The sequence below is a fragment of the Cibotium barometz genome, chromosome 22, assembly GCF_041138505.1.
Source record: "Cibotium barometz isolate CiBa-2024 chromosome 22, ASM4113850v1, whole genome shotgun sequence".
In the NCBI taxonomy this organism is placed as follows: Eukaryota; Viridiplantae; Streptophyta; class Polypodiopsida; order Cyatheales; family Cibotiaceae; genus Cibotium; species Cibotium barometz.
In genome coordinates this window covers 27,164,588-27,236,676 of record NC_141067.1, presented here as the reverse complement: position 1 = coordinate 27,236,676, position 72,089 = coordinate 27,164,588, and the positions used below count along the sequence as shown (strand labels likewise).

Genomic DNA, 72,089 nt, shown 5'->3' with positions numbered 1-72,089 from the left:
CATTGATGCAATAGTACGCTCCAATTTTGTGTTGCACATTATCATTGCATGTCCTCTTTGCTAATCTTATCTTTCTGGGGATAGGAAATATATTCATTGTGATGCCTTGTTTGCGCAGTGTATCTTTTAGCAATTGATGGAGTGCTTGATATCCTTTTGTGCTAATGCCCACCTCATCACATGCATTATGAACCTCCTCAATGCTTAGAAGATTGGTAATGTAATCCATTATCTCATTTGCGAGTACTTGGCGTATCTTCTTATGGCGTGAGTCTCGAATAATGATGGAAAGAATGTCATGCCGCCTCACACAACTACGTAATATTTCTCCAAAATCTTGAGGACCATTATCACCACATGCTTCTTTCAAAAAGTTCCTATCACAAACCAATAAAGATTACCAAAAAAACTTTAATCTATTTCTTATAACAACCACAACAACCAAAAATACCTTAATCAAAATTACTTGCACAATAATAGCCAAAGAACAAAAAACAAACCTTGTTACATGGATTCTTCGCTTGCAAGCACCACCACGAACTATGAGTTTTTGAGATGGAAAGGCACTACACCCACATAGTCTCCAACATCACACAATATGGGGATGGAAAGGCACTTCCCACATAGTCTCCAACATCACACAACATCTAAATATGTGTGTGCTAGTATATATAAATATTCTTTTATTGTCAGATATAGATGGGCTAATCAAAAACCCATTCGACCATTTGGTTCACCGTTCATCCATAAATAAAAAATAGAATCTTAGATCCAATACTAATAATGTTTCAGAACCTTTAAGGTGATCATATTGATCTAAGATGATCAACTTCATCTTACTTATATCACCTTGGATCTTAGATCAAGGATTAATAATGTTCAAGACCTTATCAATTTGAATATTTAAAACAATCTTCTCTCTCTCTCTCTCTCTCTCTCTCTCTCTCTCTCTCTCTCTCTCTCTCTCTCTCTCTCTCTCTCTCTCTCTCTCTCTCGTAATAGAAGATATATTACCAAAATTACTTTACAAATGGCCACATGGCCGCCATGTGATGTACTAGCTTTCCCTCAATCACTAATTACTCTGAATCACAGGTGCAGCTCAGAATACCCTCGAAGTACCCTCATCTAATATATAGCCGTGTCATTCTCCACCAAATGAGCTGACCACAAGGAAGAAACTTACCACAATAGTAGCCCTTTTATATGACCTATGTGAGCTGTGTTATTCTCAACCAAATGAACTGACCACAAGGAAGAGACTTGCCACAATACTAGCCCTTTTATATGACCTATGTGAGCGTAATACCAACTTTTGCATCAAATATGAAGGCATTCCTAGTTAACCAGATATGCCACAAACCTGTCCACCTAAAAAAATGAAATAAAACTGAATGTTCTGGGTTATCTGGCCCATTCAAAATCTTGCCAAAAATCCAATCTTTAACCTTTACCAGCCTATCTGTCAACGAAATCCATATGTGAGAAGTGAAATCCCACACCTTCTTTGCCTCTCCGGACATGAAATGAAAAGATGCGGGCATGTTTCCAAGCATGCAGTACAAAACACACAATTACCAGAAGCAATCTACCGCTTTCGCAATTGGTTCCCCAATGGTAGGCCTCCAACTAGCATGCGCCATAGGAACACCTTTCCTTGATATGGAATCTTAAACCACCAGCCCTGTAAGATTACTTCCTTCCACTAGGCCCTACTTTTCCTGATGTTCCATACCCTATTAACCTTCTCAGTGATCCAACACTTATTTTTCACCTTCATACGATACACTTGATTTGTTGTACGGTGGACAATGTCCAAAGTCTTTCTAAATGCCCAATCTAACCAAGGTTGTTGATCCTCCAACGGACGAATATCACCAAACGGTGTAAGTCCTGCCCTCACCTTCTCCCATAACTGTACATATCCACGTGGAACCCAAAAATACTGACCGATTTTCTGAAAAGACAATAAGCGGCCTCTATGTGGAAATTATGTACTGCTCCTTGTCAGTAGACTTTCTACTCCTTTGTTTACTTCCTCGCTATTTTCATGGAACTTAGATTCTTGTTTATTGTTCTGTATTACTCCTTGTTAATATAACCTGCAAGAAAATTCATAATCACAAGTAGATGCAAAAACATTCAAATATGTACTCTCCAGTTGCCTTTGTTTCCTTTATAATTCACCAGTACCATGTAATCCAGGTTCTTGCTTATTGTTCTCATCTCCAAAAAACTCACCAATTACCATGAAATCTATGTTCTTGCTTATTGTTCCAATCTCCAAGAAACTCGCCATTACCATGCAATTTAGATTCTTCTTTATTGTTATCTCCAAGCATGACAACACTTCTTATGATTTTGCATTGAACGAACATTCTAAAGTATTATTGCAATCAAGGTGCAACAACTTAGTCTCTTTTTCAACATTTTATGGTATTTATATTAGCATAAATAACATGTATTTACACTTAACAAGCCAAAGATAAGTTGAAGTAGAATTATTGTTTATTATAAGTTAAGGTCTAAATAATATGATCACATTTTATGAGAAAATGATATGAGGACTTTGTGTTTATGTGCACAAGCATATACACATACATGTGTATGTGTGTGTGTGTGCGTGCGTGCGTGCGTGCGTGCTTGCGTGCGTGCGTGCGTGCGTGCGTGCGTGTGTGTGTGTGTGTGTGTGTGAGAGAGAGAGAGAGAGAGAGAGAGAGAGAGAGAGAGAGTTTTGATTTGCATAATAATGTTCATGCATGAATATAACTTATAAAGGTGACTAAATAAATTACCAATGATACCTACATGTATCCAACATGATAAATCCATTTTCTATATGGAGAAGTATTCTCTATATAGGAATTTGATGGTAAAACAATACACAACTCTACATTCTCCATACAAGTAGTTTTTCAATTACCTAGCTAATGACTCCTATTTCCTAACTAGACTCTGAGATTCCCTAGATAATTATTTTCTAGCTAGACTTTGAAATTCCCTAGGTAACGACCAATATTTCCTAGATATATAAGATTGAGTACCTAGGAACTCCCTAGTTTTATAGGGAAAATCCCTCTTTATGTAGAGATTCCCTACCTAGGGAACAATTAAAAGTTCCTTATGATTTCATCAATTTCTTGGCCTCGACACTAGTCTAAGACCCTAAAATCTTATAGGAGCCATCCTCCTATGCCAGTCACATCATCATCGGGGTTACCACGCTCATGGTAATCCCTCATTGTCCATGCGCATTCTATTTCCATTTGTGCACCTACGCCTTATCCACCCGATCGCCATGCCACTTTTGCCACCTTGAGATCCATTTCACACCTTCATATATACACATCTTCTATCTATACACCAAGCTTTGGTCAGGCTCGAGATTCCCCTCACATATAGCCCAACCCCTCCTAGAGTGAAAACATTCATGTTTTCATATATTATTTCCTACTACAACTTGCCTTCCTTCTGACTTATCTCTCCACCTTTCCAAGACCAAATGCCATAATGCCACTATAAAAATAATTGCCATCCATGCATATAGAAACTTTGTTGTAGCCCACTCACCAAGGTTAGACGGCATCAACTTGCCACAACGTGTGGCACACATCAACGAAAAAAACACCCAAATCTTCTTCATTATAGCCGATCACTTGTGCCTTTTGTATCTCCATATCCTCATAAGCACTCACACCACCAACACCACTGTAAGATTTACCATCATTACACAAAAACAAATCCTTTAAGCTCTCTATTTGCAACCACACCTGACAACCCATTATGAGCCTGCAATCTCTTCAATTGAACAAACCACAACATCTCCAGCATCACTTTTACACATAAAATATGGCCCGCATGAGCCCACCATTACGCCACACTCATCTGCATGTTCAATAAAAGAACCTTCCATCTTCTCTGTCTCAAAGAAGTCATCTCCCCAAATTTCCAATAAAGGAAGATCATCCTCATCAAACAAAGAAGGAAAACCCAAACAGCACCTGTCAGCCATATCCACACTTACATCACCCTCATCATACTTAACTTCAATCACTTTTGTCTCCTCACTGTCGCTATTGTCCGGTATCTGTAGCTTCAAGACCTCAGGCATCACTTCAAGGCTCTCCATACCTTGCAAAACACACTCAACCTCATCCAAGCTCTCTTGATTTGACTCTACATCACAACACATGCATCATCTCCCACATCACCTACCTACTAGAAGTTAGTCATCATCGTTCTCAACCAAACCTTCACTCTCTTCACATTCAAGCACTGTGCTATCAACAAATTTCTCAGCATCAAACTCCAGATCACATGCCACTGCATCTAGACTCACAGGAACATGAAACTCAACAAGATCCTCCACCGGGTATGACGTTCCCTCTTCTTCCTATACCTACAAACCTTCTGACTCCAACGCTCTATCATAAGCTGCATCCACAAACTCAAGACCTTGAATAGTTGGCAGACGACTCAAACCTACATAAAACCTCAACTTCCTCTCCTTCCCTGCAAGAAATCTCAAGAGCTTCTTTTAGTCTCTTTGGTCTCTTATACTCCAGCTTCTCCCTCAGGACTGGGCTCAACAACTAACTGATCAAAGTCTGCATCTTGAGTATCTTCATATAAGCACCATATAAGTTAGACAAAGACACCTCTTTAGCATACATAACTACTCTCTCCCATGTCCGCCAGGAAAATCATCTAACGGGAGAATTGATTTAACGAGTCAAAGTCTTAACTATTCAAACTGATCCGACCGAACCCGAAGTCACATGGTCAGATCAAAGAAGAGACTTGCACTTGGTCCATAGAATCACCTCTTTTCTCCTCCTTTAACGAGGCACAGCCGCTGATTCCCTCCCACAAAACAAGGGTCTTCCTAGGATTTAATCTAACTAACGTAACTAATCGTAACTTATTTGTATCGTAGGAATCCCCCAATCTAGCCTACGGCCCATAGGCTACTAGCCAACCGCCCGCCCAACCACTGTATTGGTGGGATTCTTTTATAAACATTTGGTTATGTTTTGCTCGGGTACCGAGGAAAAGAGTTCCCAGGCTCCCTAGCCGGCGTTTCAAGCAAAATTTAAAGTAGGCATACCACGTACACACCCAAAATTTAAAGTAGGCATACCACGTACACACCCAATATGAAATTGCCATTATAATAGATTTGGCAGTGAAAATTATAGTATTACTGAACATAATCCTCCAAAATATTGAGTCCATTGTATTACAAAATATATCATCTGGACTCTCCGTTGAAGACCAGCTGGTCAACCAACAAGATCCAATATCAAAATTCGATTCACAAAAGTCATTCTTTTCAGTCCATCCGAATCTTCATCGACGCACGCATGGGTGTCCATGAAGCTCTAGCATATTTGTCAAGACACTCTGATGGGTATCTTGGCTCCAATGGATATTGAGTCATCAGGTTGTGGTGTTCTCTCTTTTTCTTTTGGTGCATTGTCTTCTTCTGTCATTGAAGCTCTAGGATCATGTGTTGATAGAAATGGTAGTTGATGGCGAGGATCCAGACATGTGGAGCCAAAGAAGAAGTTTCAAATCTCTGCCAGAAATCAGCCACACATTATCATCTTGCATACACACTTCTACCAAGTTCCTCCAAGCTTCATTTGGTGTCAACTTCCATGCAAATCTCTGGAGAGACTCTGCGCTTCAACCAATGCCCAACTGTCTCTTACATCATCCTGCAAATCCTCATACCATTTGCATGCACAATCCTCAAGAAACAAGGAAAATGCCTTTATCCATTCCACTTCACAATCCATGTTCCTCAAGACAAAATAGTTGCACTTGGCTAAGAAATCTAGCTAGATCAGCTCCATCAACTCCCCTAAACCTTGGACAGTCCATGATCACAGCAAAAGGCTTGAGCTGACTCCCCGATGGTTTCCAACCTGGCAAAGAAGGCCTTAAAGAATCTTCTAATCCTCAGTGGGGGCACCAAACAATGTGTGGTGACTGGGTGATGACCTCTACTACACCACCTCTACGGGCACACAAGAAGAAGACACAACGGGATCAGAACTGGGGGACACCAAAATCTGAGCTCCAAGGACTCCAACCAACTCAAGGTCTTGTCCCCAACCCTCCAGAGTTGACTCAAGGGGACACTTCAACACCCTCCCAACCTCCCTATCTGGCCTAGCTACCTTCTTCAGTTGTCCTCCTAGGTCCACACAGACCTCTAATACCTCTAATCTTCCAACTACAAGCCTCTCCTAACCACAACTGACTACCACAGCTGACCAAAACCAACTGGAGCTGATGTAGAATAATCTGATTCTACTTCCGAATGCCTGACACTTGTCCCCAGACAAAAAGTTATCATCTAGGCTCCTAAAATGTCCTCCAATGTCAACTCCCCTCAAACTCTTGCTTCAGGAACTCTCTGAACCAGTCAGCTACCCTCAGATGACTCTTCTCTGACTGCCTTCTAACTGTACAATTTAATACAGGTCTGGCTGTCCGAAATCAAGTAAACTGATCTCTGTGTCAGACTTCCCCTCCGCTGACACCTCTAAACTCTCAAACACCTTAGATCTCACCTGCTGACAGCAGCTAACTCATAGATGCCACAAAAACCAATCAGCCCTCAGACCCTTCTGACTACTCACAATTAACAGCCCCCCAGACTGTCAGACCAGATTCACAAGCACTCCTCTCAAACACAAACAAGTCAGACCAAGCCCTCTACACCATCAGCTGACAATTCTGACGCCTAGCTGACACACAACTGACTTAGAACCCTCTCTTCTCATCTGTGACACACTGTGGCAGCACTGACTACAACAACAACTCCACTGTTATCAGACTAAATCACACAAAGGCTTCATCCTCAAGAACTCTATCAAATCAACTCACATATCACAACTGAAACATCAAAACAAAAGACTGTGTATTCAAACACTCAGTCTACATGAGATTAAAAAAATTACTTCACTGTCTCAACAGCCCTGAGACGGCACCAAGAAAAGAAGAAAACACAGTAAATTCAAGGATCCCCCTCAGGTAGACCCTAACAACCCAGCCTCAAAACTTTGAACCACTGTCGCGCACGACATGCCACATAAACCAACACACAGCACACAGCGGTTGACAGAAAGCAACTACAGTTGATCAGAATTGAACTGAATCAAGTCTCTAACGGAGTTCATATCCTCAAAGATCCAAGGGCACACATTTTTCAAGACTCTCTGGCCTCAGCTCTCCCCTCGCTCTGATCCAAACAACTCTCTCATACTGCACTGGCTTCTTCTTCCACAATTTGGAAAATATATGCAAGTACTCCAGCCTACAACTTGACCTGCAAAGGAGCCCACTCAACTACAATCGGTGCACTCTTCTCTCTAGCAAGAACTATAACCACACCTTGACGAGTCACACTTCGACCAACAGCAATAAATTCGTCGCCGCCTTGCCTTCCATCCAGAACCTGTGTAACCAACTTCCCTCGTTCATCCATGGGCTTTCTATTTTCATTTGCACACCTGTGCCTTATCCATATGGTTGCCACGCCGCTTTTGCCACCTTGAGACCCATTTCACACCTTCATATATACACATCTTCTATCTCTATACACCAAGCTTTGGTCAAGCTCGGGATTCCCTTCACAACATCTCTATACACATCTTCTATCTCTATACACCAAGCTTTGGTCAAGCTCGGGATTTCCTTCACAACATGTCCACTTCAAGAAGTGGGTTTCTCTCCTCTCGAGTTGTTGTGAATGTTGACTTTCTTGAGGTTTTCATTGGCCATTTGAAGATTTATTTTGACTGGTATGTTGCATCCTTGAAAGCAGTCATGCATGGAGACATTGTCCCACAAATCTTGTGCAACGATTTCCCGTCTCATGATGCATTAAATGTACGTCATGATCATGCTATTGCTTAGATAGTTGATTTAAATCATGAGCTTCATAAAGCTTGAAAGTGGAATCAAAAACATTGTGGTATACTTGTTCTTTTTATGATGGTAATCACTTGTATATAAGTGATTTCTGACAATAAGCAATACATAATCATTCCATTGCAATACATAATCATTCCATTGCAATAGTTTCTTTTGAGCTCTCTTTCTTCCCTCTTCTTGCTTGCTTGAATGCTTTTTAATTCATGCTTGCTAGATGGATGCATGATTGAATAGGTTTGATTGTAAGCTCCCCTCTTCAAATAGCTTCTTTTTCCCTCGCTTTTTGTGACAGAGAATTGCCTCCATCTAGACATTGAGAGCTTTTCCTTCATCCCTTTGGCAAGGAGCACTATGGTGTGACAACGAAGCAAGGACGCAATGAATGAGCTAGGCTCACGTCTCCCAACCTAAGAGATGATCTGCCCTAGTTTTTTAAGTTTTTTGTGGCTTCTTGAACTTAACGAGAAATGATTTAAGTTTTCTATCCTAATTAATAATATTTATGCGAGTAATCAAGTGTTTTTGATTGATTTTACCTACTCTAATGCTACCAATTTTAACAATGCAAGAACAAAGATTATGAAATACATTTAAAAAAATCACAACTTTCTTACTCAAATCCACACTAAATGTAGCTTATATTTTCAGAGTGCACTACACTCTGAAATCACAATCGCTAAGCTATTTCTTGGTTTAGTACAACAAAATCAAAGCCCTTTGGGCTTCAAATCATGCAAATGGTGGCCAAGGAAATAATGGTTTTTTCCTTCGAAAGTATGCAATTAGATTGACCTAATGCATACAAGAATAAAAACCAAGCTTTAAAACAACATCGTAAACACATCCAAGGCTCCAAACCTGTATGTTTTTCATAGTGTGACCTCCTAATAAACACCAAGCAATATTAGGTGGTCCCAATAGCTCGGACAGAAAAACAGAGCCAAGGACAATTCAAGTAAACAAGAAAGTAGAGAAGAGGCCTAGCTTTTACAATACGTGAGACAAAACTTTAAAAAGATCCATCACCACTAATTCTAGTCTTAAGCAAGTATGCACATGAAGTTTACGGCTTCCCAAAATTTGGCTTTAAGCTTAAGGTATTCCATTATAAGTGAGTAAGATGGTGAAGTGCCTTGCATAAGACATGAGAGCAAAAACATGTTAACTAACAAAGTGGTTAACAATACGCAAATTCTTGGATCAATTGAAAGACCAATCATCCCTTTTTTTCTTTGATAATTGTTCCACATATAACCTCATGTCTACAAAGATGGCTATCACCATAGGCGTGGATGTGTTTGATTTTAAGATACCTATGGATGCATGCTCTGCACTTGAAAAAGATATTCATACGCCTGTGATAGGCAAGTTTACATACGAGGTTACAAGGATGATGAATTCCTGGTTGCACCTTTGCAAGGTTGTGATGTACTTTAGGGATGCCTTGGCACACACATCTGAATCAAAGGAAGGATTAAGTGACAAAGATGCTTGGAGATGCCTTGGCACACACACCTAATTCCAAAGAAGGATTAAGTGGCTAAGAAGATTGCTTTAATGCTTACAGCAAGTTGAGAGCATGTGACTTTCAAAAATGTGATTCAATGCATAGAGTGATGTACTAGGCAACCTATGTACAAGCACATTGTGTTGTATGGACCAGTTGTGGGATTATGTGACATCCTGCTCTCATGTGGAATGGTGCTTGCTCATACCTTCTGCTCTAGGAGCATTTTGAATCATTATGTGACAATGGACCTAGCAAGGTAATGAAACTTTATAAATTGCTCTAACAGAGAAACACTCGAAGTAGCTGATTTCTTCCCTTCCGATGGTGTGGGCACGGCACTATGTGACCAGCTCACAGCATTTCAACAAAGACAAACACTGCAGCCTTGGCATTGCAACTTCTCAATATGTTGTCACACAAGAATAATAGGTTTGTCATTGCATCAAGCAAAGAGGAGCCGAGGTGGCAGACAAGATGCCAAGGTGAAGCTGCATTCAACTGTCAAAGGGCAAGATGCCAAGATGAAAAAGTCACATAAGGAGAGGGCTGATCAGTGGCTGATGCTTGCTTTCCTGCAGGGAGCAAGTGTGTCAAACAATACAAACAGCTTGATGATGATGTCGATGCTTCTTCCTGCCATCATGATAACAGCAGCCTGTACATGTGTGGTGCAACCAGGTACAGCTTGGAGCTGATCCAATCTAAAAAACCCGCACCTCAACTGGTACAACTGATGACTTCAGCAGATCAAACTAGCAGTACAGCTGATCATAGAGCACTTACAACCGGTCATACAACAGTCCAGCACAAGTACAGTGAGATACAGCTTTCAGATACAGGCATGCAGGTATGATACAGCCAATACACAGGTACGGAAGAGTGTGAGGGCTGTACAGGCAGGAGAGAAGCTGTACAGATGTAGAAACACTTTGACGGGCTGCAAAGGCATACAGGTTGCAAAAGGCTTTGTATGGAAGAGCAAGAAGCAGCCGTACGGCAAAGAGAAGCTTGTGAGTAAATAAAATTCACCCCCCTTGACCTTAAAAAATTAAAGATGGGGTTCCCATGCATGCAACCCCACATGGCTGTTAGTGTGGGCCCTCCATGTGCACACAAATTAATTCAAATAATATATACCATTTTGCAGTAATCAAGTCCACAAACAAAATGTCCAAGAGATTGAAATGGGTGTGAATCAGCCAATAACACATAAATGTCCGTTTTAACAGAACCTGTTCACACGAACATCGTGCAAGCAAAAATTTGGAACCAGATACACTCAGAAAACACTTAATCACAAAGCTCATGTCCAAATTGATGACAAGCAGCCCGCCCATGATCTACACCACAGACCAGGCACTCAAATAACTACACACCAGGTGCCCACAAGCCGCCAGAACACAAGTTGAACAAGTGAATAAACAGTCCTTTTCTCTGTACAACCCATACAAACTCTCCATTTCGCCCACGTGAGCTACCATACAATCAATGTGGCTTGTGTACAGTTTGTATAGCTTTTGTACGGCTGTACGGATGTTTTTCCCTACAGCTTCATGCTCCCTGTCACCCTTTGGCTGCCCAAGTGGGCTTCCCCTATTTCGCGCCAAGGTACAGGAGGCCAAGGAGCTTCGTGTCTCCCATACCAAGGCTAGGACTCATGTCACTTACGGGAGGCCAGGCCTCATGTCACCCGTAGTGTGGCCAGGACGTGGAACCCACTGTCAGAGATCCTAGTTCTGTGCTTGGGAAGACCTGCTATTTACAAGTTCCAAGAACGGGAGATATATCCATTGCATAATGCACGTGCAAGAACGGGAGATATATCCATTGCATAATGCACATGCATACATCTCAATTTGACATGGTTTGTGGCATGTGAACATGTGGTAAGTATTCACTTAAACCTTTGTTTATTCTTGTAAAGGTTTTATAACCTTTACTGTTCACACATCATTAAAAAGCTGGGCACCGCCCACTACCCAATGCCCGAGGCCCAAGGGCCAAGGTGTGGCCAGCCCAAACTGTGGGAACCTCCCTAGGCTATTCAAGCCCCATGTGGCCCTCTTTAATGGGGGGGAGGGGGGAGGAGGGGGCACATTTTATAAAGGTGCCCACCTTCATTAAAGGTGGGGGGGGTGATGCCACGTGTCAAAGGGGGGGTCGGACCCCTTCCACCAACCTCTCCCACGAGTGCTTTTCTCTTACTCTCACATTGCAAAAAAGAGGCCCATCACTCTTGGGGGCTCCCTCTAAAAATCGACGCCAAAAAGATAACTGCCCTGTACTAGCTGCCAACTGCACCTGCTCTCAAAGGTGTTATACCACCCATAACATCTGTTGAAACCCTATTGTACCTACAAGTACTCCTGTTGGATGGCCACGTTACTCATTCGACAAGTCCCGCATCGACAATCTACTCCGACACACTTTTGTTTGGGTAACTTGTCTTCATGTTTGCATTGCATTAGATTATCTAGTTGGCAAGCCCTTCGAACTTTGTACATATTAAAATACTCCAATAATATACTTCAGTATTGAGGGGAAAGTGGGGGGGGGGGGGGGGGGATAACTCGCCTGGCTGCCCTGTACTGGCTGCCGACTGCACCTGCTCTCAAAGGTGTTATACCACCCATAACATCTGTTGAAACCCTATTGTGCCTGCAAGTACTCCTGTCGGATGGCCACGTTACTTTGACTCATTCGACAAGTCCCACATCGACAATCTACTCCGACACACTTTTGTTTGGGTAACTTGTCTTCATATTTGCATTGCATTGGATTATCTAGTTGGCAAGCCCTTGGAACTTTATACATATTAAAATACTCCAATAATATACTTCAGTATTGTGGGGGGGGGGGGGGGGGGGGGGGGGGGCGGGGAGGTGGTTGTGGGGTTGGTTGGTTGTTGTCGGCAGAGTCACACGGGGACGCGGGGACGGCCCTTAGGGATGCGGGACGCGGGGACGCGGACGGCCGGGGACGGGGGGGACGCGCAGGGGACGCCGTGCAGCCTGGGGACGCATGAGGTCGTCCCGGGGACGCGTTCCCAAAACACGGGACAGGCAGGGGACGCGGTGAGGGGACGCCTCCAACGGCCAGAAACGAGCAGAAAACGGCCAGAAACGGGCAGATTTCCAGCTATAAAAAAAGGCACACTTTAGGACTTTTCTCCACACTCATTTCTCAAGCCTCAAGCTTCCAAACTTCAAAGTTCCAAGTTGTGCCAACTTCCAAGCCATCTCTCCTCTCTCTCTCTCTCTCTCTCTCTCTCTCTCTCTCTCTCTCTCTCTCTAAGTTCCATGATCCATCCCTCTTGAGACTTGCAAGCCTCAAGAGTCAAGCGGCAACTTGCAACTCTCTATTGCACCCTTCTTCCCTCTCTCTCACACTATCATCATTCATGGCATCTCAAGGTGAAGGCGTCGCCGCCACATCTTCCGTTGCGGGCTCTTCACGAAGGAGGCCGGCGGTGCACACATGGTCATGGTGGGATGAGGTCCACTACACTAGTCGTGGAGTGGGCGGTGGTTCAAGGGCATGGAATTGCAAGCTTTGTTCCTACAAGAGAAGTGGCGGCGCCAACAAAGTGCGAGCTCACTTTTTGCACGAGGCCGGTCATCAAGTGCAATTTTGCGCACGCGTTACTCCTGAGAAGCGAGCGGAGCTTCTTGAGAAGCTCAAGGTTTATGAGGCGGCCGAGGCAGCAAAGAGAGGGCGACATGTTGCCGTTGATCCTCATGATGTGGTGAGAGCACGAGAGCAACCGACGCGAATGGAGGTGGAGAGGAACCCAAATCTTGCTTCAAGCTCTCAACCATTCAAGTCCACTCCATCCACATCGGGTGCCTCCATTCCCATCCGCCGTCAATCCACTCTTAACGAGAATTGGAACCCAAAATTGAAGGATGAGGTGGATAGGTCGGTGGCTAGGTTCTTCTACCACGACCACATTGCGTTTCAAGCGGCACGGTGAGAGTCGAGACTCAATTCTCTTCACTCTTTTTTTTTTAATGTCTCATGCTTCAAAGCATTTGTCATATTGCCAAAAAAAGCTACATGCTACATGGTTTTCCTTACTTGAAATAGATCTCCTTACTTCCGTGAGATGGCCACAAAGATCGGGGAATATGGCCCCTCTTATGTGCCACCTTCATCGGAAAAGATTCGCACCACTTTGCTTGATAGGGAGAAGTTGGCCGTTGAGCACGCGGCGGCGGATACAAAGGCAACGTGGGAGACTAACGGAGTCTCTCTCATTGTAGACGGATGGAGTGACACATGCAAGCGCTCCATCCATGGAGTGGTGGCCTACTCAAGGGGCAAAGTGTACTTCATCGAGTCACATGATGCGAGTGGCACTGGGAAGGCCGTGGATGTGCTTGCCGCGGAATGGGCGTCCACAATCGAGGTCATTGGGCCGGAGCTTGTGGTCGGCATGGTGGCGGATGGAGAGGCGTCAAATAGGGCAGCCGGGACCATTATTGCGTCAATGTATCCATCCATCACAGTTTCTTTTTGCATGGCCCATTGTCTCAACAACCTCTTCAAAGACATAGGTGCCTTGCCATGGATTGCACCCACCATTGAGGAGGCTAACCAGCTTGTATCCTTTGTCCTCAACCACCAAAGGCTGCGACATGAGTTCTCTAAAAGGAGCACTCTTTCCCTCCTCAAGTATTCTGAGACAAGGTTTGCATACAACTTCCTCATGCTAGGCCGCTTGTCTACATGTGGCGGAGCCCTAAGAGGGCTTTTCCTTAGTGATGAATTTTCTGCCATGCAACAGTCAAAATCGGCAACAGGGAGAACGTGCCGAGATCGCGCCAACGATGCCGCTTGGTGGGAGAAGGTGAAGACACTCGACGCCTTGGTCAAGCCTATTGTTCACCTTCAACGAGTCATTGACGGCCGTGAACCATGTATCGGCAAGGTCTATGAGGCCATGGGTCGCATGATCGAGTCACTCCAGCAGCTTGTGCCAGACAGGGCCGAGTTTGAGGAGATCCACTCATTATGTGAGTCCAGGTGGAACTCCTACTACTCCCCTCTTCATGCGGCTGCCTTTGTGGTTGATCCAGAGTTCCAGGGCAGAAAGCAAGAGGCCGACAAGGAAGTAAGCAGGGGATGGCGGATCATTTTGGAGCGCTTAGAGCCCGACCCTACCATCAGGCGGAAGATCAGAGACCAGCTATCTCAGTACAGGACGCGGCAGGGATCTTTTGGATGTTCAGATGCACAGCTTGACCGCCTCAAGATTGGGTCTCCTCTTTGGTGGGAGGATTACCGATCAGATGGGCCAGAGTTACAGCGCTTGGCTATTCGCATCCTTGGCCAGGCTGTGAGCTCTAGTTGCTTGGAGCAACTTTGGAGCGTTTACAGTCACATTGCCTCTAAGAAGAGGAACCGCCTTGAAGTGCAAAGGGCAAGTGATTTGGTTTTTGTGAGCGCTAACTTGCGCATGCTATGTGCGACAGCAACAGGGAAGGCGGATCCCTTCACCGAATGGGAGATGGCACAGCAGGATCCTGCAGCTCAGGAGCATCTTGAGGAGGTAGAGGAGGAGCTACAGCCTGAGGGGGAGGAGGAGGCTTCAAATGGCATCGACGACTTCGACTTCCAAGCCTCCCGCGAGGCTAGCACTTCAGGAGCTTGAGGCTTGACTCTTGAGCCTTGAGCCATCTCACCTTTTTTGTGCCCACTGCCAATGGCCATGATCTATTGTGATCTATCTAGTATCTCTATTTTGTACCCACTCTTTTTTGTAACCCTCACTGCCCATGAGGCATGTACTTATCTCTTTGTATCTATCAGACTATCAATCACATAATCAGTGTGCCATCGATGTTTTATTAGCGCATTTTGCTCAAAATGACTCTTGTTTTTTTGTCTATTCGGTGTAAAATTTTGTTCAAAGTGTGTCTCTATATGTATGTCATGCATACAACTCCTAAATTGCTTTTAAAAAAGAGGTTTTTTTTTGCCGTTCCCGATCCCGTCCCCGGGACGGCTCTTCCCCGTCCCCGTCCCCGTCCCCGTCCCCATGTGACTCTGGTTGTCGGCCCATTCATGGCCCCAATGGTGTTGTATTATGCATGCTTGCCTCTTGTAGATTATCTTGTGCAGTGATGTATCTTTCAAATGTTTTGTGCATTGTGGTTGATACATTTGAAGTGTTGACCCGCGTATTGTTCATGAGACAGTGCCCAAGGACATTCACACCTAGCTAGTGTGGTTACACTCCCGCTTGCTGTAATAGAGTGTAGTTCTCAGACATAAGAATCTCTCATCTAATTAACTGAACAATTAACCACCACAAATTTACCGAATAAAAATAGAACACACATCATCCCCCCTCCCCGCCACTTTTAGTATTTTAATACCAAAGGAGAAATGATTTTACACAAGCTTTGTGGGTCCCTAGGGAACTAGCTAACACACCAAAACTTTCAAGACCAAAGTTTGCAATGAAAACAAAAGAAAACAAGCTTTGCCAATACCGTTGTTGATGTCTCCAAGAGAATCTCCTTACCGGCAACCTACCAAGCAAGAGATCCAAACTTAAGGTGTAGATGGGCAAACTCCAATAGCCTGCCTAGAGCACTCACGAGGGTGCCCACGCCTAAGGGTGACGTGACCATGCACCCTACTTCTAGTATTCAAAGGGTTCAATGGTCTTCAAAGAGCTCTCCAACACACAAACAAGTTCAACCACCTGGTCGGCCAGCAGGAGGATCTGTACAGCTGCATGGAGGTGCCGTACAATTTGTGGGTGCTGCCAAAGGGGCCGTACAGCAGCATAGAAGTGTTGTTAGAAAGAATTTGATGTCACCTGCACCCACTGCACTAGGGGACCATGTAGAGATACATGTATCATAAGTGCACATTTTGGGTAGCCTTTTGGGCTTAATGATGAGGATTGAGAATTGTTGTGAGCCCTAGTAAAGGGCCGACCCCTTGTTGACGTCAAGGTAGGCCAAGGTAGGTTAGCCATGTAAGAGGATACAATGTGTGGTGTATACAAGAGAACAATCACAAACAGAGGTAGAGAAGAATATTGCATTACTGAAGTGATACAATAGATGGCAAAGCCCCACACCAAGTGTGGTGTGCTCATGTGAAGGGAGCTTCAATGGCTGATCCGGAACTACTAAGACAGGTTGTATGCTAGTAGAAGCTAGGGAGTAAACTCACAATGATGAGTAGGCTTGTATATGCAGGGCGACCATAACATGACTGCATAGATCCGCAACCATAGTCGGTGCCAGCGTTCAGGGTGTAGACTTGGTATTAATTGGTCCCACGTTTTCAACTATGTAAGTATAATGGTTTACTAATTAAGTTTGCAAGCATGTAACTTATGGTTTGCCTATATTTATGCACAGAATTCTGGAAGAGGCTCGCAATGACAAGGGGAAGGAGGCGATGGGAATGATGGCAAGTATGCATAGATAGGCTGTTTTTTGCTAATGTTTTTTGTAAGAGCTTGGCTCGAATTTTTTAAGAGTAAAGTCTAATAGAAAATCAGTCCATTATAGCATGCCAAATCTAATCCGAGACGTCTCTGAACCATCTGGCCTCCTTGGCCACAATCTCGTGTGAATACGAGAATGCCGATTGCTCAACCATGGCTACTCCTCATAATGGGGACTGTACAAACATGAGCTAAAGGTGCCTTGACAATACAATATGAGAGTGGAGCATTGATATCCAACAAGCCAGTTGGTCATGCACAATCCCAAATAGTTTTTTTTCCAAAAAGGAGACTTCTATTAAGTATGAATAGACCATACAAAATCATGGCTGGAAGCCGGAACAAAGCAAGACCTCATCCCAAAATGTTGGGTGATCTCAACCAATATGGGACACAAAGGTGCCAAGAGAGTCCTGTGGGGGTCATTGAGAAAAAGATCCCTTGATGCCACTCCCTCATGAAAACAGTGCGCTTTGCATGTGCAAATCTGGATGGTCCAAACCTCTGTATTGTGTATAAGGAATATCATGTAGCATGCAGCGTTGGGCCACACCTCTGCATATCATTATGGCGATGTCCAAATTCCTGCTCTCAATAAATATGTAAACTAGACTTGAGTGAGCCAAGCAATAGCACCCCAAGTAACATAAATGATCTCTCCTAAATCTACACATAAGCTAAGCAATAGAGCCCTAAATCCTTTGAGCAGCTCTACATCCCCATATGCAATGATGTACTATCTCAGAAGCTACCGGACATCTGGAGTAAGTGCGGTCTACTCCAAAAATAGCCCTCCACTGATTAATGGGGAGGCCACCATGTAAGACTAAGCAAAAGAAGTGGAAGATCTAGCTACTCCTATATGAGTGCCAAAATCTCTTTTGAGTCAATAAGGTGATGTCATAGGTCTCCCAGTGCAGCACAATGTAGGAGTCCTCTAAATCTGTCCAAGTAGGAGGAGCCTAGCATTGCGGACATTGTAGCTAAAAAAAGGTTGACTCTTCATAGGATTGGCTACATCAATCCGCTCCCACTCACCAGGATCCCAATGAAGATATATGATAGGGCAACCACCATACAACCATAAGCATGGGTCACAATATCAGGTGGAGGGTCTACATGCCACTGCTTTCCTGAGCAACAAACTACTCTCACTGGATGAAGGGTAGTGCTAGTAATAATCTCATGCGTGTCACATTTCAACAATCTCCATCTTGGCTGGATAGAATAAAAAATACGATCTCCCTCCTCGTCGTGATCCAGCAAGGCGCTCGGTAGATGCAAGTCTCTAATCCATATGGAGATGTTTTCCAAGCAATAACCGTCGATGCACATCTCTCCCAGCCAGGCCACTGCATATATCCAGACGCACCCAAAGATCGTCCAACCTCATCTCTAAAGAGGTCAATGCGCATAATGGGTTGTCTATCAGCCTCATCCTCTGATCTAGGAAGCCTCTGTCTCAAAAACGGTCTCATGCTACTCTAGGCTCTAATAATGGCAGCTATAATTGATGAGAGGAAGGTGGCCTATACTCTCGCTCAGTAAAGATGAAACGTAAACTGAGCATCCAATCTCCACCACCATGAGGTGAAATATAAAAAAAAAATCTTCCAAGGCTCAATGCCTGGAAGGAGTCCTTTGACCGCTAAGCTTGCAAAGCAATGTTCTGCAATGTATATCCGGATCTACAATATTCAGCCCCCCTTCATGGGATTCTTCTATGACTGGCTCTAGAGGTCTCGATGTAGGAACCTTCTGTGGAAACAAAATGATTGGTCCAGCAATGGGTCCCTCTATTTCTAGTTAGATCCGCTGCACACCCGTCTTGTGTGCTTCACTCAACCTCGAGATCTCCTCTCTCAAGTTAGGGTATTCTTGTAGTTTATTTGGAAGGGGATCTTCGTATTTTGGTCTTAGTTTATATCGTCGTTCCACTGCTTTCTTGGCCATTTCCAAGAGTTCATATGTCCTATCCATCAGGATTGATCCATCACTATTTTCATTCCCTCATTCTTTTGTCCAAAGTGATTGAAATTGGAGGTTTCGAAACATCTTCAATTCCAATGTAGCCTGTATCATCCCTCCCAAGCCACTCTGGCCTCGGTGTCTAGTGTACCATCCAAACCTGACTAGAGAAAGCTACAAACCAGTCTCCACAACTAGCCAATGTATCCACGAGAGAAGCACCAGCAAGAGGCAATGAACCAAGCTTGAGGCAAATAGTACTTGGTTAACCACAAAGGCTCTGAAGACTAGATCCAATCTCCTGGGCAACAATGAGATATATCATAGGGACTAAGGGGCATCCCTCTCATATAGAATGAGAGATCTGGAAGCGATCACCTATACCACCATATGCAAGCACACTACTGTGAGATATATCACAGGGACTAAGGGGCATCCCTCTCACATAGAACGAGAGATCTGGAAGCGATCACCTCTACCACCATATGCGGGCACACTACTGTGAGAATCCCAATACAAGCATGAAACACCTCTGATCCAATTCTGAGAGAATCCCATCCATCTAAGAGTTCCTTCAAGGAAATCCCAATCAACTCTATCATATGCCTTCTCAAAGTGTAGCAATCAGATGGCTAGCGGCTGGTTGCTAGGGGCTGGTCACAAGGCTCTGATTTGACATCTTCATTCTCAACCACATCTTGTGTACTTCAATTGTATTACTTCTTTCTTGTACATAATACAAAGCGGTAGTTTAGGACTCTTGTGTGTGCTACATGTGTGATTCTGCTGCACTCTTCTTTCTATCTCTGGAAAACCCTAGCACATAGGTGTAGAACACGCAAGTGTTCTACAGTTGGTATCAGAGCCTAGGCAATTTGCAAATTTTTTTTTCTAGGACCCATGTGCATTCGGGTTTGGGAAAAGTGAATATTTAGGTTCACTTCATTGCACCTCGGTTATTATGCTTCCCTATCTCACCAAACCCTTACCTCATTGCACAAGACTAAAATCCTTCACCCGGTCCTTGATCACTAGATATTTGTCGTAGATTCACAACTCACTGATTTGCTTCTCAGCATGAAGGCAACCATGGACGCGCAAGCGGCTAAAATGGAGGCTAGATATGTCTGTCACGACACATTGGAGTCGGCACCTCGAGCGCACAGTATTTCACATCTAGAATCTACAAGGGTCAGTGCTTCTGAGTAAGTGTTGAATGATTCTGAGGATGGAGTGGCAAAATTTTCTGGAGAAGGATTTTTCACTCCTTTGGATGCACGCAAGGATGTACTCGATGAGCTTCGCTCCTAGTCCAACAGTCATCATTCTACACCTATGCGTAGTCGGCAAGAGAGACGCCATACGCATCACTCGCGGTCTCCTTCGCGAAGTCCCTCTCCACCAGATTCTTCGGGCAATTCGTCTTCACCGGCTCAATGGCGGGGACTACCAAATTGCCGAGTTCTTCCTCCATGCCTCTTAAGGAACAAGCTCAATTAATGAAGCTTCTAAAGCCTCCCAAGTTCAACAGGAAGATGGACAGAGAAGTCGTAACCAACTGGACCCGCGAGATGGCTGCCATTGTTGGCAGCAAAGGGTGGTTCAGATATTTTAAGCTCCATTTGATGCGTACGGCTTTGACAAGTGCCTCTCTTGTGGTGGGAAGACCACCTTAGGGACCACTCCGTGACTTGATGTGTGCGATGACTGCCGCAAGGCGGTCTTGAAGTAGTTTATTCCCACAAATTACGAGCATGAATTGAAGAAACAGTGGGAGCGTTTTATGCACAAACATGGCGAATCGATAACCAACTATCTCAAAAGCTTTTGTTGATGCTCCCAACAAGGACCATTCGACAGTCGAGGCAGGTTGAGCGATTTGTGGATGGTTTAAAACCGTCTTTGCACGCATACATTCATGCACATCAGACCCGTAATCTTTCAGATGCGATTCGTCTTGCTACAACTCTCGAGACGCGAGAGAGTTCCAGGTTTGGGACTCAACAATAGGGACAACACAAAGGCAAAGACAAGGGTAGCCATTCCAAGGCTAAGGATGGTAAGGACAAGGCAAGGGTAGCCAGTCCAAGGCTAAGGATGGTAAGGACAAGGCAAGCGGGGGAGCCTCGGTGACCCGCCTCACCCCTGAAGAGTGTCACGCCAAGATGGCTAATGGACAGCTCAAAGTGCTTTTATTGTGACTCCACCGAGCACATTGCGAAGGATTCTCTGAACGAGCAATCCGAGGAGGAGACTTCTTTAGAATTGAAGGAGAAATCCGAGAAGGAGGCTTCTTTAGAACCATAGGATGAGTGTGGAGGAGATGCATGTGTGCGCAAAGGTTGCATAAGTACGACGTACCTTATTATAAGGTACATTTTAGTGTACAGTACGGTACTGTACCATACACTATGGATCTGTACGTGGCAAGTCCCCACGCCCCCCCCGACTAACCTTTGATCTAAGATCCTCCCGTAGTTATCAATTTTTTACCGCCCATAGGCACCCGCCTTTAGCCACTTATTTATCCACCTATAGGCAATACCGCCGAGGAAGCACCAAGGGAGGTTCTGAACCCTAGACCTCTTGGTCCTAGGCAAACACCTTCACCACTTGAGCTATCACCTCATTGGCAAGTACGTGGCAGTTTTTAAAAATATTTTGGGCCAAACGCTAGGCGAACCACCGTCCTCGATTTTAGCCGGCTTATGCAAAGTGCGAACATAGCCATTCCTCTCATTGATACAGAAATTGCAGTGAGAGAGATGATGATGCGGTGCCAGCCGCTGCAGTCACCACCATTGCAGAGCCAATGCTGAGAGTATGATAGCGAAGGAAACATGTTGACAGATGGAGCTCTCATTTTGGTAATTGTGTTGTTGTTGAATGTTCAGAAATGAATTGTTTTTTCATTCATTTTTTTGTATATATATGTACACTATATAGTATATTTTTTATGTTTTTACGGACCTTACGTATTTAACGTACCTCAAAATCTCAACCCATACCTAAATGTGTACCTTACCGTACCATACTTTTCCACCTTGGTGTGCGCGTCCCAACATTTTTCATTTCTCGGGTTGAGCACACACCCAAAGTGCTTCATTGCATCAAGCCATAGGTATGGATAGAAGAAGTTTTCAACCAGATCTCTGAGGGAGAATCTTCATAGTTGCCGTTTGCACTCAATGGAGAATCGTTGGCTTCAATGGTGATCGCTTCAGTTTCTAGGGTTGGTTTGGAGGACTGTTCTCACCTGGCGTTTGCATTGGCGGAGTATCTTCAGTGTCTCATGTCATGGAGGCACCACAGGAGGACAGTCATCACATTTGTCTTCATCACAAGAAGATAGGCCAGTTGGTGTATCTTCACAATACAAAGATTTCTTGGAGACTGTGTACCGACAACAACCGCGGTTTTGACTTCGGTGTATCAGCGGATGTATTACTTGGATTATGTTCCACAAGACATGGGTGTCCAAGGCAAGTGTACAAGTCCCATAAATAGTCTTAGTTAGGTGCGCAAGTCCCACATATGGAGCAGTGCCACTCCGTACAGTGAGTCACCCTCTGGAATGATGTAGAGGTGTACCAGGCTCTGCTTGGGACACCGGTTGTAGGATTAAATGTCTTATGACATACCTTTTGGGGTATGTGGGCCAGTAGGCAAATGGGCAGCCCTGTGGGCCACCCCAAAAGGGCTCAATGCCCTTGCTTCCTGATAGGGTAGCCTTCAAGGTCACCCTAGGGGCCAAAGAGGCCACATGGCCAAGCCTAACCCATGAAGGTCTAGGTATGATCACATGCGGAAGCTCTGTGAATCTTCTTTCAGCCCTAAACACCTTGCAAGAACAACCTGATGCAAAACGCAAGAAAGAGATGGAGAGAGAGAGAGAGAGAGAGAGAGAGAGAGAGAGAGAGAGAGAGAGCTAAGTTTCAGTATATTCATATAGTACAAAAAGGTAGTATAGTCTTTGGCAAGCCCTAGGTTGCCTTGAAAAGGTAATCTTGGACTCCAAAAAGCCCTAGTCTAAGACCCAGCCGGCATAATGGACACTTATTCGTGCTGGCCGACTGCTGTCGGCCACCTTTAATGGACACAAAAATGCACTAAAAGCTGCCGACCGGCCTAGAAGGGTTCCACTCCTCGTCGACCAAGTTCTGATCCCTAGGGATCTGTTCTCTTGTCCTCCTTTGTCCTGCTCCAACCCTAATGACTCTGTTTATCCTGCTGCCCTTCACGGATTAGCTCTAGACGTAGCATGTACATGTCATGCACATGACATTTCTCGTGCATGACATTTCCCCTGCTAAACTTGATGATGGGATTCCAACTTCTGACCCTGGATGACTGTCATCATCCCTATGTCTTGTGTTACTCTCCTTGGACTGTGCACCTTCATCTGGGACACCATCAGTGTTTAGCCTTGTTGAGCTTGATGTTGATACAATGTTGCCTGGTCACCACACCACCAAAAGATCAAGACACAGGCGATGGTTTCATCCATGCGCGATGCAGTAAGGGTGCCTAAACACCTTGCAGGAACAACCTGATGCAAAACGCAAGCAAGAGATGGAGAGAAGAGAGAAAGAAAGCTGAGTTTCAGTATATTCATGTAGTACAAAAAGGTAGTATAGTCTTTGGCGAGCCCTAGGCTGCCTTCGAAAAGGTAATCTTGAACTCCAAAAAGCCCTAGTTTTAGACTCAGCCCATAAAGGACTGAATGACCAAAAGAACTTGTGGCTGAGCCTTTATAGGCATAATGAAAACTTATTCATGCTGGCCACTGCTGTCGGCCAGCTTTAATGGACACAAAAGTCCGCTAAAAGCTGCCAACCAGCCTAGAAGGGTTCCACTCCTTGCCAACCAGGTCCTGATCCCTAGGGATCTCTTCTCTTGTCCTCCTGTGCCCTGCTCCAGCCCTAATGACTCTGTTTATCCTCTTGCCCTTCAGGGATTAGCTCAGGAATAAGCATGTACATGTCATGCACATGACACATGCTGTCAACCAGGACTGGAGGGCCTGTGCAGCAGGGTGGCCAGCCTCACAAGGGGCTGTAGCTCAGTCGGCCAGCCCTTTGAGGGCCTGCACACAGCACTCGGCCAGCCCATGGGCAGCCAGCCCACAGGTGGCCACATTGGAAAAGGGACCCTTTTAATGCTGAATAAACAGGCCGACTCCTGTTCAGTCCACCGACAAACATAAAGATAAGTATAAAAGCATGGGCTAGCAAAGGGTTTTCACCATCTCATTATTCACAAAGTGCTGAAGGTATCCAAGGGCCAGGACAGCCACGGGAGAACCCAAGCAAGGTGAACTTGAAGGTCAAGAGTCAGATATTACAGGCTGCAGATTTACAGCAAAGATAGGCCTACAGAAAGTTGGTCTTTTCAATAAAACAAATACACCAGTCCTTGGTGGGGACCCTTCAGAGGGTATTTGGGAACCAATCAGGTGTACCTTGTCTTTGTTGTTATTCTCTCTCTATATATATATATCTCCACTACATTGTGCAATCGTCAGGAACCAAGGTGCTGAATATTCATTATCAAAGTATAATCCTGTCTGTAAGCTTCCGCATGTTATAGGTGGATGGTTCTTGCCCTCGCCCTGAGGCTAGGGTATGGAGCCACTGTTTGATTTGTTTTCATATATAATCTAGTGTTTGGCACCCTCATTCTTGTATCTATAAAATACTCTTTTTGGAATAAAGAATTCCTAAGGAGAGGTCAGCTCGTTCTGCCCCACAGTGTGTGTCCCTTTCTCATTTTTATGCTAAGTGAATGGTATGTTAAGTTGTCAACTGTTTAAAAGACTGGTTAATGTGAACACAATAGTGAGACAGACCATTGTTTGTCTCAGGCTCGTTACTTCTAGCCCCATCATCTTGTCATAGCTGTCATTTAATAAAGTTCAAGAACAGCTTTGAAATGATATATATCATGCCAAGGATGTGAGTCACAAAATGTCCATGTATGAAAGTAGGGAATAAAGTTTGCAAAGTTAAAAGTGTTTTAAGCGATAGCATGGCAACAAAAGGTAAAATGCAAAATTTTCCTAGATTCGGCAAAAAGCGTATCACCACCTCTACATTATATTCATGGGCTCACATTTCTAATAATAGAACTTAGAAGGTAGTATTTTTTCATCATGTGATCCAACCACTCTCATCGTGTTCATGTGCTTAAATCTCTTCTTCAATTTGTATCAAAGTAACAAAAGTGTCGAAGCTCTACAATCCGAGTCAACTCAAGGAAGCGCAAGTGTGACTCAAACTTCAGCACGTGATCCTCAGTATTCTCAATCATTGCTCTCCCTTTTTTCCCTTTTTGAGTAGATCCTTCTGTAGTCGCAATTTGGTAACTGCCCGAAGGAGGCTTAGTCTTTGTGCCCAACGGCGTTACAACTTGTGCTCACAAAGCCACCACAATATCAATGGGGGCTTGCAGAAATTGGAACTCAGGACCTCCCCTGCCGAAGTCACAAGCCCTCACCACTAGGCTACACACCCATTGAAGCAATTGCTCTCCTTTCCGGTGCAACAGCCCGTTGCCTTCTCCAATAATCTACCTATTAGCATATTCATCCCCCCATATTTGATCCCTTTTATGGCCCTTGGTTGTGGGTTGGCTACCCGTATTTTCCCCACATTTTTCCCCTTTTTTTCCTAGTATTTTTCCCAAGTCGGGTGACCATGTCCTAGTCGGCCAACTCTTATGCTCCAATCGGCCAACCCCTTCTTACTTATAAATAGGTGGGCTAGACTCTCCCCTTTTCATTCATTGATCATTCTGAGTTGTGTGGTTCATGTGTTGGCACACTCTCTCTTGTATCCTTCATTTATGAGACACTTTGGTCTCTTGCTTAGGATCGCTTTCACTGCAGTATATTCAGCTTATTAGCTTCGTAACCATAGTTACGGGAAACACTCGAAACGCGGGGTTCGCAGCCTGAAACGGCGTTTCACCTTGGTGACCTGCCGGAAACGCGATTCCGACGGGCAAACGTTTCTACCTGGCCGAAACGACACGTTTCCAGCGTTCCTGCCTTGTGAGAAACATTACGCTTCATGTGAAACAGCCGTTTCATGTGGCCCCATGCCACGTGACCCCAAAGCTCCCAAAAAAAAAACCCAAATGGGCACGCGATCCAAGATGCCCGTACGAAGATTTTAAAAAAGCCCAAATCGTCATCGAAACGGCCACAGGTGTGAGGAGAAAAAAAAAAGTCCAAATCGGCCACCTAGTTGCGCATCAACGTGTGAGAGTACAAGGCCCCATTCGATGCTCATTTTCTGTAGCGAAGTTAAAGCCCCGTTTTTCAGCTATTCTTTCTTTTCTTTTTTCCACTCCCTTTGCACTACAAATCCTCCCCTTTTCTTTCACTTATCTATTGCATTGCTACACAGTGCACATTCTCCCCTTTTCTTTTTGTGTTTGCCCCTTTTCTTTTCCATCCCCATTCTTGCAGGCATTTCTTTTCTCTGTCACTCTCATGGCATCTAGGCAGCCACATCGTGAGAGAGAATGAGAAGGAATTTAGCCAAAGTGACTATTGGTGGCAAAGGTGGATATTGTTAATAAATATGACTCCAAGAGAGGTGGGGCAAAAAGATTCCGTTGCCGATATTGTGGTCTCGAAAGAGGTGGCTATCCAAAGTAGGTTGAAGCCCATTTGCTTGCCTTGCCAGGGTTTGGCATAGGTAAATGCGAGAAGATTGCTCCAGTAGATGCACAAAGAATGGAATGGGAAGCTTCACTTCTTCCCCCTCCACCAAATACTCGGTGCAAGGAGCATACAATAAGTGCTCCAACTCAACATTCAGCTTGTCATGGAACTCCTATAAGTGCTACATCTGGCCATCCACCCACTTCTTTTCATACTGCATCGTCTCTTGGGAGTGGTGGAAGCTCATTTGATATGCCTACACATGCTCCTCCCAAATAAAAGGCTAGGTAGTCCACTCTTCACGCAGCATGGCATCCACAAAGAAAGGCACAGGTTGATGCTGTTGTAGCACGCTTTTTCTACTCTTGCGGGATCTGTTTTAATGTTGCCCGCTCACCATTCTTCAAAGAGATGGTTGCTGAACATTTGGTGGTATACACACTCCACTCTCTTATGATGCCTTGAGGGAGAGATTGCTTGAGAATGAGATAACATCCATCAATGAAACCATTGCTGAAGGAGAAATGGAGCACGTATGGGATCTCTTTAATGGTTGATGGGTGGAGTGATATACACAGCCATTCATTGGAAGGCATTCTTGCAACATGTAGAGGGAATCCACTCTACATGCTGGGGTGAGACAAAAAACTTCTCCAATGCTATGTAAGATATGGAGTGAGGTTGTTGAGTATGTGGGTCCACAAAATGTGGTTCAAATTGTTTCAGATGGTGAGAGTACCAACAAGGCAACAGGGGCCTTCTTGGAGCAGAGGTACCCGCATTACATGGAGCCCATGCATGGCACATTGTCTCAATAACTTCTTAAAGACATTGGAAAGTTGCATTGGGTAAAGGCCACCATTGACACAGGCAAAGAGGTTGTTTATTTCATAACCCGCCACCATTACTCTCTTGCATTAGATCACAAGTTTGCAAAGAAAGAGTTATTGAAGTACTCCGAAACCAGCTTTGCATACAATTTCATGATGCTTTGCCATCTCTTTCATGTGAGACCAGCCTAAAGCAGATTATGGCATGCCCTGATTAGGAGTCGTGGCTCCCTACTCATAGGCAAGCACTTGGGCAGCTTTGCCATGCTACTATTACACAGGATGAGTTTTGGCCTTCCGTAAAGCATCTTCTCAAGTTACGTTGGCCGATTGTTAAGGTTTGAAGCATGTGGATGGAGATGTGCCTTACATTGGGAAGATTTATGAGGCCATAGATCGGATGGTTGAGAACATCTGTTTGATAGAGGCTGATGCAGAAAGAAGACAAGAGTTGCAGGATTTTACAGCGAGTAGATGGAACCAATATGATTTTCCACTACATACAGCTAGCTACCTATGTGCTTGATCCAGAGTTTCATATACCAAAGGTAGACACGGGCTCCATCATTGGTGATGTAGTTGAGGAGGCAGAGGGCGATGGTCAAGCACATGAAGATGGCATGGAAGAAGCTCCACCAGAGGAGGAGCATGAGGATGAGCTTCAAGAGGATGAGGCTATTTCTATAGCATAGAAGAGTCTTGAGGAGTCAAGACTCAGGACTCTAGAGTCTAGAGTCAGGACTCTAGAGTCTAGAGTCTGGACTCTAGAGAGTAGCTTCCTTTTGGCATTTGATTTTACACTTTTTTGTAATGACTTGGCCTTGAGGCTCGACTCGTTGATAAATTATGGCAAGTTCTAAATGCTTTGATTTCTCATGTAACTTTAAAGTTTTAAATTGTGAAGTTTCAAATCATAAATGTAGAGTGTGTTGGGTGTTGGACTCACACACTCACACACACAAACTGGGTTAGGTGCAGGGTAGAGAAGCTCACACACAGAAATGAGAGAGAGAGAGAGAGAGAGAGAGAGAGAGAGCCACAAGTGTGGTATCCACAAAATGCAAGTCAACCCTTGCGTGTGTGCCACATCCATATAATATAGAAGTACAAAATATTATATGTAGAGTGTCCTTTCACACTTGATATCCAAGGGGAAAAACCACATGGAAAAAAGTGCCCTTGGTTAAGCGCTGTTCACACATAGCACTACCATAAGTGAGCATATGCCTACAAATCCCCCCTGTAGTGGAAGTGTGAACCTGTACAAGGTAGCAGATCACTCTCTGTATGAGAGTAAGCTCAAAGCTTTGCGGAAAGCTTCAAACTTTTCTCGAGGTAAAGCCTTTGTGAATAGATCTGCACATTATCCTGTGTAGGGCAGTAAGATAAACTGATCTCCCTTGCATGTAGCCTCTCTCTGACATAGTGATAATGAATCTCAATGTGTTTGGTACGTGCATGAAATACTGGATTTCGTGCCACGGCCATAGCACTCTGGCTATCAGTGAGAATGGTGGTGGGTGTCTGCTGACACTCACGAAGATCAGCCAATAGTCTCCTCAACCATACACAATCTACTTTAGCTGTGAAGACTGCCCTGTACTCAGCCTCACAAGTAGATGTGGCAACAGTGGGTTGCTTTTTACTCAACAAGGATATGCATGAACTGCCAAGAAAAAAACAATTTCCACTGGTGGATTGCCTGGGATCATAATCACCAGCTGTCACCAACTGGCCGACCATTTGGTCCATCTCCAGTTTTTGCGTCTCGTTCACTTGAGGCCAGGCCAGTGTCTCATGTGAAGAGGCCAGTATTTTGCTGACATGGACGGGAGCCAGACTGGTGCCACCCGTGTGTTAGCAGGATGGTGTCGTATGGACGGGACCCAGACTGGTGCCACCCGTGTATGACCTGGACTGTGTTCGACCCATGGGATTGTCACGCCATGGAAGAGCCAGTATTCGTGCCATGTTTTGCCTATGGGACTGTCACACCATAGGGAGACTCGTGCTTGGAACTGTGTCTTACCTATGGGACTGTCACTCCATAGGAAGACCAGGTTTTTATATTTTACGTCGTGCCAGTTTTGTGCCGACAGATATTTTGTACTTGTTCCATGAACGGGAGATATGTCCATGTTACTATTTGCACATGCACACATGATTTGCATGTTTGAAACTGTTTTCGCATGACATGTATTTTTGTGTTTGCCTGCTTGACGTGTTACTTACTGAGTAGGGACGCCTGCCAGTGAGTCGTGAAGTCTGCTCTGTATTCTGACGAGTTACGGTGCATGTGAACAGGTGGTAAGTATATCGCACATGTTGTTTTAATATTTTATTTCTAACCTTTTGTTTTATAAGGTTAAATGTTCACATTCATTTTAAAGTGGGCACCTGCCACCCACTTAGGGGCCAAGGTGGGGAGCCCCACTTAAGTGAGTGTGGGGGTGGGCATGGTCACCTATCCACACTGGTAACCCACACGCAAGCGTGGAAATCACTATAGTGTTAACTCCACCTTAATTTTTATAAAAAAAAAAGGGCTTTCACCTTCAGCGTAGAACAACCCGGCTACCCACTTCCACCATCTTCGTGAAAAGAGCAAGAACCAGCGATCGTTTACGCAACCCCTGAGGCGGCTCTTTCCATCATCTCTCAGGCGGCTGCTTCTGTACCCTCTGCTACGGCTGTACCCTCTGCTGGTGGCTGCGTTGAATCTCCAGCTGGCTGCGTTGAACCTTGCAGGCGGCTGTGTGCTTTCCCATACAAGCGGCACAGGCTGCTGTTCTTTCAGCAGGCGACTACCAACTTCAGCAGGCTCGCTGAGCAGGCGGCTGTCACCTCCAGAAGACTGCACTGCTGCGCTGCCTTTTCATACAGGCGGCTGTGCACTTCTACAGCCAGACGTCTCCCATCTATACAGGCTGCGCATCATCACCTGTAGGCGATTGTGCACAGCATCACCACCTGCAGGCGGCTGTGCACTACATCTCCAGTAAGGTAGGTGGCTGTGCGCTCCATCTCCTGCGAGCTGCTCATTCTCCTCCACGCTGCAGCCAGGCCTCTCCTCCCTTGCAAGTGAGTATTCCTTCTCTCACAGCAGGCGGCTGTGGTCTTTGCGGTGGTACTTATCCTGGTAGCTACACTAAGTTTATCTACAAGGCGGCTGTGCCATCTCAACAAGGTTGCACATCTTCTCCACGGGCAACTACAAGAGGAATTCACCTCTCCTGGGTGGCTACATCTTCTACACGAATACCTCGGGTATTGGTCTATCTGCCATCCACAAGTAAGTGAATTTCAGATTTAAAGCAACTACAAGAGGAATTCACCTCTCCTGGGTGGCTACATCTTCTACATGAATACCTCGGGTATTGGTCTTCTATCTGCCATCCACAAGTAAGTGAATTTCAGATTTAAGTAAAGTATTTCGTGTTAAATCTGATAAGGGATTCCCGACTCCCTATACGGCCAACACCCGGTAGTCCAAGCTCTATTGGCGAACCTCGGTCCAAAGCTGCTAAGATCGGGAGAGCCAGGCGTTAGTACGAGAGCGCCTGTTTGTGCGTGGTCTCGGAACACCAGTGAGGCGCTCTCCGCGGAGTCCAGTGAAAGCACAGGACTGTAGAGACTGGACCACGCTAGTGGTCGTTCTGCTTCGAGTATCTACTTCGAACGTCGACTTCGAGCATATTTGTTTGGTACTGTTTTCATATGTACATGGACATCATCTGGTTCTTGGAACCCATGGAGCATTGTATTTGTTAAATAGTCCCAATAAATATATCATATATTGAGGGGGGGTCGGCCAATTCCGGCCCCAGTGCTGGTGTCCATCTTTCCATTTCATTTCATTTCAATTTCAAGTTGTATTAAGTTGTCCATTTCAAATTTGTGGTTTTAAAGTTGTGCTATTAAGCGTGTGGGTGTCCAACGGAGTCTTCCCACTTGACGGGATCGGTTTCATTGGTATCAGAGCACGGTTGTTTCCCTCTTTCTAGTGGGGAAACGAACCTGTGTACTGGACATCCCGCTTTTAGCACATTTTAAACACAATGGACAGCCAAGGCAACCCTTTGGAAGTGCCTAATTCGAGGGGTCCATCTAGTGCCTCTCGTGGGTCTGATGCCCTGCGAGGAAGACACAAGCCCCTTGAAAGGGTTAATGATAGTGAATCAAAGGATCAACTGTCTCCAGGAAAGACAGTCATGCTTGAACAAGAGCCTGATGCTATGAGGGCTGAAATGGAACATATGAGAAAACTTTTGCAGGCTCAAGAGCAAGAGTTAAAGTTTTTGCATGAAGATCCCCATGTGCAAAGTGCTATTGAAGCCAGGAAGGTTGATGCAATGGTAGATGTAACTTTCGAGTCCATGGCACGGGAAGTGGGCAAGAAACCAAGGGAGTTGGCACTTGCCTACCTTCTCCGCAAAGGTGATATCAAAGAGGGGGATGATGGAGAGCTGAAATTCAGAAATCCACCTCGTTTGAAGCATGGAGATCCCGCATCTCAAAGGCTGAAATCTTTTATGCAAAAGGAAGAGGTGACAATCACCTCTCGACATGCATCTTCTCCACAAGGCACAAAGCCTGACAGATATATGTATGCTAGTGCTCATGGACAGCATGAAAGTCACATGCATTCAAGACATGCATCTCTTGGTAAGGGTGACAGGTCTGCTGCTAGAAAAATTTTGCCTTCTGAGTTGTCTCATGGAGAGACAATGCCTTATGTAGGTAAGTCACATGCATCTGAGTTTCAAGTTCGTGGAGCACATGCCACCGCGCCTCATGAAACTTCTATGACGGCCCATGGAGCCCATGCAGATAGGGCTACCCCGTTGGATAAGGGGAAAAGAAAAAGAGAAGACCATGAGCCTCATGCCAGAAAGCTCAAGGAATTCAAAGCAGGTGACAAATCTGTTAAATTTGATGTCTTTCATGGTGAACATGATGCTTCTAAAGTGTTAGCATTTGTGGCACAGTTCAACATTGCTTTTAGCAATGAGGACTTTACTGAAAAGTCAAAGGTACGCCATGCTAGCATGTTTTTGAAAGGGACTGCTGCTCATTGGTGGATCACTGAAAAGATCACCAAGGATCCCTTTGGCACCTGGAAGGAATTTAAAGATAGATTCTATGCTCAGTTTTTGCCACCAAATGCGGAGCAAACTCTCACTCAAAAGTGGGACAGGCTGGAGCAAAGAGACAATGAAAGCGTGCAACAGTATGTTAACAAGTTCTGGAAAGTGTTGCTGGAAGTGACTCCCTTTATGCAAATCACTGAGGATGAAAGAAAGAGGAAGTTTCGTTCTGGACTGCAACCAGCATATCGTTCGGGCATAGAATTGCACCCTAAACATACGTTGCAACAGCTCACAGCTTCTGCTCTTGCTACGGAGCAATTGGTGCTCAAGATTAAACAGGATCAAGGAGGTTCAAAGGGGAAAGACAAGGCTGTCCCAAATCAGCAAAAGGGTGGACAGCCACCTAAAAAGAACTTCGGGGACACCTACAAGGGTGGTAAAGCTGAAAATAACACATCTAAAGATCAGGACCCAAGGAAGAACAAATTCGGCTTGACTCCGGAGCAAAGAGAGCAATATGCCAAGGATGGAAAATGCTTTTCTTGTGGTAGCAAAGACCACATGTTTCGACAATGCCCAGATCGCAAACCAAAGCATGAGGACAAGCACACCAAGGCTAATGTACATGCAGTTCCTTATGTGCAAGGCAATACAAGTTATGATGCAAAAGAGCGAATGGTTTGCAAGGCTTGGGAGCAAATCAAGGATCAGCCTGCCTTATTCATGTTTGATGACTGTGCAACTGACAACTTCATCTCTATGCAAACGGCAGCTGCATTGGGTATTGAGGTTGAGAACATGGGACCTCAGATTGAAGCCGAAGTTGCATTTATTGGTAAAGAGGTGCAGGTTACCCCATTGATAGGGAAGTTGCGCATCCATATCCAGGGCTACCTTGATAATGAGCATTTCCTAGTTGCTCCACTGAATGGATGTGATGTATTGTTGGGCAAGCCGTGGCACCATAGGCTTGAGCCCCGCAAAGACTACAAGTCTAATATGATTTCTTTTATGCATAAAGGCCGCATGCATTTTATTGATGCTGGCAAAGAAGGGGATTCCATCCCACTTGTATCACACATCCAAATTAATAAAGCAATGAAAAAGAGTCTTTCAGCGTACTTGGTTTTTGTTCGTGATAGCCTTGTGCCAAATCATCAAAATGTGGATGCTATGTCTAATGATAGGCTGAATTTTCTTTATGCATTCAACGACTGTTTTGCTGATTCATTGCCAGGTGAATTACCTCCCCAAAGGCCCGAAGATCATCGCATAGATCTTGTGCCAGGTAGTTCTCCTCCTAACAAACCCGCATACCGAGTGAGTGCTGCACAACAAGAAGAAATCATGAAGCAGGTAAATGAGCTTTTAGAGAAAGGTTTGGTTCATCCCAGTTCCTCACCTTACTGCTCTCCTATGCTTCTTGTTCAAAAGAAGGACGGATCATTCCGTATGTGTGTGGACTATAGAGCTTTGAACAAGCTTACCATCAAGAACAGATTCCCAATTCCGCGAATTGATGATATTTTGGATAAGCTTGATGGCTCGGCTTGTTTCAACCGACTTGATCTGAAGAGTGGTTATCACCAGATACGAGTGGTGCCACAAGATGTCCATAAAACTGCATTCAGGACAGCCTTCGGACTATATGAATTTTTGGTAATGCCTTTTGGTCTTACCAATGCTCCTGCTACTTTTAATCATATGATGGATAGGATATTCCGACCCCATCGCAAATTCACAGGAGTCTTCTTTGATGATATCTTGGTTTTCTCCAAGAATGAGCAGGAACACAGAACTCATTTGGTCACAGTGTTCGAAGAGTTGCGGAAGCATAAACTTTTCGTAAATGCCAAGACCTTTCAGAGATTCATTATCTGGGTCATATTGTATCCAAAGATGGAGTTACAATGGATCCTGCAGAGATAGAGACCATTCGGAATTGGCCCGAATTACAAAACGTACATCAAGTACGTAGTTTTCTGGGATTATGTTCGTATTACAGGCGTTTCATAAGGCATTTCGCCATGATTGCCACTCCTCTACATGATCTCACGAAGAAGAAAACTGCTTTCAAATGGACTTCAAACTTCAAAGGAACAGGATGCTTTCTTGCAGCTCAAGCATGCTATTATTGTGAGAAAGAAGAGATGAGAGAAGAGACAATGTAATCAAGAACTCATCAAAGAACCACTAGCCAACTTGATTAGAAATGAACTACAATGCCTCATATATATAGGAAAGTTCCTCCACCCTTTCCTCCACCCAAAAAGTGTGTAAATAGGAAAAAATGAAAATGAATGCTATAAATCCCAAAAATGCCTAGAGGCTAAAGAGTGTGACACCATCTGGAGATGACACCTATCCAACACCTCCTCTTCAGGTCCAGATGAGAGGACCAACGCCAACGCGCTGAAGAAGATAATCCAAGGTAGGTCGAGGAAGAGGCTTAGTAAACAAATCAGCAACATTATCTTTGGTAGGACAATACTCAAGCTGAATGCGACCTTCAGAAATCCAATCACGAACAAAATGAAAATGAACATCAATGTGTTTGGATCTTCCTCGAATAACTGGATTTTTGGCTAAAGCAATAGCACTCTGTGAATCTGAGTAGATGAGTGTCGGAGTAGATGAACATCCAAGGTGATTCAGAATGTGCTGAAGCCAAAGTGCTTCAGAAGTGGCATCAAGATATGACTTGTACTCTGCTTCGGTCGATGAAGAAGAAGTAATTCGTTGCTTTTGACATTTCCAAGAAACAAGTCCTTTACCAAGCATAAAACAATAGCCTGACATGGAACGCCTAGTATCAATACACCCAGCCCAATCAGAATCTGAGTAACCAATATGTGTATCTCCACCTGCATAAGAAATGCCATACTCAAGAGTTCCATGAAGATATCGAAGAACCCTCAAAGCTGCCTGCCAATGAGATCGACGAGGCTGTGAAGAGAATTGGCTGAGAATACTCATAGCATAGGAGAGATCTGGCCGAGTGTTAACCAAATAAAGTAGAGAACCAATAAGTTGGCGAAACTCTGTAGAATCAACCTCAAGAGAATCATCATCTTTGGATAATTTTGACTTCTTTTGACAAAGAAAGATGCCAGAAGCAAATTGCCACACTTCTAAACCAAGAAAATAGTGGAGTAGTCCAAGATCAGTCATGGCAAATGATGTTGTGAGTTGAGTTTTAACCCATTTGAGTAGGTCCAAATTAGAGCCAGTGAGTGTCAAATCATCCACATAAAGCACAAGAATGCATATATCATCATCCACAATAAGCACATAAAGATTAGGATCTGCATTAGTCCTCTCAAAATGTAGAGAAAGGAGAAAACTGTCAATCTTCTGATACCAAGCTCGAGAGCTTGCTTAAGACCATAAAGAGCTTTCTGTAATAAATACACATCATGTTCATGACCCTGTGCAATAAAACCTTCATGTTGTTCCACATAAACTTCCTCCTCTAGATCTCCATTCAAGAAGGCAGATTTAACATCCATTTGATATATAGGCCAGGCATAGTGAGAAGCAAGAGCAAAAACAACACGAATAGTAGAATATCTGGCAATAGGAGCAAAAGTTTCATCAAAGTCTTCACCTTCTTTTTGAGCATAACCTTTAGCAACAAGACGTGCCTTGTACTTATCAAGAGTACCATCAGAATGAAACTTGACTTTGAAAATCCACTTAACACCAATGACCTTTTTATGTGAAGGTCGTGGAACTAACTGCCATGTGTTATTAAATTCAATAGAAGAAATCTCTGCTTGCATTGCTTCACACCAATGTGGTAAGAAAAGAGCTTCCTTAACCGTTTCAGGCTTAAACACATCACCAATATGAGACATCAAGGCAATATTTACTGAAGGGCGTGTACGTAAGACACGTGTAGTAGATTGTTGAGCATCTGAAAGTGATATACCTGAATCCTGAAGTAGAGAGCGAACCCATTTTGGAGGACCAGAAGTCCGTGTAGAATCCAATGAAGTAGTAGGTGTCGCAATCGAAATGGATGAAGGGGATGAAGTAGGAAGTGATGGTGTAGATGAGGATGAGACTGTAGGGAATGAGAGAGGCCCAAGCTCAAGAGATGGAAATGGATCTGAGAGAGATGTAGAAGGTGGTAACTCATCAAGACCAAAAACATGCTCATCAAAGATAGCATCACGTGAAAGAACAATATCCTTACGAGAAGGATCCCAAAAACGGAACCCTTTAGAGCGAGAAGCATATCCTGTGAATATCATAGGTTTGGACTTAGCATCAAGAGTCCTCCTCTTAGAAGAAGGCACATGCACATGAGCAACACAACCAAAGACATGAAAATGAGAAACAGTAGGCTTGTGGCCTGTGAAAGCCTCCTCTGGAGTCATGTCGTCCACTGCTTTCGTAAGAGAGCGATTGAGAAGATAAACTGAAGTAGCTATAGCCTCACCCCAAAAGGAGGAAGGTAGCTTCGCATGATGTAAGAGGGAGCGAGCCATTTCCTTCACCGTTCTATTCTTTCTTTCAACCACACCATTCTGCTGAGGAGTGTAGGGTATGGTGGTTTGTCGTTGTATGCCTTTTGAAGCTAGAAAATCCTCAAATGCTATAAACTCACCTCCATTGTCAGTCCTGAGAAAAGATACCTTTTGACTTGCTTGATTCTCCATTTAGGCAAGCCAAACCTTAAAATGAGAAAGAGCATCAGACTTCTTAGGTAAGAAATAAACCCATGATTTGCGAGAGAAGTCATCCACAAGAAGCATATAATACTTGGATCCACCAAGCGATTGTACTTCCATAGGTCTTGCAAGATCAGCATGAATAAGCTCAAGTATGTGTGTGGCCCTATGAGTAGCCTCCTCTGGAAAAGAAGCCCGATGTTGCTTTCCTTGAGCACAAGAAGAACAAATATGATGGCGAGGTTTCTGAAGCTTTGGTAGACCTGTAACCATGTCATGTGAGACAAGATGTTGCAAAGTAGCAAGAGGAACATGGCCAAAGCGGAAATGCCATAGATCACTATCTTCATTAGAAACAAGTGCTTTAGGAGAAGCAAATAATTGATGAAGATGAGACTCATGTGGTGGCAACTGTGCTGTAAAAGAGCTTATATGATAAAGCCCAGCATTTTGATAACCATGTGCCACACAAGAAAGTGACTGTCTATTAATGATTTCAATCACTTCATCATCAAAGTAAACCCCAAGACCTTTAGAAGTAGCCTTAGAGATAGAAAATAAGTTGGCAGACATCTTAGGCACATGCAAAACATCATGTAAGATAGCATCTCCAAAAGAAACATCACCAATACCAATCACAGGGAGAGACGAAGCATCACCAATGTGTACTGATGAAGAGATAGACTTATAGTTTTCCAATAAGGAAGAACTATTCGTCATGTGAGAGGTAGCACCACTATCGGCAATCCACTCATCCGCAGTATGCGTATCAAGATCTTTGATTACCACAAGTGATGTGTCACATGAAGAAGTAGAAGACATAGCAACATATGCAATCTTGGCGTTACCGTCTTCCTTCTTGTCTTTGTTTTTGTCGTGAGAAGATGTTGATGTAGAAGAACCCTTAGATTTGGATTCAAGTTCAACTTTTACCTTCTTGGATGCCGCCTTCTTAGCAAAACAACGATCCTCCGTATGGCCACTACGACCACAGAAAGTGCACTTCTTGGAAGAATCCTTTGATTTGTCCTTGTCGCCTTTGGTTGAAGAATCTTTAGCATTGGAATTAGAGCCTTTGCGTTGATCATTCCCCTTGCCTTTGCCTTTGCCCTTGCCTTGGCTAACAAAAGCCGAGTCCTTTTTGTTTTGCTTGCGAGTAAGGCACTTATCATGAAGAAGACCCATAGTCTCTTCAAAGGAAGGGAAAGGAACTCGAAGAAAGATGTTATCTTTGAACGATTCAAAAGAAGAAGGCAATTTACCAAGTAGCTTGTGGACCGGATTGCTTACCAATGTACCAAACTCTTCAAGTTGCTGCTTGATTCGATTGAATTCTCCAAGCTTCTCCACTATGTTATCGGATTCGGAGATGGAAAGCTTATCCAAATCTTCTTCCAACTTAGCCATCTTAACCGTTGAAAGTCTTCCATATTGCATTTGTATAACGTGCCATAATTGTTGAGCCATACTCCTTGTAGAGAGAAATTGAGACACAACCGATGTAGACATGTCATGCACAAGTAAAGCTTTGGCCCGTGCATCCATATAGGTTTGATATTGAGAAGTATGAGGAGAAGTGATTATAGACCACACCCCGGCGCTTTCCAAAAGAAGTTGCATAAACAAGGACCAAGTGTGGTAGTTGTTTGGGGTAAGCTTTTGTGAATCGGAAAGACTTGGAAGGCTCAAAGATTGAGTGAATGGGTTAAAGGGATGATATGATTGAGTGGGGAGAGGAGTAGTAGTGGAAGTAGTAGAAGAAGGAATCATAGTGGATTAAGTTGCCATAAAAGGCATAGATGATGTAGGGGGATATACCATAGAGGGCATAGAAGTATGTGAATAAGAAGGCATAAAGGACAAAGAAGAAAGAGTGTATGGATCCGTAGAAGGTAATGGATACGACGGAAAAGAGAAAGTAGAAGCACCTACCGAAGAAGGAATTGCACCAACTTCCGTTGTAGTAGTTGCCGGTCCAACCGTCGTAGGAGATGTAGGATCCATAGTATCTTCAAGTTTGCCTTTGTCTTTTGGAGTAGAGGACTTCCGAGATCCCATAGGGAGTGGAGGGTGGGAAAACACAAGGGAAGAAGTGTCGTACCTCCAACGTAGCCAATAGATGGGCTGTCCACCAAGGAAGTATCTCCAAAATATGCACAAAGATAGGGCAAAAACGCAGCCACAAAACGCAACCAATATATGAACCAATAGACTCCGTAGAAACCACCAAAAGAGGGCTGAGAATGTAGCCTTAGGTAGAAGGAGTATGGAGGAGTTGATTGTTCACAAAAACGCAAACACAGAGTGTGTAGCAAAGTGGAATTTTCAGCCGGTAGAAAGGCGTAGAAAAGAGGATGAATATGTACCTCAAAACACCATGAAGAGGGCAGAAGTTGATGATGAAAACGCAGCCAAGAAATCTCTCCACAAGAAGCCTCCAAAAAAACGCTACCGCATGTAGGGAAAACTAGTTGGCAATGTTTTCACCGCAAGTAGTGTTGTAGGACTCGGATTGAAGTGCTTTAAAAACACACTTGTAGAGAATGGTAAGGGGCTGGTTTGAAGCCTCTTGTATCATTGAATGAGTGCAAGGATGATGAGTAAGGGCTTCTGCAAAAAACGCAAGCAAAAATTCTGCATGCAGGCAGTCTGCGAAGAATAACTCAAAAACGGTGAGGAATTTGCGAAAACTTTCTTCTGCAAAGTTGTAGACCACGATGATTCCAATAGGTCACGCGGGCACAATCCTCAAAAACGCATCCGTTTAGCAGATAATCAAGCATGTAAGAGCTTCTACAAAAAACGCAAGCAGAAATTCTGCATGCAAGAAGTCTGCGAAGAATAAGTCAAAAACGGTGAGGAATTTGCGAAAACTTTCTTCTGCAAAGTTGTAGACCACGATGATTCCAATAGGTCACGCGGGCACAATCCTCAAAAACGCATCCATTTAGCAGATAATCAAGAATGAAATAACGCAATTGAAAGCGGGGTTGTTGAAGAGGACTAGAGGTAGAGAGGAAGAAGGATAAGGAGACTCTATGTGCGCCACCACCTTGTTCTTGATACCATGTGAGAAAGAAGAGATGAGAGAAGAGACCATGTACTCAAGAACTCATCAAAGAACCACTAGCCAACTTGATTAGAAATGAACTACAATGCCTCATATATATAGGAAAGTTCCTCCACCCTTTCCTCCACCCAAAAAGTGTGTAAATAGGAAAAAATGGAAATGAATGCTATAAATCCCAAAAATGCCTAGAGGCTAAAGAGTGTGCCACTAGTGTGACACCATCTCGAGATGACACCTATCCAACATTATATGTGGTCCAGTATTGATTGTTCCTGACTTGCACAAGTCATTCGTGGTTGGATGTGATGCTTGTGGTGATTGCATAGAAGCTGTCCTAAATCAAGAAGGGCATGCAGTTGCATACAAGAGCCGTCATTTGCATGATATTGAGCTTCATATGGATATCTATGAGAAAGAGCTCTTGGCTGTAATTCACGCCTTAAAGATATGGAAACATTATCTTCTTGGGGCTGAATTTGTAGTCAAGACAGATCATCAAAGCTTGAGATACTTTCTATCTCAAACAAAGCTGCAGATGAGAATGGCAAATTTTCTTTCCATGTTTCATTTTCAGATTGTGCATACTCCAGGAAAGAAAAATGTGGTGGCCGATGCACTATTCAAGAGGCCTTATGTTGCTGCAATCTCAGTGGCCTCTCATGGCGACCTATCTGCTATGCGTGATTTGTATCATTTGGATGCTGATTTTTGCCATATATGGACTGATTTGTTGGCTGGTCATTCACATGCCTCTTATGTTATCAACGAGGGTTATCTTATGAAGGATAATTGCCTATGTGTGGTGAAGGATTTGCGTCCAAAGGTTATGGACCAATGTCACGCTCCACCTTATGCTGGTCATAGAGGTATTATGCCTACTACTCGCATGATTCAGTGATATTTCTTTTGGCCAAGCATGCGTAAAGACATCAAGGCTTATGTGCGTGCATGTATCACTTGCCAAAAGGTGAAATTTGACAGGCAAAAACCTCCAGGTTTGCTTCAGCCATTGCCTATTCCCTCGCAACCTTGGGAAAGCATTACTATGGATTTTATTATGGACTTGCCTAGATCCCAGCATGGGAATTATGCTATTTGGACCATTGTGGACAGGTTTAGCAAGCAAGCTCATTTCTTGCCCGTTAAGAAAACCATTAAAGCTGATCATATGGTAAAGCTTTTTCTTGCTAATATTTTCAAGCATCATGGTATGCCTAAATCCATTGTTGGGGATAGAGATCCCAGGACTACAAGCCTCTTTTGGAGGGCTTTATTTGATAATATGGGTACTAAACTTGAGTTTTCATCAGCTTATCATCCCCAAACGGATGGCCAAAGTGAGGCTGCAAATTCAGCCGTGTTGGATTTATTGAAGTGTTATGTGGCAGATCAAAAGACTGCATGGGAGAAGTATCTTCCACTTGTTGACTTTGCCTACAACAATACGATCCATGCTTCCACGGGAAAGGCTCCGTTTGAGATTATCTATGGCAGAGTGGTATTGCCACCCATCCTTCGTACCAAGGATGAAATTTTTGCAACTGATGAATATGTTCGTGACTTGGATGTTGCCTTTGGTCAGGTCCGGACAGCCATTGCAAGATCTCACGATAAGCATAAAATGGCTGCTGACAAGCATAGAAGGGACATGGAAGTCAAAGAAGGTGATTGGGTTTTGCTGAAATTTGAGAAGGCTAGGCTTCGGAAGAGGCCAGGACGAGAAGGATCATATCCTAAGCTTTTTCCTCGCTATTATGGACCCTTCAAGGTGATTCACAAGATCAATGAAGTGTCATACAGGCTTGCATTACCTAATCACTGGAAGATTCACAATGCTTTTCATGTGAGTCTATTTCAGAAATATGTGGGGCCAGATCCTGATGAGCCTGTCACAGAAGATTTACCAGAAATTGAAGAGCTTGAGGAGATCCTCCAGCCAGAACAGATTGTTTTTCACAAGGAGAGAAAGCTACCTGCAGGAAAGCTTTCCAGGAGATACCTTGTGAAGTTTAAGAATTATCTACCTATTGATGCCAAGTGGGTAAATAAGGATTATTTTGTTGATTACCCACAATTGTTGCAGGCATATCTTGAGGCTTTTCAGTTGAGGACAACTCTTTAGAAGCCCGGGGGGATGTCACCAATTGGCCGACCATTTGGTCCATCTCCAGTTTTTGCGTCTCGTTCACTTGAGGCCAAGCCAGTGTCTCATGTGAAGAGGCCAGTATTTTGCTTACATGGACGGGAGCCAGACTGGTGCCACCCGTGTGTTAGCAGGATGGTGTCGTATGGACGGGAGCCAGACTGGTGCCACCCGTGTATGACCTGGACTGTGTTCGACCCATGGGATTGTCACGCCATGGAAGAGCCAGTATTCGTGCCGTAATTTGCCTATGGGACTGTCACACCATAGGGAGACTCGTGCCTGGAACTGTGTCTTACCTATGGGACTGTCACTCCATAGGTATTAGGAAGACCAAGTTTTTATATTTTACGTCGTGCCAGTTTTATGCCGACAGATATTTTGTACCTTTTTTTTTTCCGAGAAAAGATCCTTTCATTAGTTATATAAAAACGCCCGTAGGGCTACAAAAGATCTCTCCTGCTCATAAGAGAAACAGAGCAGTGAATACAGCAAGGCAGCCCGAGAGACTCTCCCTAGGTGCTGCAAAATACAAGCATCAGTACAAAGGACTGAGAGGCTAAATCATACAATAGGGGGGGGAAAAGCCAAACAGGTGGCCTGTAGTGCCAATGGGGGGATCCCGTGTGTAAGGTGTAGAAGGGGCCACAGCGCCAAGTGGTGTGAAAGGCCTGGCGCCGCAAGATCGCCTCATCCGAGTCTCCCCGGATGCGGCCATACTGTCCTCGCAGGGTGTGGATCAACTCTTGCCAAATCCCCCGTACAGTCTCTGCTGGTGGCTCCAATCTCCCCTCAAAGGCCGTAAAGCACCGGGCCCTCCAGGTGAACCAGATGGTGAGGCTGCTGAGGAGCTCCCATCGTAAATCCCTCTCCTGTGTCCAGCTGGCGGATGAGAAATCCGGTGCCGGAACCAAGCGAGGCTGGCCCCTAATGAATCTGATGGCCTGACTGCCCTGCTCCATCTCATAGCCCATAGCAGGCCCTGACGAAGTCGACCAAGCAGCGGCACCCCACGTAAACATACCCTCTGGAGAGAGGGGAGCCAGAATACGCAGCATCCGCAGCCAAATCTGCTGCGCCTGAGGGCAATCCCAAAGGCAATGTCTCTGTGTCTCCATAGGGTGGCCGCATCGGACGCAGGCCGCCGGAAGACCGCTGTAAACAAGCCAAGTGCCAACTGTTGAGCCCATGTGGGCGACCAGCCACTGGAAAGTTGAGATCCTGCAGGCCTGTCGACTAGCCCAGAGCCGAGCCCAAAAATCCTCCAGGAACTCCTGCCGCCAATGCCCCGCTGCAGCTGGAGAGACCGTCCTCCTCGCCGTCAAAATATGCCGCCCCAGCCGAGCAGTATACTGGAAAAAGGTGATCTCTGTGGCCTCAAGGGATGCATAAGGATCATGCCACTCGTACTCCTCGGGGTCCCACTGTAGCCGGGCCAAGGGGCGCGCTGCATATGCCCATATGCGCCAATCCGGGAGCACATCAGCAGGGTCGGGGTCAATATGCCACTTCCGAGAAGCGGCGGCCACTACCCGTATCTTCTGAAAGGTGCACTCTGCAACCAAAGGCGACTCCACCTCCACTCTCTGAAGTCTGCCCTCATCCTGAATCTCATAGTAGAGGCATCTGCCATCCTCAATGCAAGCTCTGACAGCAATCAGGATCTCCAACTGTGTAAAGGCTCCCATCCACCGTGGGGCCACTGGCTCGAGAGGCGTGAACCACTCTTGTGTGAGTGCCTCCTGAATATCATCCCTCATAATCAACCCCCCTCTGAAGTGACTCAGCCTCTCCACCTGGATCTCCTTTGGGAGACTGCAGAAGGCCTGCCAGTCTCCAAAACTACGTGCTGGGCCTGCCGCTAAAGGCCCCCAGGCTAGACGAGGCCGAGAACCCAGCATATGACCCTGCTCTGTGCGAACCGCTGGGCTCCAGATGAGCGGCTGTCTGGCCCGCTCCTCAACACAAGAAGGAGGTCGCTGAGAGAACCCCGGTCTCAGCAGCTCCCAAGCTCTTAGGATACTCAAAGCAAATCTGTCCTCCCATCCTCTACTGAGGCCTGTCCTCCTCATCTCTATGAAGATCCAGCGAATCTCTGGTGCCCAAGTGCCCCCTGCTGGGGGCGCCCGAGCCTGCAGCCGCTGCAAGAGGAGCTCTTTCCAAGGCTCAGCGCCTGGAAGCAGCCCCCGAACAATAAGCTTCCCCAATAAGGCTCTACTCTGATCGACTGGATCTATAATGCCCAAACCTCCCTGAGCCAGCGGAAGTGTAATAACTGCCCATGCAACCTTTGCCCGGGCTGGCTGACCGTCCCGCCCAGACCACAGAAAGTTCCTGATCAGCCTCTGTACCTGGCTGATGCAAGAGCTCGAGAAGATCCAGCAAGACGTAATGTACCACATGGTCGCTAACAGCACCTGATTTGCCACCACAACCCTCCCAGCCAAGGATAGTCGAGCTGTACTCCAATACAAAAGCTTCTTCCGAATGCTCAAAAGAAGCGGGACAATCTGCTACTCAGGTGACAAATCTAGTCCAATCTGGCATCCCAAATACCGCACTACTGTGCCTGGAGGAATCCATCTAAAACCGGGGTCCGGGCTCCATGCCGGAGTGGGAGTACTACTGATCCAAAAGGCCACTGTCTTGCGCCAATTGATCAATGCTCCCGAAGCTGCACTAAAAACCTGGAGCGACTGCTCTGCCCGAAGAAGATTGGCCTCTTGGCCATGCAAAAATAAGCCCGTGTCGTTTGCAAACTCAGCATCGAGCAGGTCCTCCCCCCGGACTGGGAGCTGGAGTCCTCTCAAACCAACCTCCTCTGCCGTCAAATACATGCTCATAGCCTCCGCAAAGAAGAGAAAAAGAAAAGGGACGAGGGGACACCCCTGACGGACTGATCTGGTCAGCTCAAAACTCGGCCCCCGTCCTCCTGCAATCAACACCTGGCTACGAGCTGTGGAATACAGAGCCGCCACCCCTCTGATCCATCCTGGCTCAAAGCCCAAGCGAAGCATAGTGCCCTCTAAGAAACCCCAATCAACTCTATCGTATGCCTTCTCAAAATCGAGAAGCATCACGACCAAGTCCTCGCCAAGAAATCTAGCTCGGGCCGTCGCCTCCCAGAAAGTAAAGATGTTGTCAAGGATACTGCGCTCCTTGACAAATCCTGTCTGAGTAGCATGAATCAACTCCCCCAGGAAGGGCTGGATCCTCAAACTCAAGGCCTTTGCTAAGACCTTGTAGACAGTATTGAGGATCGTAATAGGCCTCCAATGCCGAATATCATCTGATACTCCCTCCCCCTTGGGGATAAGATAGATCAAGCCCTCTGAAAAGCTCTGTGGCATCACCCCAGTGTCCAAAACATACTGAAAGCCCGTGCGGAGGCCTGGCTCCAAAAGGTCCCAATAGCGCATAAAAAAGGCCGGCGTCAGTCCGTCCTCCCCTGGGCAACTATGTCGCGGCAGGACCCTCAAGGCCTCGGCAAGCTCAATCTCTGACAGAGGCGCACCTAGAACTGTACGCATACGGTCTGTGACCCTCCTCTGCACATGGGCCCACACAGTCTGTCTGCAAGCATCTCGATCCTCAGTGGCTGGCTCCGCTGAAAGCAGGTATCTATAGAATGCAGTGGCAATGGCTCTGATCTCCCCGAGCTCAGTAGCTACCGATCCATCCGGTCTACCAAGCTGACTTACTCCTGCTCACGCATGGCGGGGTCCAGTGATCTCAAAAAACTCTCCAGTCACTCTATCACCAAGCTGCGTCCACTGAGAGGCCTGACGACGATAGTAAAACTCATGTCTCTGCTCCTCTGCCTCTCTAACCTCCTGGCGTGCCTGGCTCAGCTGGGACGCCACCCACTCACATGCAGGCTGCTGCTCCTGAAGGCGCTGTAGCGAAGCAAGGCTGCGTCTCAGCCGATGCTCTCGCTCGCGAATCTCTCCCAGCCGTGTCAAAGCTGCAGCGTGCAGAAAAGTGCTAAGCTCAATGAGTCCCTGGGCACACTGGCCCGCTACATCCTAGTCAGAGCACTAACTATCATGCCAGATCCTCTCAATGTCCTCATCGAGACTGGGATCTGTAAGTACCCTCTCTGGGATCCTCAACTGCAAGCTGGGCTCCCGTGTCCTCTCCTCCAATGTCAAGATAACTGGCGCATGATCTGAAAATGAGGTGCCAGCGAGAATGCCGACGGAGCCCCCTCGCTCCCCTAACCAGTCGCCCACATAAAAGCGATCAATCCGTGATAGATTAGTCCCTCCCTACCGGCGATCCGACCGAGAGAAACTAAGACTGTCCTGAGAACAGGAGAAAGCCCCATGCTGCCATGCATCAGTGATCCTCAGTGACATGCAAAACCGGTCCCAAGCTGCAAGCTCCGTGCCGTGCACTATAACATGACTGCCTCCCACCCTATCGGCCGGGTCCTCAAGCATGTTGAAGTCTCCCCGACACACCAATGTGCGGCCTCTGGCAATGCATCCGTAACCTGGGTCCAGAACTCTGCTCTGGCACTAGCATGATTGGGCGCATAGACGTTGAGCACGCCCAATAGCTCATCATGCATCCTCAGAATGACATACTGTACTCTACCAGGCACAATGATCCCTCGATCCACAATGGCCTGCCGCCATACATCTGCAATGACCATGCATACTCCTCCCTGTCCACCCAAAGGACCAAACCCTGCAAACCAAAAAGTGTCCCATCTACCAAGCATCACCGAACCATATCTCCGGATCCTGCTCTCACCCAAGTGGTGCTCCTGCATCATCAAAATATCAGTGCTGCCACCAACCAGGCATCTCTGAAGCTCCTGCCTCAAGCAACCACGATAGCGTATAAAATGTGCTCCGCCAAGGCCCTGTACATTCCATGAGATGATCCTCATGGATGCCCTGCTGAGGTGGATGCGATCTCAGCCGTACAGCGGGCCTTCGCAAGCGGCTTGGATGGAGAGTAGTCCCCATCCGAGCGGCTGCGAATCTGCCCACCCGGTGTACTGCAAGAATCACGGATCAGGCGCCAGTGGCTGTGGCCCATGGCGACTGCCTCCCGCTCTGACAGAGCAACCTCGTGTATACACACATATCCAGGGTCGCGTGCTAAGTCTGCCACTATGCGAACAACCAAATGACGAATCCCTGAGGAATCCACACTCCCGGGATCCAAGAAAAAATGAGCCAACTCCCATAGTCGGCCTATCACATCTGTCACCTCCAGATCGCTCATATGATGAGAAAACTCAACTGCCTGAGTCTTCAAAGTGCTGAGAGCGAGCTCTAGAGTCCACTCCCGGTCGCAAGGGCCACAAAGAGGGAACGAGAAGGCCACCGCTGAATCTAGTGCCTCCTCCCCGCGGGCCGGAGGTATCACTACATGAACTCGGATGGGTGCTGGCTCATGGGGGCCCTCTGCTCCAAAAAGCCGTGTGAAGGCGTAATCAAAAGCCTCCGAGCGCTGTCTAATGCCGAGGCGACTCAGCCGACTGTGGATAGATGAAATCCGTGAAGCCCGAATCGGCATGGTAGGTCTCCTCTGTGATGCTCGAGCGAGGTCGGTGCTCAGCGCCCTCCGGACTGCAGGTGAACGCCAGGGGACTGCCAGGGCCTCCCGGGAAGGTGAGGCGGGCGGAGGGGGAGGAGGGGGTGGAGAGGGGGGTGGAGAGGGAGCCGCTGCCAAAACCGGAGCGGGGACGGGAGGAGGCGATGGTGGAAGCGAGGCGGTGGGAGGGGACGGGGGTGGGGGGGGTGAAGGAGGGGGTGCTGGCATCTCCTGGTCCTCAGTCGTCGCCGCGGGGGTCTCCTCCTGGAGGGGAGAAAAGCTGTTCCTCACGGGAACCCAGTGAGGCTGAGACTGTGGTTGCTGCTGCAACGGTCTCTGGGCGTGCTGCTGTGGCTGTCTCCCTCGGCGGCGCCCCTGTCCAAGCTGCCACTCCGAGGTCTCTGTGGCCTGAGCAGGTGTCCCGAAGGCAGCCTGCCAAGCCGCATCTGTGGGCGGGCCATCAGTGGCCTCCTGCTGTGGTGAGGGTCGGGGTCTCCTGCGAGGGCAGGCCTTGGCCAGATGGCCGACCTGCCTGCAAATGAAGCACTGATTCGGGAGCCCCGAGAACTCCACTCTCTGATCTATCCATCCCCCCCCTATCCTAGGTAGCTGAATGACCTTAGGAAGGGAGGAGATGTCAGACACCAACACTCTGACCGAAGGTAGCCCAGCTGCTCTGGCCACCACTGAAGCTGCTGAGGGGCCAGTATCTAGTACCGAGCCCACCAATGCTCCTAGCCTAGAGAGGAGCGGAAGATACTCCCGGCGGAGTCCAGGGAAGCAAACTGTAACATGGAAAAGGGGCTCTCCCTGCTCCGCCCCGCTACTGGGTCAAATCCATGCTGCCAAGGTCTGAAGAAAGCCCGAGCACCCCTGATGTCAAGGGGACTCATGGCAAGGACCTTGGCAACGCTCTGGGTGTCATGTGCATCATAGATGCCATGGACATTCTCAGGGCTAGATCCAGAAGAGGCAGCCAGATAAAGAGTAGAACCGAGATGAAGGAGTACAGAGCACTTGTGGCAGAGTAGACTGGCATGGAGAACAAGCTGAAGATCAGAAGTGTGTCGACTGCAGGACATTGGTGCTGGCTACATAGAAAGGACTCTCGGCTGCTCATGGAGGTGGTCGGCTGAACCAGCATCAGGCGCATCAAGATCAAGGCATCAGGCGCATCAAGATCAAGGAGGACCACCCAGTCGGCTGAATTAATAAGCATTTAATGCATTAATACTGGCCGACCAGCAGTCGGCCAGTCTACCCTTTGTCCAAGGGACCTATAAAAAGGCCCAAGTACTCATTGTTTTAGGCATTCTCTCCCACTAGGGGTTTGGATCATTAGAGGTCCCATAGGGGACAGATTTTAGGGTTAACCACCTTTTTATGAAGGCAGCCAAGGGCTGCAAGATATGTACCCTTTTGTACCATAGTATATACTGAAATTCCAGCACTTCTCACTCTCTCTCTCTCTACTCTCTCTCTACCTGCGTTTTTGCATCAGATGGTGCGTTTTTGCATCAGAAGGTTTCCAAGAGTGTTTAGGGCTGAAAGAAGACTACCCAGAGCTTCCACGCGTTACACTGGGTGGCCTCGAACTCGATCTGGTAATGTCCACGGCCCAGTAGCTGTACATCCAGGATCTTGCCCACATCTGCAAGAAGGCGGGCCTGAAGAAGATCCCGGATCTCCCCTCTGCTGGGGCGAGTGTCGACTATACGGCAGATGGTGGAATGAGCCTGGAGGCGTTCCACCTCTGCGGTGAGGGAGAGGGGAGGAGGGCGCGAAGGAAGGGGGCGCGAAGGTGAGGAAGGGCGGCGGGCAGAGCAGCTAGGGAGGGGGCGCAGCAGCGAAGGCAGGCGGGGGCGGCAAGGGGAGGCGCGAGGAGCGAGGGGAGGCGAGGGGGCGAGCAGGCAGGGAGGTGGAGGGCGAAGGGCGCAGTTGAGCAGGCAACGCGAGCAGGGAGGCGGGCGGGAGCTTCAGCGAGCACGTCGGTCACCCTAATGTAGTATGATTGTAATTAATGATAGTACAGATATTTTGTACTTGTTCCATGAACGGGAGATATGTCCATGTTACTATTTGCACATGCACACATGATTTGCATGTTTGAAACTGTTTTCGCATGACATGTATTTTTGTGTTTGCCTGCTTGACATGTTACTTACTGAGCGGGGACGCCTACCAGTGAGTCGTGAAGTCTGCTCTGTATTCTGACGAGGTTCGGTGCATGTGAACAGGTGGTAAGTATATCGCACATGTTGTTTTAATATTTTATTTCTGACCTTTTGTTGATGTCACCAATTGGCCGACCATTTGGTCCATCTCCAATTTTTGCGTCTCGTTCACTTGAGGCCAGGCCAGTGTCTCATGTGAAGAGGCCAGTATTTTGCTGACATGGATGGGAGCCAGACTGGTGCCACCCGTGTGTTAGAAGGATGATGTCGTATGGACGGGAGCCAGACTGGTGCCACCCGTGTATGACCTGGACTGTGTTCGACCCATGGGATTGTCACGCCATGGAAGAGCCAGTATTCGTGCCGTGTTTTGCCTATGGGACTGTCACACCATAGGGAGACTCGTGCCTGGAACTGTGTCTTACCTATGGGACTGTCACTCCATAGGAAGACCAAGTTTTTATATTTTACGTCGTGCCAGTTTTGTGCCGACAGATATTTTGTACTTGTTTCATGAACGGGAGATATGTCCATGTTACTATTTGCACATGCACACATGATTTGCATGTTTGAAACTGTTTTCGCATGACATGTATTTTTGTGTTTGCCTGCTTGACGTGTTACTTACTGAGCGGGGACGCCTGCCAGTGAGTCGTGAAGTCTGCTCTGTATTCTGACGAGTTACGGTGCATGTGAACAGGTGGTAAGTATATCGCACATGTTGTTTTAATATTTTATTTCTAACCTTTTGTTTTATAAGGTTAAATGTTCACATTCATTTAAAAGTGGGCACCCACTTAGGGGCCAAGGTGGGGAGCCCCACTTAAGTGAGTGTGGGGGTGGGCATGGTCACCTACCCACACTGGTCACCCACATGCAAGCGTGGAAATCACTATAGTGTTAACTCCACCTTAATTTTTATAAAAAAAAGGGCTTTCACCTTCAGCGTAGAACAACCCGGCTACCCGCTTCCACCATCTTCGTGAAAAGAGCAAGAACCAGCGATCGTTTACGCAACCCCTGAGGCAGCTCTTTCCATCATCTCTCAGGCGGCTGCTTTTGTACCCTCTGCTACGGCTGTACCCTCTGCTGGTGGCTGCGTTGAATCTCCAGCTGGCTACGTTGAACCTTGCTGTGTGCTTTCCCATACAAGCGGCACAGGCTGCTGTTCTTTCAGCAGGCGACTACCAACTTCAGCAGGCTGCGCTGAGCAGGCGGCTGTCACCTCCAGAAGACTGCACTGCTGCGCTGCCTTTTCATACAGGCGGCTGTGTGCACTTCTACAGCCAGACGTCTCCCATCTATACAGGCTGCGCATCATCACCTGTAGGCGATTGTGCAATCACCACCTGCAGGCGGCTGTGCACTACATCTCCAGTAAGGCAGGTGGCTGTGCGCTCCGTCTCCTGCGAGCTGCTCATTCTCCTCCACGCTGCAGCCAGGCCTCTCCTCCCTTGCAAGTGAGTACTCCTTCTCTCACAGCAGGCAGCTGTGGTCTTTGCGGTGGTACTTATCCTGGTAGCTACACTAAGTTTATCTACAAGGCGGCTGTGCCATCTCAACAAGGTTGCACATCTTCTCCATGGGCAACTACAAGAGGAATTCACCTCTCCTGGGTGGCTACATCTTCTACACGAATACCTCGGGTATTGGTCTTCTATCTGCCATCCACAAGTAAGTGAATTTCATATTTAAGTAAAGTATTTTGTGTTAAATCTGATAAGGGATTCCCGACTCCCTATACGGCCAACACCCGTTCGGTGCCGGGTAGTCCAAGCTCTATTGGCGAACCTCGGTCCAAAGGTGCTGAGATCGAGATCGAGAGAGCCAGGCGTTAGTACGAGAGCGCCAGTTTGTGCGTGGTCTCGGAACACCAGTGAGGCGCTCTCCGCGGAGTCCAGTGAAAGCACAGGACCGTAGAGACTGGACCACACTAGTGGTCGTTCTGCTTCGAGTATCTACTTCAAACGTCGACTTCGAGCATATTTGTTTGGTACTGTTTTCATATGTACATGGACATCATCTGGTTCTTGGAACCCATGGAGCATTGTATTTGTTAAATACTCCCAATAAATATATCATATATTGAGGGGGGGGTCGGCCAGTTCCGACCCCAGTGCTGGTGTCCATCTTTCCATTTCATTTCATTTCAATTTCAAGTTGTATTAAGTTGTCCATTTCAAATTTGTGGTTTTAAAGTTGTGCTATTAAGCGTGTGGGTGTCCAACGGAGTCTTCCCACTTGACGGGATCGGTTTCACCAGCCCAATCTGAGTCACTGTATGCATAAAGCTGCAAGCTGCCCCCTTGGGATAGAGCAAACCAAGATCCAGGGTACCCTTTGTTGGAGGAGAATGACTCAAACACAAGAGCTTGCAGCCAAGGAAGTGCAGAGGAGATAGAGAAGAGTGAGAGAGAGAGAGAGAACTCACACAATGCTCAAGAATATCTTGATGTCTTATTGAGGCTCAAGGGAGACCTCGTATTTATAGAGATACAAGGGTAAAGTTAGGGTTAGGTCTAATATGGGCGGGCGCCCAACTTATGGGGCGCCCGGCGGACCAAATACAAAGAATGCCGTTACAAGGCCCAAATGGGGGCCAAATGTACAAGTAAATATATGGCCGCGAAGCTCTCAAAAAGAGGTACGCGATAATCAAGGTCCGGAGGCGAAACTGGGACTTTATACCCAACAACCTCCCACTTAAAGGGCCAGTGAAGCTCCTCTAAGTGAAGCTATGTAACTCCCACCCGCTGTAGACACATATCAAGCTGTGCTTTTGGCAAACTTTTGGTGAGAGCATCTGCAGGGTTCTCATGAGTGCCAATCTTGACCAAACTGACCAAACCATCATCTAGCACCTGTCTGATGAAGTGGTACGATACATCCATGTGTTTGGTACGAGCATGAAACATGGCATTCTTAGCCAGGTATATGGCACTCTGGCGATCACAACCAAGGACCGGAGCCCTCTCTGGCAATCCAAACTCTGTGACAAGGCGTGCTAACCAAATGGCCTCCTTAGAAGCCTCTGTGACGGAGATGTACTCGGCCTCAGTAGTAGAAAGTGCTACTATCCTCTGGAGTCTAGAGCACCAAGAAACAGCACCACCTGCAAGAGTATAGATGTACCCACTAGTAGACTTGCGGGTATCAGAATCACCTGCCATGTCTGAATCACAATAACCCTGCACCTCAAGTGGACCTTTACCATACATAAGGCATTTCTTCTGTGTCCCCTTCAAGTACCTCAAAATAGACTTTATAGCATCCCAATGTGCTTTGCCCGGGTTGGACATAAAACGACTGACTACTCCCACTGAATGAGCAATGTCTGGCCGTGTAGCAACCATAGCATACATAAGAGATCCACAAGCAGAAGCATAAGGGATCCCACGCATAGTACTGGCTGCATCATCATCTTTTGGGCAATCATCCTTGGATAGTTTAACATAGGGCTGCAATGGAGCACCCAAAGGCTTAGAATCAGCCATGTTAAATCTATCAAGGACTTTCTGGATATACTTCTCCTGCGAGAGGAAAAGCAACTTCTGTGCTCTGTCCCGTCTAATCCGAAGACCCAAAATATGTTCAGCTGAACCCAAGTCCTTCATAGCAAAGGTTGACTTCAGCTGGTCCTTAAGAGCTTCCAAAACGCTCTTATTCTTCCCGGCAAGGAGCATGTCATCAACATACAGCACAAGTATCACTGGGCTGCCATCTGCATCAGTTTTAGTATACAAGCAATGATCTGCATGGCTACGATTAAACTTCTAGTTAAGCATGAAAGCATCAAACTTTTTGTACCACTGCCTCGGGGCTTGTTTCAGCCCATAGAGACTACGCTTCAGCTTACAAACCAGATGTTCTTTGCCAGGAATGACAAAGCCTTCAGGCTGCTTCATATACAGCTCTTCATCTAAATCACCATGTAAGAAAGCTGTCTTTACATCCATCTGATACAGTTCTAAATCCAAAACAGCAGTGAGAGCAAACAAAACACGAAGGGTGGTCATTTTGACCACAGGAGAGAAGACCTCCTGAAAATCAATCCCTTCCTTCTGAGCATAGCCCTTAGCAACAAGGCGGGCTTTATACTTAGGCTGGCCGTCAACTGTCTTGACTTTGTACACCCACTTGTTAGGAATAGCCTTCCTTCCTTTGGGCAACTCAACCAAGTCCCAAGTGTCATTTGCATGTAGAGACTTAATCTCCTCCTACATAGCATGCTCCCACTTGTTTCGGAGTTCACAAGACTTAGCCTCTTTGAAAGTAAGAGGCTCACCCTCATCTGTAAGCAAAACATGTTGCAAAGAGGGATCAAAACGCTGAGGTTCCCTCCGAAAACGAGTAGACCTCCGTACCCAATGATCATTGGCTGGTTGGGGGTCAATATCGGGAGGAATCATAATTTCAGCATCAAAAGGCTGCGGGTTTTCACGAACAGCCTGATTTTCAGCATATAGGGGTTGCTGCCCTACACCTCCAGGAGCATGAAGCGGCTGTCCAACCTCTTCTGGCTCAAATATCACGGACTCATTATCTTCAGCCCTTTGTGAAGCATCCTGGGGGCTCATTTTCAGCATCAATGGGTGGCTGCCCTTGCTGAAATTTGACCTTTTTCTGATCACCATGAGAGGCACAAACATTACGGAGCAGCTTTGCCTCATAAAATACAACATCCGAGCTGCGAACCACTTTGTTGGTTGATGGCAACCACACACGGTAGCCCATCTCACCTTCATCACCGTAGCCAACGAAGGTGCCCTTCTCGGACTTAGCATCAAGCTTGTTCCGGTCTTCCTTGCGGATATGCACATATGCATCACAACCAAAGATGCGTAAGTGGTCATATGAGGACGGTTTGCCAGACCAAACCTCCTCGGGGATTCCACCTTTCAAAGCTGTGTGTGGAGATCGATTGCAAACATGAACTGCAGTTTTCAAGGCTTCTCCCCAAAAATCCTGAGAGAGATTAGCTGTGGACAGCATGCATCGAACTCTTTCACACAGTGTACGATTATACCTTTCAGCCACACCATTTGAAGAGGGGCTATAGGGGGGTGTAAGTTCCCTCTTAATGCCATTATCATCACAAAATTTCTGAAATTTAGTACTAACAAACTCACCCCCATTGTCAGTGCGTAAGCATTTAATCTTTACTCCAGTTTGAGTATGAACAAATGCATAAAACTTTTGAAATGCAGCAAAAGCATCATCCTTAGATTTCAACAAAGTGATCCATACTTTTCGTGAGTGATCATCCACAAAAGACACAAAGTACTTTGAACCACCTTTAGATTTAATGGGCATGCTGCATACATCAGAGTGGACCAAGTCCAACTTTTCAGCTTTGCGAGAGGCACGAGAGGAGTAAGAACTCCTATTCTGTTTCCCATACAAGCAATCATTACAAAAATCAAGCTTGCTTCCTTTTGCATCAAACTTGTTCAAGGAGGACAAAATGGAGAGACCCTTTTGGCTCATGTGGCCAAGTCTCTTATGCCAAAGCTCCATGTGGGAGCGTACCTCTGCAAAAGCAATAAACTTACCAGACAAAGCCTGACCATGAAGGCTATATAATGTTCCTTTCTTGCATCCTTTTGTAATCAGCCTTGTGCCTTTGGTCAATTTCCATGTGCCATTTCCAAATATGGCCGTGTATCCCAAGGCATCAAGCTGGCCCACAGACAGGAGACTGGTTTTCAAATCAGGCACATACCTCACATTTGGCAGCACAAACTCACTACCATCCTGCAAAGTCAAATTCACGGTGCCCATGCCTTCAATATTGCAAGCATGATCATTCCCCAAGAACACCTTTCCTCGGGAGCCTGCAGTGAAAGTTGCAAAACACTCCTTGATAGGAGTTACATGAAAAGAGGCACCCGTGTCAATAATCCAAGTCTGTGAAAGCACATCAGATTCATACATCAAGGCATGAATAACATCTGGTTCTGTGACATGCAAGTTATGAACATCAAGAGCATTAGCAGAAAAAACACATAGCACATCATCTGAGTCAGACAGTTCCTCTATGACAACACCAGAGGCCACATTGGCCTTGCTCTTGTCCTTTTCGAACTCTTCTGCTTTGCTGGAATTACTCTCTTTTTCCTTCTTTTTGTCATTTGAATGACTGGATTTCTTCTTCCGGTCTTGCTCCATCTTGTAAAACTTGCAATCTGGCTTCTTGTGGCCTTTACGACCACACTGATAGCATGTAACATCAGACTGCTGGCCCTTGCTCTTGCTTCTACCCTTTGAATTGGTAGTAGTATTTCCCCGCTTGGTCGTCCTCCCTCGTGAGACATTTGCAGAACCGCTAGTCTCTGAGGTCTTCCTCCGGATATCTTCATTGAGAATAGCACCCCTGACTCCATCAAAAGTTAGGTTGGGATTTGTCCCAAGTGACACCACAAGTGTCTCCCAAGAGTCAGGTAAAGTAGTGAGCAAAAAGATAGCTTTCAACTTATCATCAAAAGCAGGCAATCCAGAATCCTGCATCTGATTAAGCACCCCTGTGAAAGCAGTAATATACTCTACTGCATTCTTAGAATCATCAAGTTGCATATTCATGAGTTTCCTGATGAGATGTACCTGGTTCACTGGCGTGGTGATCTCATAGGTGCTTCTCAGCTTCTCCCAGACGGCATAGGCTGTTGTCAACCCTTTGAGGTCAACAAGAACCTCATCAGCAACAGCCATCTGGAGATAGGCAACGGCCTTTCTGTTCAGGACTCCCCATTCATCATCTGTCATAGCAGCGGGTTTGAACTGCTCAAGTGCAGTATCACATTCCCGCAGATAGAGAATATTCTCAATCCTCACCTTCTAAAGATCAAACCCAGTGCCTGCAAACTTCTTAATCTCTAGTAGACCCTTAAGATCACTTGTAGACGCCATGACTTATCAAACTGACACTTCAGAAAGTAAGCAATAGCAAGATGTTATGTACCAGATACGGGTTGACAGTAGGATGCTCGTAGATTGATGAAACAACTTCAAGTGAAGAAGACGGCGGAAGAGAATCACCGGATGTCGATGTAAACCCAAGGGGCAGCCGGAGATACTGCAAAAGAGGACCGGGGCAACTCTATATTGATGCTGAAGTGAATCCGGGGCAGTATGTTGTTGTCTTTGGGGCTGCTCGTAGTTCCTGGCTGCTGGAGGCAGCGTCGGCTGCTGCTAGTGGCCGTGGGGCTGCTGGCTGCAGCCCGGGCTGCTTGCTGCTGGCCGTGGGGCTGCTGGCAGCAGCGTTGGCTGCTGCTGATGGCAGCTGTACAGCAGGCAGCCGTACAGCAGGGAGAGGAAAAACAGCAAACGCTGCTGATTGCAGCAGCACAGCAGCAGAAACGCAGCAAAGGGGGCAGCAGGGGAGAGGAAAACGCAGCAGAAGGGCGGCGTAGAGTGGAGCAGAAAACGCAGGAGAGGGGAAGAGCAAGAAAAACGCAAAACAGGCTCCTGCGTTAAAAACAAACAGAGCAGCTCTCTGAAAGAAAAAAAAACGCACCAGATTGATGATAGAAGGGAGTTGTTTGACGCGAAAGACGCAGACAATCCCGTAGTCAAGTGGTGGAAGACACCTCTAACTCCATAGCTTCTGCATACAGCTTCCCTCCATAGCTCTGATACCAGTTGTTGGAGGAGAATGACTCAAACACAAGAGCTTGCAGCCAAGGAAGTGCAGAGGAGATAGAGAGAACTCACACAATGCTCAAGAATATCTTGATGTCTTATTGAGGCTCAAGGGAGACCTCGTATTTATAGAGATACAAGGGTAAAGTTAGGGTTAGGTCTAATATGGGCGGGCGCCCAACTTATGGGACGCCCGGCGGACCAAATACAAAGAATGCCGTTACAAGGCCCAAATGGGGGCCAAATGTACAAGTAAATATATGGCCGCGAAGCTCTCGAAAAGAGCTACGCGATGATCAAGGTCCAGAGGCGAAACTGGGACTTTATACCCAACACCCTTAAGATAACGAAAAATGCGTTTGACTGCTTGCCAATGCTTTGTGCCTGGGCTGTGCATGAATTTGCTCAACAAAGACACCCCAAAAGATATGTCTGGCCTCGTGTTACACAAGTAAATGAGACATCCCACTGCCTGGCTGTAAATGCCGACCTCAAAAGGCTCTCCAATATCATGCATAGTAAGCCGTACACCTGGTTCTACCGGAGTAGAAATGGGCTTACATTCATCCATGTGAAACCTTTTTAGCAAACTTTTTATGTACTTAGTTTGCTGCATAATAATGCCATCATCTGTATGCATAAACTGTATGCCGAGATAGTAGTGTAAAGGCCCCAAATCTGACATATCAAATTCAGCTTTCAAATCAGCTTTGAAATCTGAAATTTGTGCTTTGCTAGTACCTGTAATGAGCATGTTATCTACATACAAGATGACTATGAGAATATCGGCATCGGTTTTCTTCACATACAATGTGCTTTCAGCTGGACTATTCACATAACCTTGGCTGGTTAGATGAGCATGTATCTTATCATACCAAGCTCTTGGAGCTTGCTTTAACCCATACAATGCTTTGTGTAACCTGCATACTTTATGTTCCTCACCAGGAACTACAAAACCAATGGGCTAATTTACATATACTTCCTCTTGTAAATCCCCATTTAAGCATGCAGTTTTGATGTCCAATTGATGCACTATCCATCCTTTATGTGCAGCCAATGCAATCACTGATCTTATTGTGGTCATTCTCGAAGTAGGAGCAAAAGTTTCTTCATAATCTATTCCCTTTTTTTGGGAGTAGCCTTTAACCACAAGTCTTGCTTTGTACCTGTCAATAGTACCATCAGACTTTCTTTTGACTTTGTACACCCACTTTGTTCCAATGACATGCTTGCCTTTAGGCAATTCCACAAGATCCCATGTATTGTTCTTCATGATAGAAGAAATTTCAGCTTGCATAGCTTGCAACCAATGCTCATTCTCATGTGCTTCTTCATAAGAAGAAGGCTCTTCTGAATCAAAGAGACCACCCATTGCTAATGCAGAATCCCCACGATGTATATTCAAAGCATGGCTGGAACTAGCCCTTGTTCTATCTGTGAGTGGAGCTGCAAGTTTGCTTTCTTGCAACAACCATCTTGGCACTGACTTGGCTGTGTCTATGGCTGTTTGCTTTTCCCTGACTGGATCTTCCACTTCTTCCGTAGAAGGGGGCTGAATGGCTGGCTGTTCCACATGTCCTACATGAGGATTTTCTTGTGTAGGGGCTGGCTGATCTGAATCCCCCCTAATTGCAATGGGTAAAAGTCCATCAAACATGTCATGTATGCCTGTACCATTGCTTTTATACAAGGTGTACATGGGCTGTTCTGAATTTTCAGCAAATACCACATCTCTACTTACAAAAATCCTTCGTGTAGTTGGATTATAAAGACGGTAACCTTTGCTCTCATCGCTGTAGCCCACAAAAATGCATTTACAGGTTGCAAGAGAAACAGAGAAGAGGAGTGTTGGGGAGCAAAGACAGCTGACTATTGTTTCTCTCTCTCTCTTTTTACAGGTTTGTGGACGGTGTTAGACGCACACAGGTTCAAACTCCTCTTTCTTCCGACTCGTGGGTTGTTCGTGAGTGGAGGGATTTACAACCTAAGAGGGCAAAAAACAGGAGTAAACTTAGCATGTTTTTGGAAGAGTTTACGGGCTGATGTATGGCTGTGTTTTTGGCTATGTGCATGTGCCAATTGGATGCATAATCAGGGCCTCGTGGATGTATTATCTTGGCAAATTAGAGGTGAATACCAGTGTGGTGTTTTGGGCACAAGGCTGTGTAAAACCTCTATGCTAAGAGGTCCAGGGGACTGGCAGTTTGGACATGCATATGTATAAGCCATGAATGGCCATGATGTATTCAATTAAACTCTTCCATTGAATGTGAATAAAGAAATACCGAAAGGGGCGCCAAGCTTTGGGGCCAAGAGGTGTCGTTCTTTTTGTGTAGGAGTACTCTAGCTCCCTTTCTATCTATCTTATTTGCTGGATTACAACTGTGTTTGGGTGACTGCTAGTCTACCACACTTTCGTTTCTACCAGAGGCCGGTTTCACATGGATGAGCTCTCCAGTTCTCCTGGGCCTCCCCAAATGACAAAATGGCAGTAGCATAGCCCCAATCTGGTCATATAGCAACATAGAAGGGGCATACAGTTGTAAGTATGGTAACCAAATGCCATACAGAAGCACCAGACAAGGAACACGATCATGTAGTATAGTCGGCCCTTGAGTAAATGGGTGTACAACATCTCTCTCTCTTTCTCTGTCTCTCTCTCCAAAGCTTCAATCAATGTAGACAGCTTTACTACATTGGGTGCCATGTTGCAACGTCCTATGTGGGATATTTTAGGGTGATATGAGAGCTGCACACTTTTTGTTTTGGGATCAGATCTGACATTTCAGCTCTTATTACTTTCTTTGATTTTTATTTTTAGTACCCATGATGATGTATTTCATGGACATGATGTAACCTTTTGGTCTCATAGGTCATTTTGGCCATTTGTAGACGTTAATACAATTCTCTCTCTCTCTCTCTCTCTCTCTCTCTCTCTCTCACACAAAGATGATTCCTAACTAGAAAAACCGAAAAACCTAAAGTGCAGTGACATTGATTGACACTTTGAAAACAAAGAAACTATCCCATTTCTTACGTTCATCCATGCCTTCGACTCTGTGTTATCAAACTCCCTTTCTTGAGGTTCCTGTTTCCATATCCACTCCAATGGTTCAAGAATCCCTCCACTTATATACTTGACTAAATGTATGTTGAAAAGCATAATCAACAGAATTGGTAAAATGTTGTATAACTCCTCCATGGGACCCAAAAAATAATAATACTAATCAAGCTTTAACTGAAAAAACAAAAGGCTTATAGAAGAACACCAAAAAAAAAAATCACAATGATTTGGAAAGGCAAACACCTCAAGCAATTAATATACTTGAAATAGGTCCAAAAGTTTCAAAGATGCTTTTACATTCTATAAGCTTGTGCTCAAAAAAATTGAAGTACAAAACCCCCATTCCCCGCTTTATTTACTTATTTTTTAAACCAAATATGAACCACCATGCTATACATCTTCAGATATAATCAAATATAAGATCAAGCATCTTGTTCAACTTGCCCTGAGGACAACCCCTCATTATACCACCACATGCTAAATGGTGTGTAATCCAACCGAGGTTCAAACTGAAAGCCTCTTGTCAGAACTGTATCAAATGAATGTGGTAAATCTGGCAGCCAACTCCACGTATCATCACATAGATCATAACTGAGTACTTTTGGGCTGCCAAGAGCACGAAAGCAGATGAATTTTCCAACTCCGACACAATCCACCCAATTCGATGAAGAGATTGCCCTCATATCCCCTGATATAGCATCAGGCATATTGTCCAACATGATCCACTCCCTTGCATCCGGCTCAAACCTCCAAATTAAGATCCTTTCAAAGCCATGGTTGTCATCGATGCTGCACACCATGAAGAGGGCATTTTGGCATGCCAACAAGCGCGGGTTTGTCGTCTGGTGTATAACAGGCAACGCCTGGATTCTCCAATTTGATCCTTCTTCATCTTCTTCACCAATCACTAACATGCCATTTGGATTCAAAAGCAGGTTATAAAATAACCCATTACACTCCAACATCTGGTCGTGCTTTATCACAAAAGAACTGGGCAGAGAGCCCACAACGTCCCATGAATTTCTGCTAGCAAGGTATGCCTCAATGACAAGGCCGGATTTAGCGTTCCCTATTACAAGTACTGTGTAATCATTTTTCCTTAAGTGGGCGGTGTCATTTCCGATGTGGGCGATTGCAAACCCTTGTGTTACAAGTAACTTGATTGATTTAAAAGGAGGCAATGCAAAGAGCGTTTTTGTGAGAGGGTTACATACATGGAGAGATGAATGAAACTCCAGCAGGAGGCGACCTCGAGCCGAGCCGGTGCACCAGATGAAGCCGTTGGGAGCAGTTGGGAGGAAGCCCGTTTCAAATTTGAACCAGGAATTGGCGGCAAAATCGAAAGCAAGGAGGGAGTCGAAGCTTTTGGGGGTGAAGAAGATGAGCCAGGGGTTGTCGTAGGGTGAACTGGGCAGGTAGGATGGGAAGTGCGTGAAGTGGCGGGCGGATATGGTGGAGTTCCATTGCTTGCAGACTGTCCGGACGCGGAAGAGAGCCCTCAGAGGCAGCCATGCGAGCACTGTATTCAGTAACTCTGATGGGAGCTGGCTCCATGGAAAGCCGGCCTCGCCATCGTTTCTCTTCTGAGGATCGTCTTGTAGAAGCCTCTTGTTACTGAGATCTTGTTTCATAATGCCCCCTCGAAAGAAAGTGGTAGTTTGCCCTTTCCAATCTCTTCACATAGAAGGGAGGTTTCATATAAACCTTTCAAATGAAAGTTTAAGGGCTTCACATGTTGAAAACCCTTTTCCCTACTAAGTAGCAAGATCATGGGGATGGATGCTCACTTAAAGAGTCCTCATATGTCATTGGGTTTATAAGGGAGCAGGTCTCATAAATAGAAAAATATTTAAATCCATGTGAAGATAACCCAGAAGGTGGATTTTATCAATCGGCTCACAACACCGCACCCACGTCACGCAACTCGATGGCATCGAACCCGGGTCCTTGCAATGGGACCCAACTGTTCTACCAACTCGCCTACGCACCCGTGGGCAAATGTGAAGATAAACATGTGAAGATGACCCATTCTCATCCAAGGTAGCAAAAATCGATTAAAATGCTACAAGCATTTGCAAAATTTGTTTCCAACATTGGATGAAGGGAAATCCCGTTGAAGTGCATGAGGCAATGTCATATGAAAGAACCCCTCCTCCTTCTAAGGGTCCACCCTTCTCGATGCTTTGTCTTGGATTTTTTCCTATAAATTTTGTTTTTTTGTGTGTGTGTGTGTGTGTGTGTGTGTGTGTGTGTGTGTGTGAGAGAGAGAGAGAGAGAGAGAGAGAGAAGGGAGGGACGGAAGGGATGAGAGGAGGCGAAGGGCCACCCTAAGAGCTTAAAGCAGTAGTAGATGCCAATAACAATCCTTAAAGATGTTGCCTTTAGACCATAATCAAAGAAAGACCTCCACTAGTTCAAGGCCACTAGGTGGGCAATAAATCTCTACAAATGTGCTCTTACCATAATCCAAAGTGTGGAAGGCATCAATATCCCTCTAACAACAAACATGCTAGATATGTGAGGTTGCTAATCATCTCTCATTACTTGATACATTTCATTTGATGCAAGGGTTTTGTTACTAAATTATGAGACATCATACACTTTGGGAGGCTTGAGTGCTACTGTTCTCAGGCTAGAGCCCATTGGCAAATCTCTATATTTCTCTTTATTATAAATCTATTCAAGGATGTGCTTGTGCATGTTTACTCTATGTTGGCTAAAGTTTTGAACTTTATGTTTTTTTCTCATTCGTTTGTACTAACTAGCTATCTTGCTATAATTTTAATGCGCACCTTAGAGGAGACATTCCCCCTTCCTATAATTAGCTCTCGGCTTATTGGGATAGAGGCAAGGTGGATTGAATGGGTGGGGTGGTCAAAGATGGCACGGAAGGGTCCTGGTGATTGTAGGAAGGTCCAAGTGATGGGTCATACCATGGGCTAGGCTTGCGCCCACATCGCGATGGTCCCCCCCATCCAAAAATATACTTGGACGGCTGTCGATGATGAGGCTCAATATAGGTCCATGAAGGAATAGTGCCTACGAGTCTATCACATGCAAAGCCTGTGGATATTTTGGGTGGCATGCAGGTGCATTGGGCAAAAGGTGGTGGGCCCATGATGTAGAAGCTTCTTCCAGTGTGAAAGCTCCATTGCATTGCTTTCTTCAACACTTATTTGCCTACTTTGTTTGACAACACATGATTTGAGATAGGGAATTGGTGGTTAATGTGTATTAAGGTTGGCCGATATATGGCGGGTGGGAATGAGATTAGGGTGTCCGCCCCATGAGGATGAAAGAATTGAGGACACCCTATCTGGCAGGGACATTGGGAAGCCACAAATGATGCATGGCTTGCCGGACACATGGTCAAATCGATCTAGGCCCGCTTACTTGAAGAGCAAGGCGATGTCGATAAACAGAAGGGAAGAGCATTCACAACTTGGGGGTGGAATTGTTGAACACCAGACATTGCCGACCTTGGGCATGCGGCATTACTTAAAACTTTCTTGGGCAACTCGACCTCACTGGATTAGCATAGATGGAGGCAAATGTTGTGCCTTGGAGGGAGATGCATAGCATGGTTGATGCAATCACCATTGAGTGTGAAGATCACCATTGGGGTGCTTGGATCCGATGGCTCCATAGACTAGGATTGGGATGCCCCTTTGATTGGGCAAGATGGAGGATTCTTTGGTGGCATCTTCATGAAGTCGGGCGTAGATGGAGAGCTAGTGGCCCTTGTGAGTATGCAGACACTGGAATTGTGGGTCATGGATGGGAAGAGGGCTAGATTGAGCGAGACTCAATGAGGAATTCAAAACTACAGGATCAAAGGCATCCACGTAAAGTGTTGGCATGGGGCATGGATGCTACATACAAGAGTAGGATCCAATGTTAGAGTACCCTAAAAATGCGCAGTTAAGACCATTGGGGCGATCGACGGAAGGCATGAATGCATGGTGGATGGACCACAAGGTAGGAGGGACAGTCTATTCCTATGTGCTTAAGTACTAGTGATAATGGATATGAGTGAAGAGGATTCACTGCAAACTGAAAACTTGTTAGGGTTTGGGTTATAAGTGAAAGCTAATTTGGGTTTGGTGGTAGCATGATTTTCTTTGGGCTTTATGGGTGGTTTTGGTGATTGGGCTATCCGATGATGTACCTACAAACAGTCCAAGCTATACCATCTATACCCTCCATGGGGAGCACTATACCCACTTAGTAGTGAGGACGAAAATATGCAGTTGTTTGGGACATCATAGCATAGCGGAGGCTACACTCCAACCCACACACTTTGTCAATCCGTGAATGCAACCCGGTTAGTGCATAGAGGCTATCCCGAATAAGAGAAGATTAGTTAACCACACACTAATGACTTCTAATCCTACTCAATCCTTCTTCAACAATCAAGCAATCAATTGTTGATTCCTTCTCAATCTAACATAATCAACGCATCAAGATTAGGCTACACTTAAGCACAAAAATGCAACTTATGCAAAGAATCTAACATGCAAAGAGCTATCACACAAGCCTCAACTACACATCATTTCATGCACAAGCTTCATCACATGCACTCTACAATTCACAAATCAGATTTTAGCATCAAAATATCATTACGAAATCTAGATTAGCAAGTGTGTAGACCGCAACCTCAAATCATTGAATACGTAGAGAATAGAGAATACAAGATTGAAGCAAGAATGGAGATGGAGAGCCTTGGGAGAGCACATGAGAAGGAGCTATGGAGCAAGCTCTCTCTATGAGCCTCTCAACCAAATGACCAAAGAGTCCCCTTAGCTCTCAAATGAGCCACTTTTTATACAAAAACTCTAAAACTCTCAAAAGTTCCCATGTGGGATTATTGTCAAGCCCACTCCCACATTAATCTACAACTTGGAACTCTTTACAAGAGCCCTAAGTGTCTTTTTTGTTGCATCCTTGCATTGATCTTCACTCGTCATGCAACACTCCCCCCTTCCTATTTTGCGCACGTCCTCGAGCGCGGTAGAAGCAAGAGCTGCAAAAAACAATGGATACAAGTAAAGCCTTTTATTGAAAAAAAGAAAGGAAAAGAAGAAAAGAAAGAAGAAAAAATGACAATTTCACATGTGAGCATACAAGTGAAAGGCTGATTAGAGTTTTAAAGAGTACGAAAATAGGTGAGTAAAGACTAGTCAAAGTGAGACTAAGTTGTAGATAGTGCTATGCAAAGGCAAGTGTGCTTGCACACCACAGGTTATGACCGCAGTCTCAATGTCCTACAAGTATTTAAGTTATTCCTAAGTGGCAAACCTACTCCTAAATATGAGCAATGGTGATTGGACCTCTCTTTTTTTTTTCTTTTTTCTTTTTTGATGTGTGTGTAGAGGATGATAAAGATTAAGGTTCCATCCCAATGAGACCCAAGCAATGGCCAAGAGACCTCCGCCAAGAGAATCTAAAACCCGCTAAGTATCTCAAGGGCGACAGACCCTTTTCTTTCTTTTATGACATAAGGAGTACCCCATGAAGATGAGGGCATCGGTCTCGAGGGCCTAAATGTACCCCAGAGTCCTACCAACATCTATCAAGGCGATAGATTCCTTGAAGGCCTTTTTCTGAAGTTTTTAGACGTCAGTGTTCACCCCATGGAAACCAAGGCATCGGCCCCAAGGTGCTAAGACAACCCCAGGTCCTACCAAGCATTTCACATGGCTGTAGACACGTCATGTCTCGATTCACTTTATGTATATATATATATTTTTTGGATAAATTTTCGTAAATTTTTTTAAAAAAAAAATTAATCCTAGCACCTACTAGCTCATACCTAAGAGGTAGCTACCACTAGGGATAAATAATATACCTTGAAAGCATAAGAACTTGGCATACTCCATTGGTATATATCCTACACTGTCTTTAAATAGAAATATCTTCTACTAAGTTCTCTAAGAATCTAGAATTCACTCACCATATTTTAACAACTAATCAAAAACTTAAACCAGCCAACATTGTGTGAACATGCATACCATATATCCAAAAGATAAAAGCACATAAAGAACAAAAGATTATGATTTGAATACACCTGTTATAGTGCCCGTTGATGTTGTTCGTTTGCATTGATGCATTGCTGATTTTGTGCAGATTGCTCCTCCTTGGTCTTTGTAGGCGTAGCATGTCTCCCCCCTTCCTAATTTGTGTGCACGGTAGGTGGACTGTTGGGGCATGTTAGATGCTCTTGTTTAGCTGAGATCTCTGCAAAATTTTTATTAACAAACAAGAAAAGAAAAGAAAGGAATAAAATTTGTTATTGGTGCCAATCACCGAATATAGCCTAGGGGAAAAACCCAATGGGAGAAAAGTGCCCTGGCTTGTCGATCTTATTGTGGAGTCGATGTGCTTACCCTTGCGCTGGTGGTGGATCCGTGTCCACGTCTGCTGGAAAGATGGTATCGATTTCCTCAGGATGCAAGGACAACCCCTCACAAAAACCGGCCTCTGGAGAAGGTGGTAGAGGAAGGAGTGCTTCCTCACTAAAATATGGCATTGGTTCTATGGGAAGGTTAAGCAGACAATTTCGATTTTGAAACTGCGCAATGTAGGTACTCATATTGATCCAATATTGACATGTTGAGGCTTGGGGAAGGAGGGCTTGCAAGATAGGTGGTTGCAAGTCATTTAAGCATGTATCCCTCCATTGTTGTGCTTGAACCTCCTCAGGTAATCTACGTTGATTTGGTCCTCTCTCTGGTATTCTCACATTAAGAAGATTATGGCATTGGGGTGTAATTCCCATAATTTGTTTCATTAAGCCCGTGCCATATCGTCTAAAGTAAGAGCGGCATATCCAACAAATATGTGAAGCTTCTCCTAATACGAGTCGTGCACACTCTTGACAATGTGAAAATGGGTGATGCTGTTGATAGAATAACGTGACAAAGTGATGTCCACAGCAATTTTCACCTAAGGGAGCGTAGAAGTACTTAGAATGAGTTTGAAACGGAGGAGCACTATAACCCCCGCGATGATCAGGTCGAGTACTATCAGGGTCAATGCATGGTGGACATGTATCTCGCCAAATATCCATTAGGAGTTATCTGGACGTAGAATAATGAAATTTAGAACACTCATATCCATCATTACAATTCCAATCAAAAACAAGATTATCTCAAAAAGAACACAATCCTCTAAAGGCATAAGGAACCACATTATTCAAACATTGATCTACCAAAGAGCTTCAATTGTAGTGTTAATGCCTTATCTTTGGTTTTAGGTATATCCTTTTTAAGAGGTGGGAATTTTAGTAATTGTCTTGGAATTTGAGCAAGATAAGAGGATTTAGGCATTGAAATGCTAGAATCTATGCTCAAATGAGACTCATTTGGACTTGTCTTAGGTACACAAGTTGATGGTGGAATTGTGTAACAAGGAGAAATTGGGACAACCGGTGTTTCAATACATGTTTTAGGAAGATCAATACAAGTAGATTTGTAGGTGCTATCACAGCCACCTATCCTATCTTGAAGAGTTTGTGTTAATTTCTTTTGCACCCACTGATATGAAAAATCAAGGGTGGCTTTTGGAATCTTTTTGAAACACTCTTTTACCCCTAGCAAACCATGGCATTTTGGAAGCCAAATTGCTGTTGCACCCTCATAATAGCCTTGTGCTTTAAGAACATGTTTTGGGACCCAACGAGTAACAATCTGAGGTTTAGGCTTGGAAAAGATGTGCTTCTTAGGAGGCTTAGCAACTGGGCTAGATGGTACAAGTTTGTACGCATCTTTGGGTAGCCAAATTGATAATTCCTTCTTGCCTGGCCTTTTTTGAGCAGCAACTAGAGTAGTTGGAACATGCCAGCCATGGCCCTCACTTGAGTACTCATCAATTATCCACATCATTTGTTTTGGAGCTTCAAGAGCAGATTTTGAGAGTGGGTTGTGTAAGGTAGAAACATTACCCTTTTGACACGATAAAGCTCGTGGAGTAGCAGATCCCAAGATGCAATCCGAATCAATTTGCAACTTGTATTGTCTATTCTTCCAATCTAATGAGCAATTGGTAGCATTTAACCACGATCGACCGAGAACAGCCTCTACTACTGCCTTGGACTTACGTGCCACATAAAAGGACACTGACATCTGGTGATCCTGAATGGACATCATAAAATGACACATTTTCCCTCTATAGGGTTATCTTCACCTGAGAAGCTTCGTAAGTCAACAGGAATTTGCACAAGTGTTGGTTGTCCCAAGGCTTTCCATGTGTCAAACGAGAGAACATTATAATCTACACCAGAGTCAATTAAGGCAGAGACAAAGTAGGTAGTCTCATGAAGATGAAGGCACACTTGAATATTGAATGGATCGACATATGGTTCATCAGTAGCCAACTGTAAGGCCATCATAGAAGCTTTGTGACGCTCCTTGGCTTTTGCAACTCTAGCTTTAGCCTCCTCTTGAGCCTGACGTTTAAGTAGGTCAAGTGCTTCTTTCTGTGTTTGTGCAGCATGCATCTGTTGAAGCATGGCTTCAGTTAATGGTTCATTGTATTTCTTGAGACGACTTCCATTAATGAAGTTAGGCATTTGCTCACCTTCTAGTGTCTCTAAATGCACTGCACCACTTGGAGTAAGGTCATTAATCACGAACGGTCCTAGGCCACGTTTCTTGAGCTTTCTCTTATGCTTCTTAAGTGTGTACAAGAGCACAAGGTCCTCTTTTTTGAATCAGCCAGTTGTTACATTTCTATCATACCATTACTTCTGTCTCCTCTTCTCGGCATACATCCCCATTACCGCCAATAAGCGGTTCTCATCAAGCTTTTCCAATTCATCAATGCGTTGTGAAAGCTCATGACCAGTCCAATCCAATTGTTTAGCTACTCGTAGAGTAGGTACAAGAAATTCAATGGGAAGAATTGCGTCTAATCCAAAAGCAAGCTCAAATGGGGTTGTGCCCACAGATGTTTTATAGGCTGTCCTATATGCCCAAAGAACTGAGTGCAACTTTTGCTCCCAATCAGTCCTATGTCCCTCAACAATCTTTGTGAGTGTTGTGCAGAGAATCTTGTTAGTACTCTCAGCTTGTCCATTGGTCTGGGGATGATAGGGTGCAGAACGCTTGTGAATTACCATAAATTCTTGAAGCAAAAACTCTATGACCTCATTCACAAAGTGCACACCTTGATCACTAACGATCTCAATAGGTAAGCCATAGCGTGTAAACACGTACTCATACAAGAACTTGGCTGTGGTTCTGGCATCATTTTTGACTATAGCCTTTGCCTCTACCTATTTGGTCAAATAGTCCGTTTTGCGACTATAATATATTCAGCATGCGTGTGACGGGCTGGAGGTTTAATGGGACCGACAAAATCAATACCCCATTTTGCAAAAGCACGTGTGCTTAACATAGGCCGCAATGGCATATTGTCCTTTGTGATGGGAGGTTTGGTCCTTTGACAATCGTCACAACGTTTTACATATTCTTCGGCATCCATTTGTAAGGTTGGCCACCAAAGCCTAGACCACCTAATCAACTTAGCTGTGGTATTGCCCGAAAAGTGTCCACCCCCAACACTTGCATGTGCATAAGTCAAGATTTTCAAGTAGTCAGCTTCACATACACACATGCGTAAGTTGCCATCCTTGCCCCTCTTGTAGAGTTGGCCCTTTATCAGCATATAGTTTGCTGCTTCAACTTTAATAGCACGCTTTCGATGTTTAGGAATTTTTTGATCCGTATGACCATGATGAAGATAGTCCACAATATACTTACTCCAACTTGGTGTAGTTGAAATTTGGAATAATGTGACATTATGAATTGGCTGTTGAATTTGACATGAAGCACAGTTACGAACAAATTTTTTAGCATCCGCATGCATGGTAGGCCACCATTGCCCATCCTGAGATATACGTCGCACACAAGTAGTAGCTGATGCATGGATTTCACCGATACCCGCATGTGCCCATTCCAAGATCTCCACATATTGATCAGGGTTAGGTATAAGCCTCAACACTTCATCATTACCCTGACGATATAATCTCCCTGAGATTAACTTGAATGGTCGCCATAGGTCCACATTAGGACCCGCTAGTTGTATCTGCCCAGTTGTCAAAATTTCTAAGATGGGTTCAGACCATCTTGGAGCTGTCTCAACAAGAAAAAGTGTTGAATCTAACATATCATCATCCACACCCACAGGAGCTTCGCCAGAGGTGATTCGAGACAAATGATCTGCCCTAAGATGAGTTGTTCCTTTTCGAACTGCCACTTCAAAATCAAACTCAAGAAGGATGATAAACCATCTCACAATCCTTCCGGTTGCGCAAGGCTTATTGACCAAATATAGCAATGCTTGATGGTCCACAAAAAATATGAATTTGTTTGCCAAAAGGTAATGGCGAAACTTTTTCACCGCATATATCATAGACAAACCTTCTCTTTCTGTTGTGGTATAATTCTTTTCAGCATTGTTCAACTGTCGACTAGCATATGAGATTGGGAAATCCTTATTATGTTCTCCCGATTGAGCCAAAATACATCGAATTGCAAAGTTTGAAGCATCAATATGGACATGAAAGATTTGGTTCCAATCTGGTGCCCGTAAGATGGGTGCAGTCACTAATGCTTGCTTCAACTTTTCAAAGGATTCCTCACACTCATCAGTCCAATTAAACTTTACAAGAAGAGCATATAATGGCTAGGACAGCGTACATGTAGATGAATCGACGATAATAGCCACAATGTCCCATGAATGTTTGTACCCCTTTAGGGTTGATAGGCCGAGGTAATGAGACAATGACATCAATTTTATCCATATCTGTTGAAATCCCATTGCGAGAAACAATATGGCCCAAGATTTTCCCTTGTCTTACCATGAATTTGCACTTGTCAGGATTCAAGCATATACGATAAAGTTGACACTTTCGAAACACAAGTCTGAGGTGTTCTATATGATCATCACGCTCTTGTGAGTGAACACATAAATCATCCATGAAGATCTCAAGAAATTGCCTAAGGTACTCCTTGAATACATGACTCATTAACCGCTGAAAGGTTGCCGGTGCATTTGTTAGACCAAATGGCATAACACGATAGGCAAAGATGCCATCTTCAGTGGCAAAGGCTGTCTTGTGTTGATCCTTTGGATCAATTGACACTTGATTGTAACCGGAGAATCCATCCAAGAAACTATATGCCTTTTTCCCTGCAACTCGTTCCAGAACATGATCCGTGATTGGAAGTGGGTAATGATCACGCACAGTAGCTGCATTTACCTTCTTGAGGTTTACACATACTCGAA

The 72,089-nt window shown here is 45.3% G+C and overlaps 2 protein-coding genes across 2 annotated transcripts; one reads left to right on the top strand and one right to left on the bottom strand.

The window, feature by feature from the left end:
• Positions 1–13,562: 13,562 nt before the first annotated feature.
• LOC147626481 (uncharacterized) lies at positions 13,563–15,110 on the top strand. The gene is made up of 3 exons (XM_086816821.1): positions 13,563–14,060; positions 14,244–14,805; positions 14,932–15,110. The coding sequence occupies exons 1-3, from the start codon at positions 13,563–13,565 to the stop codon at positions 15,108–15,110; spliced, it is 1,239 nt and encodes a 412-aa protein (XP_086672947.1).
• Positions 15,111–61,044: 45,934 nt separating this feature from the next.
• Positions 61,045–62,494, bottom strand: LOC147626480 (protein UNUSUAL FLORAL ORGANS-like). The gene has a single exon (XM_086816544.1). It carries the CDS (start codon positions 62,429–62,431, stop codon positions 61,223–61,225), a length of 1,209 nt encoding a protein of 402 aa, XP_086672670.1. The 5' UTR covers positions 62,432–62,494; the 3' UTR covers positions 61,045–61,222.
• Between the last annotated feature and the right edge of the window lie 9,595 nt (positions 62,495–72,089).

Bases quoted from the DNA above. Each gene is read 5' to 3' on its own strand.
- LOC147626481 (XM_086816821.1), top strand. From the start codon at position 13,563: ATGGCCACAAAGATCGGGGAATATGGCCCCTCTTATGTGCCACCTTCA. The intron at 14,061-14,243 runs GTATCCTTTGTC...GCCATGCAACAG, and splicing joins TTGAGGAGGCTAACCAGCTT to TCAAAATCGGCAACAGGGAG. The intron at 14,806-14,931 runs GTTGCTTGGAGC...TATGTGCGACAG, and splicing joins TGGCCAGGCTGTGAGCTCTA to CAACAGGGAAGGCGGATCCC.
- LOC147626480 (XM_086816544.1), bottom strand. From the start codon at position 62,431: ATGAAACAAGATCTCAGTAACAAGAGGCTTCTACAAGACGATCCTCAG.